Source organism: Chenopodium quinoa, unplaced genomic scaffold (assembly GCF_001683475.1).
Source record: "Chenopodium quinoa cultivar QQ74 unplaced genomic scaffold, ASM168347v1, whole genome shotgun sequence".
NCBI classification, from domain to species: domain Eukaryota; kingdom Viridiplantae; phylum Streptophyta; class Magnoliopsida; order Caryophyllales; family Amaranthaceae; genus Chenopodium; species Chenopodium quinoa.
This window is the reverse complement of record NW_018743389.1, coordinates 4,726,282-4,798,370: the sequence shown is the minus strand read 5'-3', so window position 1 is coordinate 4,798,370 and position 72,089 is coordinate 4,726,282. Positions and strand designations below refer to the sequence as shown.

At 36.9% G+C, this 72,089-nt stretch overlaps 2 protein-coding genes across 2 annotated transcripts; one reads left to right on the top strand and one right to left on the bottom strand.

The window, feature by feature from the left end:
• The first annotated feature begins 15,072 nt into the window (after positions 1 to 15,072).
• LOC110738472 (protein fluG-like) lies at positions 15,073 to 27,703 on the top strand. Its single transcript, XM_021918881.1, has 18 exons — positions 15,073 to 15,403; positions 18,517 to 18,768; positions 19,002 to 19,069; positions 19,193 to 19,308; positions 19,386 to 19,491; positions 19,901 to 20,057; positions 20,143 to 20,238; positions 20,339 to 20,387; positions 21,081 to 21,349; positions 22,195 to 22,367; positions 22,907 to 23,027; positions 23,111 to 23,163; positions 23,271 to 23,400; positions 24,321 to 24,466; positions 25,381 to 25,566; positions 25,976 to 26,208; positions 26,630 to 26,772; positions 27,417 to 27,703. Exons 1-18 carry the CDS (start codon positions 15,218 to 15,220, stop codon positions 27,477 to 27,479), a joined length of 2,547 nt encoding a protein of 848 aa, XP_021774573.1. The 5' UTR covers positions 15,073 to 15,217; the 3' UTR covers positions 27,480 to 27,703.
• Positions 27,704 to 36,353: 8,650 nt separating this feature from the next.
• On the bottom strand, positions 36,354 to 52,892 carry LOC110738471. Its single transcript, XM_021918880.1, has 6 exons — positions 52,361 to 52,892; positions 44,338 to 50,058; positions 43,278 to 43,371; positions 38,891 to 38,966; positions 38,654 to 38,787; positions 36,354 to 37,077 (listed from the first exon to the last, which is right to left on the bottom strand). The coding sequence occupies exon 2, from the start codon at positions 48,313 to 48,315 to the stop codon at positions 47,113 to 47,115; it is 1,203 nt and encodes a 400-aa protein (XP_021774572.1). The 5' UTR covers positions 48,316 to 50,058; positions 52,361 to 52,892; the 3' UTR covers positions 36,354 to 37,077; positions 38,654 to 38,787; positions 38,891 to 38,966; positions 43,278 to 43,371; positions 44,338 to 47,112.
• Between the last annotated feature and the right edge of the window lie 19,197 nt (positions 52,893 to 72,089).

Here is a 72,089-nt window from a genome sequence, read left to right as displayed (position 1 = left end):
TAAATAATTAATAATAACAATCGCAAGAGATGATATAAATTAGAAAAATGTTTCATGTATAGTACATAATTATAAGCTAAGCCTAGGATTGATGAAGAGATGATATACTACAAAAATTATGACGATATTTACAAATTAAATGTGATGTAGGTCGCCAACATCTCCCGAATTACATGGAGTTCCTCGCTCGTGTATGGAAGTCCCGTTTGCCCCTTGCAAAACTTAGAATACACAAAACGTGAGTTAGTAGAAGTGAAATAATAATAATTGGGGTTAGTTATAGGTGACTAATGCTTGAGATTACAAGAAAAGAGCAAGTAAGAGGTTTTGGGACGCAATTTCAACCAAAATGGCTCAAGTAAGGCCATTTTGGCTACTAGGATGCCTATTTTCTATATTTCTGTCTATTGAACTCATAACTAGTTAAAACATGTCATTATCACTTAGTTATAGGTGACTAATGCTTGAGATTACAAGAAAAGAGCAAGTAAGAGGTTTTGGGACGCAATTTCAACCAAAATGGCTCAAGTAAGGCCATTTTGGCTACTAGGATGCCTATTTTCTATATTTCTTGTCTATTGAACTCATAACTAGTTAAAACATGTCATTATCACTTAGTTATAGGTGACTAATGCTTGAGATTACAAGAAAAGAGCAAGTAAGAGGTTTTGGGACGCAATTTCAACCAAAATGGCTCAAGTAAGGCCATTTTGGCTACTAGGATGCCTATTTTCTATATTTCTGTCTATTGAACTCATAACTAGTTAAAACATGTCATTATCACTTAGTTATAGGTGACTAATGCTTGAGATTACAAGAAAAGAGCAAGTAAGAGGTTTTGGGACGCAATTTCAACCAAAATGGCTCAAGTAAGGCCATTTTGGCTACTAGGATGCCTATTTTCTATATTTCTTGTCTATTGAACTCATAACTAGTTAAAATGTCATTATCACTTAGTTATAGGTGACTAATGCTTGAGATTACAAGAAAAGAGCAAGTAAGAGGTTTTGGGACGCAATTTCAACCAAAATGGCTCAAGTAAGGCCATTTTGGCTACTAGGATGCCTATTTTCTACATTTCTTGTCTATTGAACTCATAACTAGTTAAAACATGTCATTATCACTTAGTTATAGGTGACTAATGCTTGAGATTACAAGAAAAGAGCAAGTAAGAGGTTTTGGGACGCAATTTCAACCAAAATGGCTCAAGTAAGGCCATTTTGGCTACTAGGATGCCTATTTTCTACATTTCTTGTCTATTGAACTCATAACTAGTTAAAACATGTCATTATCACTTAGTTATAGGTGACTAATGCTTGAGATTACAAGAAAAGAGCAAGTAAGAGGTTTTGGGACGCAATTTCAACCAAAATGGCTCAAGTAAGGCCATTTTGGCTACTAGGATGCCTATTTTCTACAATTCATGTCTATTGAACTCATAACTAGTTAAAACATGTCATTATCACTTAGTTATAGGTGACTAATGCTTGAGATTACAAAAAAAGAGCAAATAAGAGGTTTTGGGACGCAATTTCAACCAAAATGGCATACCTCTTCAAGCTGACGTGTGTCTGTACATGACTCATCACTATGTCATACATGAATCTCATCACGTATAGGCCACAGTCAACTCCGTTTTCCTGTTGTGCGCACTAGCATGAGGAACAAAGCACATGAATCAAAATGCATAGCAAATAAGCAACATCTTAAGCATTGTAAAGTAAGAAAATCACAACATCATGGGTGAATTACCTTGGGTGCTTTCCATGTAGGACCTCGAGGAGATCGAGGATTTATCTTCTTCATGGTACTACAAAAAATCAAAGTAATAAGTTCAAATTTGACGTTTATAATCAATACATATGAGTTCAGATATGAAAATGAATAACAAGAAGTGAAACAAACTAGATGCTTACTTTTGCAGTATGGACCTCACGAGGCGCTTTCTTACTTGAGGTAACGAGCAGAATCAAAGTAGAAGATTGTGTTACTGGAAACACAAATCACAAGTAGGGTCCAATATAACTACACACGAGACAAACAAATCAATAGTTAGCCTGTTACAACAATAAACTGGGAAAACAAATGAACTTGACTAGCATAATCAGACGTACCTCATAGTATGGGACGAATATAAACTTGTCTCCTGCACTCACTGATTGCCTGATACCCCGTTCAGCATAGTACAACACGTCAGCTGAGTTGCCTAAGATTCTAGCAGTGGACATCTGCTCAGGGCACAACCACCCAACTTGACAAGGAGATTCAAGCTCCCATATTTGCTCCTGGAGTGCTCTGCATGCATGATAACACAATGTTAATCGAAAACCAAACGACAAACACCACTGAACTGAATAACATAAATTGAGTACCAGTTGAATTACCTCATGGATATTTGAATGAGGGAAATGTTAAGCATTGCACCACTTAGAAATTCCTTCACATCTTCTTTGAATAGCCATGCCGTTGCATCATCATCGTAGTGGAACATTTCCTTAGGAAGTTGAATTTGGATGGGGCTGTCATTAGGCAAACACGCAACACGGTTGTGCAAATAAGCTAACTCCTGAGATAGCGATTGAAGCACCGTGTCTTCAACTAATGGAGTAGCTTGCGTAGCTGAGCCTCGTGAAGGGCTCTTCAACGACGCCTTTCCACTCACCGAGCCATGTTCACTTCTGTTTTTGGCCCCTCCACCCTCTTCTTTGGCGTTTGGCTTTTCCTCGATGGCTAATAAGTATGATCACACAAATGGTTAGAAAAGATTTCCATCCAACTCTTAGGAAGAAAGGATTAAAGCGTGAAATCTAAATCTTAATTACCTGGTTCATCAACCGTATCCAAGCAGATGGCCATTGCACAAAACTACCTTTTGCTGCCCAGAGTGTAGTGAACTCATCCTCCTCCACGGGCACAGGTATTAAGAGGTCCTCGGACCCGGGAACCACAGAATGGATCCCGACAGAATAATGCTCAGGCAGAAGAGGTCGAAGATGGACCGTACCTTGTTCGGCCGGTTGTGCACTACCATAGGCAACAACATGCAAAGGTCCATCATATGATTCGCCCGGGTGAAGAAGTTCACAACGGGTCTCTTCCTGCACCAATTACGAAGATACTTCATTTACATATTCATAACTAAGTATCTTAGGTTAATATAGGAGTAAAATCACGGAAAATGGGCAAGTTAGAACTCATTTAGGCCATTTCGAGCCGTAAATACTGTAAATGAACCTCAAACTTGTGAAATTGCTTTTTTAAGGTCGTTTCAAGCATAAATATTCATAACTAAGTATCTTAGGTGTAATATAGGACTTAAATCAAGCATTGAGCTAAAATCACGGAAAAATGGGCAAGTTAGAACTCATTTAGGCCATTTCGAGCCGTATACTGTAAATGAACCTCAAACTTGTGAAATTGCTTTTTTAAGGTCGTTTCAAGCCATAAATATTCATAACTAAGTATCTTAGGTGTAATATAGGATTAAATCAAGCATTGAGCTAAAATCACGGAAAATGGGCAAGTAGAACTCATTTAGGCCATTTCGAGCCGTAAATACTGTAAATGAACCTCACACTTGTGAAATTGCTTTTTTAAGGTCGTTTCAAGCCATAAATATTCATAACTAAGTATCTTAGGTGTAATATAGGACTTAAATCAAGCATTGAGCTAAAATCACGGAAAATGGGCAAGTTAGAACTCATTTAGGCCATTTCGAGCCGTAAATACTGTAAATGAACCTCACACTTGTGAAATTGCTTTTTTAAGGTTGTTTCAAGCATTACATATTCATCACTAAGTATCTTAGGTGCTAGTTAAAAAAAAAAAAAAAACCAAAACGAGTGCAAAAAAAAAAAAAAAAAAAAACCCGAGCGCGAAGGGCAGCAGCTGCAGGCTGCACAACTGCTGCTGCACAGCCAGCTCTCCGGCAGCCTCTCCTACCTTCTCCGATTCCCAATGAGAAAGAGAAGGATAAGGAGAAAGGAGAAGGAGAAGAAGGAAAAGAGAAGGAGAAGAAAGAGAAGGAGGAGGAGGAGAAGGAGAAGGAGAAAGAGAAGGAGAAGGAGAAGATTGAGAAGGAGGAGGAGGAGGAGAAGGAAGAAGGAGAAGGAGAAGGAGAAAGAGAAGGAGGAGAATGAGGAGAAGGAGAAGGAAGAGGAGAATGAGGAGAATGAGAAGGAAGAGCAAACAACAACAACACATGACATCAACAAAGCATACTGACAACACAACACAACGAACTTGACCATTTCACAGCCAACTTAACCATTTCACAACACAATCCAAAAAAAATATCATTATCCAAACAAGTAAGCACAAAATCACCTGTAGAATAGGAAAGTGATGAGGTGTCGGAGTATCAAGCCCCCTTGAGTTCGCATGTGAAGGAGTATCAATCTGCAATAGTGTATTGATAGTGAAACATTAATTAGAACCGTACCCACGTAACTCAACACATCAAAACTTATAGAGTTGAATTCTAATCATTTACCTCCTGTTCTCCTTCTCTTCGTGGGTGGCTACTTGCGTCGGCCGGTGTTGTCGAGGAAAAGGGCAAGGTCGACAAATTCATTTGCTTCGCCCATGCATTGAACTCTTCGCGCATCTCATTGCGCACTTGTTCTTTAATTGATGCTACTGTGGCATCGAAGTTCTGTGGCGAGTTCACACTTGCTCGGGATCTTCCAGATTTGGTATATTCGGGACCCATTACCTTCTCCCATCCTAGCAAGCTCCCCCCAACACCTAATACCCGTCCCGGAAGGTAGGGCTTTCCCATAGCCAAGGTGAAGGGGTCTTTCTCTACCGTCGGGACGAGCTTGCCTTCAACAAGCTCTCCAGTGTACTCAAGCTGTAGCAAAAACAAAATGGCAACATGAAGTCAGTGTTTATATAAAGTGATATACATGCAAATGAATAAGCTAGTTCACTAGTTCATAGTTGCTTACTAGCTTATCTGTCATTTCTTTGGTTTCCGGAGCCTTGATGGACAATTTTCCGGTCTTCTTGTCCCGCGAATGCATAGAGCAAAAGAAATCCCCAGCACGACTCACCAAAGTACTGGTCGTGGAGTCAGACGGCGTTGTGGAGGACCCTAGAAGCGCAGTGGGGTATACTCCTTCATCACCCACGTATCCCTCCATTTATCATACGTCATTGCTCCCATATGATGGTGGTATTGCTTTTGCAATGCATTCCTGGAATTCTGCTCCCTCATTTCCTACATAAAAAGATATATATGTTAGTTTCATTACTAATAAAAAAAGACGATAAATTACAACACAATTTTCATCAGAGTTCTTTAAACTTACAATTTCTTCTTTTTTACATTTTTGATGAACGAAAGCCTCCCAATCATCCTTCGATATGCTAGGCCATATTTGCCAAGGGAGTTTCTCTTCATCGATGACATCATCATCACTGCCACCTCCTTTCTTGTTCTTTGGTTTCCTCACAAGTTTCTTTGTGATAAACCGATGAACTAAGTTACACTTGAAGCTTCTGAATCTTGCCGCAAGTAAGGATTCAAACACCCTTCGCTTGGCGTACTCATTTGGAATTTTAAATAGACTCTGCAAGCACAAATAACAAACATTATTGGTTTGCCCATAACATAACAATAAATTGAAATTGTTTATAAATAATCACATCAAATCAAACTTACCCTGGTATCATTCCAAAACGTGTCAATCAAGCCTGTAGGTACGTCGCTCATACGAAGCGTAATGGGGATTTTGCGCGCACAAATCCCAACTTGACCAGCATACTGACGATGCCATTTACCTGAGGGTTGCCCTACCCTGTCATACTCCAACACCATAGGACCGACAGGTTTCTTGAAAGCTGTCGTCGGACCCCTCTGCTTTTTCTTCGCTGGTGCCTGCACCCCCGCTCCACTTTGATCCTCACAAAATGGCTCCACAATGGCATTATCGATTGGAACGCTTGCTCAGCTGCAATTTCAAAGTCATCTATCATTCTCTCCAATACATCTTGCGCATGATCTTCTGGCTCACCCAAATCAGTTTCCTTGTTCACATCATACGGCTGGTCCCCATCATTAGATGAATCATCTGAGTTAGATTCAACATCCTCAACTCGAACACTGAATCGATCGTCCGCCATTAGATGTTAAAACCTGTCATTACAAACATAACACGTTATTAGCTGCTAAATTGTAAGGTAAACTTATAATCATATATATATATTGTTGAATTATAATACAAATAAACTCTGAAAATGGTGATGCATGTTACTTTATTCATTTAAAAGAATATAAGAAAAATGGGCAAGTAATTCAACAATTTCATTCATTTTCACCTAAAATGTGATTTTTTTTATTCTTTCTACGCCTGCAATTCAAACTAACAGAAAATATACAGTACCTCAATCTAATATTCCTTTATCGTGGTCAAATCTCATGTAATTAGCTTGGTCGTCTATCTCATTTGGCACAGCAGGTCTAGGAACGGTGAAAGGTGCCGAGTCATCAAAGGCATCATATTCTTCCTCATCCTCGACATCTCCAACGCCAAGGATTCTTCTTTTGCCGGCTAGCACAATAGACCATTTTGAGTCGGCAGGGTCAGATACGTAAAACACCTGCTTAGCTTGAGATGCAAGGATGAATGGTTCCGCACTATCATTCAGGTTGCCAAGATCTACAAGAGTAAAGTCATCAAATTTGACGTTACGCCTGATATTATCAACCCACTTACACCGGAAAAGAGCAATCGTGAAGTCACAATAATCAAGCTCCCATATTTCTTGAATTCGACCGTAGTATGACAACTCTGCATGAACGGGTGATTTATCCTTAGCACTTGCAAACTCCCTTGACGATGCCACAACCGTTACACCACTATTTTGGGTCGAGGACGATTTCAAATCTTGACGCTCAGTCCAAAATGTGTACCCATTTATGTCATATCCCTCAAATGAGCGAACATCATCCCTAGGACCATAAGCAAGCCACCTTACTGTAGCTGTGACACTCTCATCCATTCCACCCATCACTCGATCACGAAACCAACTCACAAACTTTTTATTGTGCAACTGCATCAGTGCCCTTTCACCTTTCGACGGAAACTCATCACGCAAACTAGCCATGTGCTCGTCTAAATATGGGTGAACATCTGCAACATGGTGCAACACATATAGGTGTGCTTGTAAGAACTTCTCTCGATCAGGTGACATTCGTTTCAACCCGATTGTGCCATGACCATCAAGTCTCCCTTCATGTCGAGAAGTAGGAATACCAATAGGTTCAGCAACGGCTACATAGTCGGCCACAAAATTACCAATCTCCTCGGCCACGGTCCCTTGAATCATACTTCCTTTCGGGTGAGCCCGATTCCTAACTTTATCTTGCAATGTACCCATGTGTCTTTCAAAAGGATAGCACCACCTCAAGAACACTGGACCGCACAACTTAATCTCACGCACCAAATGAAGAATCAAATGCACCATTATGTCGAAAAACGAGGGCGGGAAGTACATCTCAAATTTGCACAAAGTAACAACCACATCCGCCTGTAAAGCATCAAGGGTACAAGGATCAAGCACTTTGCTACATATTGTATTGAAAAACGAACAGAGGCTTGTAATAGCTTCCCTCACGTGCTTTGGCAAAATACCACGTATTGCAATTGGTAGAAAAACTTGCATCAGAACATGACCATCATGGGATTTCATACTTGTCAGCTTCAATTCTCCATTTAAGGATACAAATCTTTTCATGTTAGATGCGTACCCTGATGGAACCTTAATGCCATACAGACATTCACAAAACCTCCGTTTTTCTACCCTTGACAATGTGTAGCAAGCCGGAGGTAAATAGGCCTTCCCCTCTTTGGCTTTTCCCTCATTTTTCTTCTTCAACGCATCCGCGGCCTTTCCCTTTCCCTTGCTCTTCCCCTTTCCCTTTTTCGAACCCATTTCTTTTTCCTTTTCCTGTTCCTTTCCCTTACTAACCCTTTGCTGAACCCAATTCTGGACGCACCCCCATCTTTTCCAAATCTAAACGTGCACCCTTTCCGTCCTTTGTCTTGTTTTGAATATTCATCAGCGTTCCACAAGAGCGTCACACACATTCTTCTCTATATGCATTACATCAAGACAGTGCCTAACGTCATGTTCTTTCCAGTACGAGAGCAACCAAAAGATTGATTCTTTTTTAAAGAGAGCAACTGATTCCGCCGCCTTTTCAGATTTCCCAAATATTGTTTGTACACCCTTGACCCGAGCGTAAACCTCCTCACCATTCAGTGGCCTAGGAGCAGTCCCCTCCTCCACCGTCCCATCGAAAGCCTTTTTCTGCTAACGGTACGGGTGATCGCGCCTGAGCAACCTTCTTGTCCTCAAATACACCTGTTTGAAAGAATGATCAAGGCGTCTACTTGGCGTATCATCAATACAAATGGGACATGCCTTTTTCCCTTTATTCTTATACCCAGACAAGTTGCCATATGCAGGAAAATCATTAACGGTCCACATAAGAGCTGCACGCAATGTGAACATCTCATTCTTATGAGCATTAAACACGGAAACCCCTTCGTCCCACATCTTTCTCAAGTCATCAACCAATGGCGCAAGATACACATCAATGTCGTTTCCAGGTTGCCTTGGTCCCGATATCAAGAGTGAAAGCATTACATATTTCCGTTTCATGCACAACCAAGGAGGCAAATTGTAGATCACTAAAAGTACCGGCCATGTGCTGTGCTGGGTACTAAGAGTGCCAAATGGATTCATCCCGTCCGTGCACAAACCAAGCCTTAAATTTCTGACTTCATCACCAAATTCCCCAAACTTCATATCAAGGTTCTTCCATTGTGGGGAGTCGGCTGGGTGCTTCAGCATTCGGTTTTTCTTTCTTCCCTCTGCATGCCACCTCAAGTTTTTAGCGTCTTTTGGTAAAGAGAACAAACGCTTAAACCTAGGAATTATATTAAGATACCACAACACCTTAGCAGGAGGTCCCTTCGTACCAGCATTGCAACTCTTGCGCTTGTAGCGCGACTTCTTGCATCTTGGACACTCCTCCAATTTTTCATATTCATTTCGGTAAAGAATACAATCATTAGGACATGCATGTATCTTCTTATACTCCAAACCAAATGGACACATGAGCTTCTTAGCGTAATAGTAAGACTTAGTAATTTCATTCCCATCTGGCAACATCTCACTTAACACGCTCAACAAGGAAGTAAAACTACTGTCCGTCCACCCATGCTTCGACTTAATGTTAAAAAGAGTTAGCACGGCTGATAGTTTGGAGTATTTTTTGCACCCAGGATACAAAGGCTTTTTAGAAGCCTCCGATAATGACTCAAACACGTCACCTTCAAAACCACGCATCATCTCATCCACACCTTCATCCTCAACCTCATCCACATGATCATCCTCAAATCCCTCCTCAGCACCATCATCATCAATATGTTCATCATTCTTGTATTCCTCGTCCACACGGATATCATTGCTTCTATCATCATGCACATCATACCCAATAACATCCCCACTGTACTCTCCTTCTTCACCATGCCAAATCCACACATGATATTTAACCCTAAACCCACGACAAACTACATGATCTCTAATGATATCAACACTATTGACCACCTTCACATTATTACAATCAACACAAGGATAATAGAGGCACTCGAAACCCATTCTGCGCTGATAAGATGAAGTCGTCTCGCAGAACTCTTGAACCCCATTAAAGAATTCCAATGTATCACGTCTACCATACATCCATCCACGATCCCTCTCCATTAAGTAAATTGTCTCTAAACATGGCAACATATTACGAATAATGTATAATTGCTACATCTATTATATATACAAATCAAATTCAAACACACAACATGCATATAACATTCATATAGATACAAAAATGCATATATGCTTCCAAAGGGTCCTTATCACTCCAACCTAACCCATTCTTGAACGTTTACTCTCACTAGTGAATGTATATCAGATTTCCAATTTTAAGGAAAATCCGGCAGCATTTCCCCCAGTTCTCCAAGTACACGACGTAGGTAATTACTTACCCACATACGTACCCAGAGAACATGGTGATCCAGGAAATGCTAAGCCAAGATGTTCCTTAAAATCGAAAAAACTGACATACATTCACCACCTAAGTGAGAATAAACGTTCAAGAACAGTCCCAACCGGGGACTATTCAAGACTTTCTCCTAATGAGAAAGCCTTGAACGGGTATCTAGGCATATGATGATACATGCAATCAATTAAAAACCAATGGTTTAATCACACATCATGATAGAAGATGCACCAAAGTTATATCACACACCATCTCCACAAAATTGTGCAACCAAGAACTTATTTAATGCACATAAATTTATATATATATATATACCTGAGTACCTATAAAGGCTCAACACTCTCAAATAGAAGGTCAATGCCAAGGTCTATGCTTCGCCCAAAAATCCTGATAATCTTTTTCAGTGTAACCTATATAGAACACAAATAGAAAACCAGATTAAGGGAAAAGATAAGAATGATATTAGTGAGCAATGCAAGAACAAGGACAGTCAGAGTAAGATACCATACCAGGATGTTTTCCGCCCACTCTCCAAACTGATGATCTTACCCTAGAAGCCCTTGACACCCATTTCTTAGCCTGAAACACGCATATATATAGTGAGAAGCAACTCATAAAGAAAAGTATATTCAAACCCTAAACCCTAAACCCTAAACCCTTAACCCTTAACCCTTAACCCTAAACCCTAAACCCTAAACTCTCAACCCTAAACCCTAAACCCTAAACCCTAAACTCTATACCCTAAACTCTCAACCCTAAACCCTAAACCCTAAACCCTAAACTCTCAACTTTGTTCTCTTAAATAAAAAGGACTAAATTATCCTATAAACAAAATAAAATTCTCAACTTTATTAGTGATGATAAATAAAGTTCTCATAACAATTTAGAAATATAGGTAAATGTAGCTTGTACTAAATACAATAACAACTGTTTTCTATCCATGTCTTTGGCTGAAATTCAGCAATGAAAGCAGCAACAAAGTTGAGGGCAGTTGGTGCATTGCTAAAATTTCATTCAATTCATTCGAAGCCAGTTTGACAGACACGGTATCATCACAAACATCTGTCAAATTATAGTAATAAGATACAAGGGTATATCATCTTTTCAATACCAAGGAACTTCTAACTATAAATAACTCTATTCAAGTTCCAACATCACAGACCCAATTCATGCTAACACAAAAGACCAATTCTTGACAAACCCTAGCAATTACAAGCAACTTGCATTGTCAATATTAACTAATTTAAAGACCAATTCTTCAAAAACCATAACAATGGAGGAGCGCTATTACGACTTACCTAGCAATGAGGAGCGCTATAACAATGGAGGAGCTGCTACATACTTCAATAATGGAGGAGCTGCTATATATGGAGGGAGGCAGAAGAGAAGAGCTGAGTGCGTGCGTGCTTGAGGGGTGAAAGTAGAAGAACAGGGGAGTGCGTGCTTGAGGGAGGCATAAGAACAGGGGAGTGCGTGCTTGAGGGAGGCAGAAGAACAAAACCCTTCAATGGAAGCTTCAATTCAATGGAGGAATGGTTTGGGGAAAGGAAGGCGCGCGTTTTTGGAGGTGAAAGAAGAACGTTTGCACAGCTTGCTGTTTGTATTCAAAAACCCGAATTTTTTTTTTAAATTGGCAACGGTTAACCGTTGCCAAATAAAACCAATTTTTTTTTTTTTAAAATGGCGCTCACAGCAAGTTGGCAACGGTTTTCATGAACCGTTGCCATAGGGGGGTTGCCTAATTCTTTTTTTCTACTAGTGAATGGACATCGTTAGAAAGCTGCCCGTTGCACCGGGACAGAGAGTTTATATGCTGGCACTGACAAACTACTTTTCAAAATGGATCGAGGCAATCACTTTAAAACAGGTAACGGACAAATAAGTTACTTTGTTTTTATGGACGAACATTATTTGCAGGTTTGGCATCCCGTTAGTGATAGTCTATGACAACGGGTTAGAGTTTATCATCGACAAAACTCGTTCGTTTTGCAAGAAGTTCCGAATAGAGTTAAGAACGTCAACACCAAGATATGCACAAGCAAACGGCCAAGCAGAATCCAGCAACAAAGTCGTCATCAATGCCATCAAGAAAAAGACTAAAGCAAGCCAAAGGCAAATGGGCCGACGAACTCTCACCAGTCTTGTGGGCTAACAGGATAACACCAAGGTCCATAACGGGGCAAACACCTTTCTCCCTCGTCTATGGATGCGAAGTCGTCCTCCCAGTAGAGGTAGACTTCCCAACGTCTTGATTTGGCCTTATGAAAGAAGAATGCAACCAAGAAGAGATGGAAAATAACTTGGATGCAACTGAAGAAATGAAGGAAACAACTCTGATTAAGATGGTAGCACAACAGCAAATCGTCGCCAAAAGTTTCAACTAGGTGACTGGGTACTCCAAAAAGTGTTCTAATATACAAAGGATCCCGCTGAAGGAAAGTTGGCCACTTCATGGGAAGGACCATACCAGATCGTCGAAGTTGTCAACAACGGCGCCTACCAATTATGCGACAAAGAAAGTAAACCTATTCCAATAAGTTGGAACGCGACCAACCTGAGAAATTATCACTTTTAGAATGCCAAAAATCTCTATCGACGATAAGGTAATTCTTCAGACTTTACTCCCGAATTTTACTTCTTCTTTAATTCTTATTCTGCCAACGAGTATTAACTCAAGCATCAAAGGGCCGTTGGCCGTTAACAGTACTCTAACTTCGTTGATTTTGTAGGATAATCGTCAACGCAACGAACAAGAAATGAAGGTCATGACCAAAAATTCTCGTCACGACGACAATACAGAAATATGTCGGTTACACTAACATCCCATAAAATGTGTCGTGCCGTGCTTTTTTCATGCTGGACCGACTTTACTTGTAATTAAGTTTGTAACATACCCAATTTCCCAAATATTACCCCATTAAAAGCCCACCAAATTAACGCTTGTCCTTACTTCTCGTAACTCCATATGCTTGACTCAACCCCATCTCCCTCCTCTGCCGCCCAAAACCACCCACCTGACCACCTCCAATCATATGACATTTTCATTTACCTAATTGCTGCCCTTTTGTTTTAGTTGCTACAGAGTATAATAAGAAAAAGTAAACAAACAAAGATATTTAGGAGAAAATTTAAGAATAAGTCAACCTTTGCATGCTTAGCTCAAAATAAATCAACCTTTTAATTAACTAAAAATAAGTTAAATTTGGAATATTTTCTTTTAATAGGTCAAATTACCTACAACCTACATATCAAGTCACTTTTTTTTATTGAAAAATTATTTATTTTAATTAATTATTAAATTTTTTTAAGAAAAAACCCACCACTACAGGCCATTCCTCCACTCCTACTTCCACTCTAGCCACCGCAGCACAGACTACCTCCCCCGCGGATGCTTTTCTTTCTCTCATCACCCACCGCCAGCCCTCCCTCACCCCTAATCCCTCTCAATCTCTTCCACCCTCCTGACACTTGCCGACCCTTTTCCCTGCCTCCTCTCTTAGCATCGGCCTACGCTTGCCGAGATCAATCACACAAAAACCCACCTAAAAACCACCATACGTAACTCAAATCCCCACATTAATCTCCAGAATACCACCATAGTTACCCCAAACCCACCCCCTAATCACCGAAACCAACCCCTAACCACCAAAAACCCACCCCACATTTCGATTCAACCAACCTAAACGTAAAAAAATAGAGAGATGGGCAAGGAGTAGAGGCGGCGGCGATGGGAGGGAATTGAAGAAAGAGAAAGAGATCGACGACAGTGGTCGACGAGGGAGCTAGATGTGGCCGGCGGGAGTTAGGTTGGAGTTTGTTCTACGGTAGAGGTAGGAGAATTTTTGTAAAAAAATTTAATCAAACCATTCATTTTGATTAAATTAAAATGAACCAATCCTTTTATGACATGTGGCATACTTAACCTAAACAACCGGTTACCCCCAAAAACAACAAGTCATGACTGGGAAGATATATTATAAAGGTTCACTTATTAATAAAAAAAACTTGACCTATTTTAAGCTAATTGCGCAAAGGTTGACTTATTTTTGACAAATTTTCCTAATTTTTTTTGTAAGTATTAAAAACTTTTGTAATATTCTTCAAAAAAAAATAAAAAAATAAAAAATAAAAAATAAAAACTTTTTTTATAAAGTGGCACATAAATAAATGTTTAATTAAGATGGGATAAATAGAGAAATTACATGCCGATAAATTTTTTAGGATAGATCACAATAACAAAAAATTAGAGAGTGAAGGATAACTCAAGTGGTTAGAGCTCCCCTCCCAGTTCCAGCACATCTTGGAATCGATTTTCATCACCTGCCCTTCTGGCTTTTTAAACACAAAAAAACAATAACAAGAAATTACAAATGAAATGTCTACAAGTACTTTTACATCTCTTGTTGGTATACGTATTACGGAGCATACTAATATGGATCTTAAATTACCAATTGTCTCTTGTTAGTATTGTTGTACCCACAAGTACAATCACAAGGTGTAAAGATACCAACATATATTTGCTATTGTCAAAAATGACGAGAGTAATTATTGTTTTAGACAATTTTGGATAAAATTGGATGTTATTCTCATATATTAACATGGTTAGACTCATATTTTAGACCATATAAGGGTATTTTTGTCTTTAACCTTTCTTTCCCATTTCTCCATATATACTCGTACTTTTTTAAAATTGATAAAGAGGACCCCGACCAGACCTCAACGCCCACAGTTTTTTTGATCTAGTATTTGAGGGCAAGACATTTGAGAGTAGACGAGAGGGTAAGAGAATTTCTACCCCCCAAATACCCTCACTTGGTAGGATTTGAAACCTAAACCTCTAAAATCTAGATAAAAACTTAATAAGTGAGCCAACACTTTATTGGTTTCTTATATACTCAGTATTGCTGTCCACATTCATATACTAATATATTGTAGTCTAATACTACAACAAAGTATTGTCCACATTCATTTACGCAAATACTTCCTTAATTGATAAGTTATGCTAACATTATATAGAGTACTTTATAATTAATAACGTAAATAATCTCCCAAAGTCAAAACATAAGAGCAGAGCTTATCCAAACACCAAAGCGGCAAACGCAAACCCACAACAAAGTTCAAACAAACTTCATCCACTTATAAATTACAAGTATGAGTTTGAGATGTAGAAAAGTGGATAGATTTGCAGAACTGAAAAAAACAATTGACAATTTAGAATTAATCGACGCTCATGCTCACAATATCGTCGCTATAAATTCGTCATTTCCATTCATCAAATGCTTTACCGAAGCCGATGGTGACGCTTTATCCTTTGCTCCTCACTCTCTCTCTTTCAAGGTAACCTTTTTTTTTTATTTTTTTTTATTTTTATTGTATGCTTTTATTTCTTCCTTTTCTACTTTATTAATTTTTCAACCAAGTTGATTTATTGTGATTTACTTGTATAATTCTGATTATCGTTAGTTCATGCCAAAATTGGAGGTGATAATTTCGAAAACATTTTGCTTTTTTTGATGAGAGATGAGTACATTTATGTCATTATGTGATTAATTATACAATCTCCATTTCATATTATATTTTAAAGTTGCGAATAATATGAAAATTGGGATAATATGATCATTATCCTTGGTAATTTTGTTTGCAAAATTCTGACTATCGTTAGATCATGCCAAAAATGCTTATGAGAGACATATTTTTTTTTCAGTAAAATATTCATCCATCAAAGAGAAAGGGGGGTGATTAATTTTTTTTCTCATTTTGATATTTATTGATTTTTTGTTTGATAGATTTTGTACCAAATAGAAAAAAAAAATATATAGATTTCTGCATTAATTTTTCAATTATTTTCTTAATTTTTTTTTTTTTTTTAAATTTCCAATACTTGTTTTGTTGTTTTTCGTTTAAGGTTGGATATTTTTGAAGAAAATGTGACATTTAATAAGCTGAATAAGGGAAATATTCATTATAAATAAACATTAAATAAATCAATTCACTTGTGTTTTTGCCATGAATTTTCAAACTTATACCCCCCACCAATTTAGAAATCAATATTACATGCATCAATGCATCATCACCTAATTATTTATTCTCTTTGGTCAAAAATTCGATCTACTCGTAGTTGTTGGATAATCATGCTCACTTGGTGGTCTTGGTCCCCCTACTTACTTGAAAATGACCCAACAATTACAAAAAGGTCCCCCTACTTATTTGAAAATGACCCATCAATTAAAAAAAATGGATGTAAATGAAAAGTGATTATCTAATACAAGTAATAGTTTTTGCTATTTTTTTTGATGTACTACTCATACCTTGTTCATCATTATAAATTGATCATATCTCTCAATATAATATTTCTCACATTTTTAATCAAAGTAATGTATCTAATTCAAAACGGAAAAAGTATTACTCATACTCATGTACCGGCATGTTTCAATCGACAAGTATTTTTCTTAAAAAGGACATTGGTTGGTAAAGTGGTAAAGTGGTGGCTGAGTAGGTGGAGTATCGTTGTTGGATCTGTCATTAAGTTAGTGACACCTTCTTTAAGTATTACTTCAGTGTTAATCTGTTTTTAGCGTGTTAAAATATGTTCCCTAATTTCCTAGAAAGGTTGGTTGTTGTATTACTTGTACATTTATGTAGTACATGGATTATGACTGATAAAGTGATAATCTGTCATATACTTGAAATACTCCTTTCGTTTCAAAATTATATTTCTACTCCGTATTAAATATTTGTACATTTCCTAATACCTTATTTAACCACATATAAATAGTAATAAAGTGATAATGTATTAATGTCCCTTAAGATAGTATCTATTCCTCATTTTTCACAAAGGGTATTTTATATTGGAATGTTTAAAAAAATTAAACAATGACTCGAAAAAATAGGTTATGTAAGGATATTTCATATAAGGAAAAATAAAATGAGTAGGTGTACTATGATAAAATTACTATGTAATACAAAACAAAAATACTAAAAATAGACATAATATTTTGGGACACTAAAAAAATGAATAAAACATGGAAGAGTAAAAGGTTAATATTTCGATTTTTAAAACTACACATGGGGACAAATATGTTTTTACTTATATAGATTTGTCAGAGAGGTCATACTATGATTTGTTTTCTAAACTAAGAGGAGTTCTTTAAATTCAAATGTAGTTCATTGCTTTTAATGCTCCCTTAAGTCCCTTTACCCTCATAATTGGTTTGCTACCTATAAATGCAACGAATTTTAACAAGAGGCCTAAAAGCAACAAGGATAATGATGTTATATAAGAAAGGTTGACAAATGCTTCTTAACATTTAGAATTTGACATTTAGTCAAATTTGATCTGTGTTCTAAGTATTCTTTCTATCCATTTTAAGGCTATCAACATCTACTTTTTGAATGCTGAAAAAGAGTGTGAAAAAGGTAAAAAAAATTGGATTGTGGGGTGGGGGTGTAGCGTGTAGGTCCTAACTTTAATTTTAGAGAAAAACAAGTATCTTTAATTAAGGGCACCTCAAATTGGCAAATGTTAAATTTATTTTTCAACTTAAGTTATTTACTCCCACCAATCCTAAAGAACTTTCTATTTTTATTTTAGTTGGATCTTAAAGACTTAAATGTACTTCTTATATTATTCATATATTTAATTTAATAATATTTAATAAAAAATTATAAAAAGTTGATATTATAAAAATACACATTGAAATGAATCCAACAAAATCCAATGAGATTTCTTTTCTTTATATATTAAACAAGGCCTAACTGTAAAAAGTGAGTAAAAAGGTCTGAAAATGTACAATGTGTAAAATGTGCAAAATAAGATTTTATATTTATCATTTGTGAACTATATCTATGAAATGTGGTGTTTAGCACCTCCGTTACTTTTTAGTTTCAACAAAGGGGTATTTTTTGTGAGATATAAAAATTTCTTTGTTGCAACTTAAAAGTAGCGGAGGTACTGAGGTAGTATTATATTTGATGACCTTTTTGATAGCTTTTTTCTTTGATAACCATATCTATCAAGGACAGTGGTGCTAGCATCAATTTTTGTCCTGTCCTTAATCCTGCAATAGCAATAAACAACCATCACTGTGTTTCATATACAACTCCCATTGATGCCAAGTTTGGCTACTCCGTTGATGCAATGACTTAGTAAATATGTTAGACAATACACCAATATCAAGCAACTTTCTCAATTAGTGAGTGTAGTGCACTAGTGCTTGATGAATGTAAAATGATACTGCAATCCTATGATAACTTTATTATAAACTACAAGTAATTCTTTCTGTTTCATTTTTATTTACTAAATAGTTAGCTTGTTATGCAGATTTTTTCTTTTCTCCTGAATAGTTATGTACTTATGTCGTGCTGCATCTTTTATTGGAATTAAATTGAGTAATAATCATTTCATAATTTGGCTACAACACTTGTTGATGGTTTTTTTTTTTTTTTCTCAGAGGGGGGTGAGGGAAATTGCTGAACTATATAAATGCAAATTATCTTTGTACGACATTGAAGAGTATCGGAAACACTCTGGAATAGATTCTGTTAGCTCAACATGTTTTGAAGCTGCAAGGATCGCAGGATTACTTATTGACGATGGTCTTGATTTTGACAACAAGTATGAGATTGAGTGGCATAAGAGCTATGTGCCTTTTGTTGGGAGAATATTACGAATTGAGCACTTGGCAGGAAAAATTTTGGATGAAGTAAGAACATTTTGGCTCTTTATTAGTTTAAAAATTTTGAACTTTCCTGTCTAGTATGTTATTTTCAAGCTTTTTTAGTACAAATATGGGAAAAAAGACATTATTCACACATTCTTAAACATGAAAGTTTTAAATCTTTGGTTTCACAATCTTGTTTATATTCTCGATCCTTGCATATGTAACATTTCTCTGATTTATGAGTATGTTTTTGTATTGTCTGCATGATATTATAGGACTTGCCTGATGGAGCTGCATGGACGCTGAACAAGTTTACTGAAGTTTTTGTTGAAAAATTGAAGTCATATCCTTTGCAATTATAATTTATAATCCTTGTGTTTATTATATGGTAATGTGAATGATTATTATGACAAGATGAATATGCCTTTTCAATTTCTGTTATGGGTTTCCATGACCTTTGTTCCACATTAGCTACCACAGTGGCTGGATTAAAAAGTATAGCTGCATATCGTGGTGGTCTAGAAATTGATCCATATATCAGCGAAAAGGATGCTGAAAATGGCCTGTCTGAAGTTTTAAGTGGTGAGTGAAACCTGAGAGATGTCATATTATTCATAACCAACATACATACTTACTTCTGTGTCTATTCTATTTTACAGCTGGGAAGCCTGTTCGGATTGCAAATAAGAAGTTAATTGACTATATCTTTATTCGTAGTTTGGAGGTTGCTTTGCACTTTGACTTGCCAATCCAAATACACACAGGGTATTTACCTACTTTATAAGTCAATTGCTTTGAGTATATTATAAATTTATATTTATATTCCTCTGTTCCTTAATATTATTGACACTTGCTATCTGCATACAATTTAATAGAAGGAAATAATGTGTGGACAACTTGCCAATTTGTTATCTACAATAAGAAAAAAAAGTACACCTATGTGAGTAAAGTTGGGATTTCATAAGCACCTTCCCAACACAGAGATGTTGCAATAGTTGTAAACCTTTCTTAAATAATAATTGTTGCTGTATTAGGGGAAGTAATTACTAATTTTAGGTGCTTTGGTGTGCTCTTTATTGTCTTCTAACTATTCTTCTTGTAAGATAAACTTGTATTTTTTTTCCCTATACTGTAATTTTCTTTGCACTAAGATTTTAAATTGTATTGGCCATAGGTTTGGAGACAAAGATCAAGATTTAAGGACATCAAACCCACTTCATCTTCGAAAGGTACTTGAAGATGCAAGATTTGACAAATGTCGATTTGTTCTGTTACATGCTTCCTATCCATTTTCAAAGGAAGCATCATACTTGGCTAGCGTTTATCCCCAGGTATCATTTATGCCACTAAACTTGTTTCACTTCATGCCATAGCTAAATTTTACAAGTAGCAGTTAAGCTTTTCTTAATGTGCTAGGTCTATCTTGACTTTGGATTGGGACTTCTCTTACTAAGCAACAATGGGATGAAATCTGCAGTTAAAGAGTTACTAGAGCTGGCTCCTATAAAAAAGGTGACGTGTTTACAAGAAATGTGTGCTACAGAATTACGTTTTTCTAAAGATGAAACTTGATATATTACATTATATCTTACATTGGGGTGATTTTCTACAGGTGATGTTCAGCACTGATGGCTATGCATTTCCTGAAGCTTTTTACTTAGGTGTGTTCATCTTTGGTTTAATTCAGATCCAATTCCATTTTCAAGTAAATTCTTACAGTAGTTATGCAGTACAATGGACTACATATATCAATAAGTTCATATTTGTTATCATATAATTTTCTTTTTTGACATATGGGGCACTGTAAAATTAGGAACTAGAGTTTCAAGTCTAAAAAAACTGTAATAAATCTCTGATAACTGATGCTGAAATCTTAATTATTAACTATGTGGTTGGTTTTCGGATCATTACCCACATCCACATGACTTTAAAACCTGAACTTTCTAATATTATATGTAACATTTTGTCCTCCTTAACCAGGCCTCTGTCTAATTATCTGGTCAAGTTTAAGGTGACATATGCATCCTGAGCTAGGCTAGGTTGGGCCCAGTATGTTAACGCTTTGTGTATTACCTAGGCTACGAAACACCGTAGTCTGCATATAAGATTAGCAATAGTGTGTGACAAGACATTTGATTTAATTGGAGACCGTAAGTTAGAAGAATTTACTTACGATATTGTTTTTATTTTGGGTCATTCATTTGTCATGCACATCATATAGCTGCGTAGGAGCAGTACACTTTTGTCTTTTGGAATAACAAGGTTAATTATATTAGAGATGTAGTTTGGCCATTTTGAGTGAAGGTTTCAAAAGGTAGTCAATAGTCCTCACAGTTCCCATTCCAATTTTATAGGTGCCAGGCGAGCACGTGAGGTTATCTTCTCGATTTTACGTGATTCTTGCATTGATGAAGATCTATCGATTCCTGAAGCATTGGAAGCAGCCAAGGACCTTTTTGCTGAGAATGCAATTCAATTTTACAAGATCAAACAGAGTGTTAAATTGGACCCAACTAAAGCCATACCTTATAATAATGGAGAGACTACAATTGTTTTGCCAAAAAGTCATATTACTTTAGTCCGTGTAATCTGGATCGATACTTCAGGGCAATGCAGATGTCGTGTAAGTTTTTAAAGTTTTCTTAGAAATAATTTGAAATTTGTGGCTTCTTGCATCATTATTATATTACAGTTCTGCTTGTTACAAAGGATATTCATGCCTTATAATGGTTCAGTTTTCGATTGAATTACCATTTAAGTATCCCATTTTTCTTTGAACTATGGAGTAATATGGAGTAATAAGTAACAAGCAGTTCCAGACTATTGAACTTTGAACCTTACTTGTATGTTCTATGACTGGTAGTTGTAGCCTCAAGTATTTAATTCTTTTGCCAATGAGTTGCCTCTCTAAATTTTTACGTGCTTGCTTAGACATACTAACAATTTTCACCTTACCTTTATGAATGAAAATACATATTTGCAAATGAAACAAATAATTTTACAACTATACATGCCTAATTTTATTCTCAACAAAACAAAGTGCTTAGTTCTACTAACTCTATAGTCACCTCACACGCTATTTAAAATTATATGTATTACTATATGCATATATACCTATGTTCATGAATTTACCTTTTAGATCTTTCACTTGTTTTTCTCTTAAATTCTAGCATATTCAATTATCAATTTAGCTTTGGTAATAGTCTGCGCTGGTTCATATTCTTTATTTGCTCGGAATTTCTGAAATTTTTGTGCAAAGAATATTTGTTGGCCTATCTTGTGAATTTGATTTGCTCCTAAATTTACCCTCTTCCTTCTTACTCTTATCATTTCTGCAATCTTGAAAATAAAAATTATGAGTATTAAATTTTTTATTTTCATACACCGATTGTAGTTTAGTAAGTCAAATACATTGTGGTAATCTTATTGCTATTTGGAGTTGTCGTTAATGTATCTGATATTATACAGGTTGTTCCTATAAAGCGCTTTCATGATGTTGTCAAGAAAAATGGTGTTGGTTTAACTTTTGCGTGCATGGGAATGCCCTCTTTTATGGATGGTCCTGTTGCTGAGTCTAACTTGACAGGAACAGGCGAGATCAGACTTATTCCTGATATGTCAACCCTTAGAAACATCCCATGGTAATTATATTCAATAGAATATGTTTAATATCTTAATCTTCACAATTTTTTCTCCTTACTCGTACAGACATAAATCTTACTTTTTTTGTGGAATATTAGAATATTGTTGTGGAATTTGCTTCTGTATTTTGTATAAATCCCGTTAGGAGATTTGGTAGAACTTATGTTACATATATGTTATGCATCATATGTTATTTACATGAATCCAGTACTTGGGAAAGGTGCTTCATGTTTGTTGGTTGCTACATTACAATTTAAAGGAAGTAATTGCAGTGTAAGATAAAGTCCAAATAGTTGTTATGTAACTTTTCATTCCACTAATTCACATGCTTGAACTGTACTGCTTAAGAATTGTTTAGGAAGATTCCACTATAAGGTAATTACATTGTATTGTTTTCAAGATTATCAATGCCGGATCATTTTCTTTCTTTCTAGGCGCTTTGTTCACAGATGTTTATTGTGCTTGTGTTCTTTAAGAAACTATCCATTAATATTTTCTTCTTATTTGCCTTATTGGGTTCTTCTATTTTCTTTGTCAGGGTTTATGGAGAAGGGATGGTTTTATCTGACATGCATCTGAAGCCTGGTGAACCATGGGAATATTGCCCAAGGGAGGCATTGAGGAGGGTTGCAAAAGTTATGAAAGAAGAGTTTAATTTGGTATCGTTTTTTTTGCTTAGTATTTCAACAATATACGAATCTAAGTTGTTCTACCTCTAAATGTTTTGGTGTATCATGTCTAGGAAATGAATGCAGGGTTTGAGAATGAATTTTATATCTTGAAACTGATTACAAGGTTATTACATTAATTCTTCCACTCTTTTAATTCACTTTTGTTTCATTAGTATCCACAAGTTTTAAGATATTATAGTATCAGGTATTTAAAATTGAAAAATTTTGTAGGGATGGAAGTGAAGAATGGGTTCCATTTGATTCAACTCCATATTGCTCAACTTCATCATATGATGCAGCTTCTCACATCCTCAATGAAATGTTTACAGCACTTCAGGCTTTGGATATTTCAGTGGAGCAGGTACGGAGTAGATTACTTTTAATAGTTGGTCTCCGGATAGTTTCTTGGAAAATAGAAAATGGATACTAGGATGGCTGGTAAACAAGTAGTCAATTGGGAGTGCATGATTGGAAGTGGGACTTAGTAGTTGTCTCTCGTTCTGGTGTTTTGTTTTCCTCTTTTCTTATTACCAATGCATCTATCAAGGTACCTTATATTCAAATGTGTAAATTTTGTTGAAAAACAAAATCTAGTTTCATACCATAAGCATCACAAAGCCATATAGGAATAGGTTAAGAGCAATTGAGCATCATAGTTATAAGGTACGGAGGTACCCCATTGCACTATCATTTGCAACCCAAATGTGTAATTATAACATACAAGCCAAGATATCAATATAAATTTATCTTAGAAAAATCAACAACTCCTCTCTTCTCCAACATATTAAATGGTGCTCCCTTCTCCGTGTTATCAAGAATCCAAAAATGGAGGGGAAAATGCTTCTTCTCTTATGCAAAATATGCCCAACGATCATGTAGTAACCGAATGAGAGGGTAGAAAGGGTGTTTAACCAAATACTTTGTCATTCTGAAGAAATTAATAATATAATTTTAGCTCATGTGTTGCCTTTGTAATTTAGTTTCATCATGATTCTTTAGACTAATATTACTGAATGCTAGGGAAATTTCCCCCTTTGGCAAAAGTCGACATTGATCAATTCTAAGAAACTAATGTTAGGAGTGTCTACATAGAAAATTGATGGGATGGGGAAATTTCTAGTTCATCAAATTCCAAGGGTTACAAATTGTCACAATAGAATGTTCTGGGTGATGATTGTTTGCCATTAAACTGTAATGCGAGTTACTTCATATTTCTTTTTATTGGTGTAATGTCTTAACTCAGATATTCTTTTGGTAATTTTTTTTCATTATATGCTCTAGATACATGCCGAAGCAGGGAAAGGCCAATTTGAGATGGCACTGGGACACAGTGTTTGTACCAGTGCTGCTGATAATTTGGTTTTTGCCCATGAAGCTATCAGGGGCGTGGCTAGAAAACACGGATTGCTCGCAACTTTTGCACCAAAGTAAGTATCATGTCTGAACCTAAAGTGGCAAGATGATGAATATAATTGTTTGTCTAAAGCAAAATTGTTGTCATCCTATTATGAAAATTCCAAGTACTTATTTGCAGCTCTTTTTGTTGAATCTTTCCCCTGGTAAATTGCAGTAGAAAACTGCTCATATTTGTTGATATTGTTAGTGATTATTACAAATAATTCTGTACATCTTTTACTATTGAGGTGTTAGACAACAGCGAGAAATAACTGTACAGTGTATAGAGTATTTAACATCATAGTTAATTATGGTTTTAATTCTGTTGGGTTAGCTGATATTACAATTATAGGAATTTAGATGCTATCAGCAGAATTTCTAGAAAACTATACTTATAACTTCTTTCAACGAATCCCGATGATGTGAATTGTAAAGTATTTAGATATATCTTTGATGTATGTGTGTAGTCCCATACTTGAATTCGAACTTCGAGTGTGATTCCCTTTCTTGGTTCACACAAGCACGTATCTAAATCACCTTGCATTCTGTTTACTAAAATAGAAGAATTTCACAGCTATCTCTTGTGAGGGGCAAGTATATTTTGATGATTCTCATATTGTTGTATCTCATACTTAAAAGTATGTGATCTTATAGTTCTCAATTAATTATCCCATAGTTCAAAGTTGGTTTCTAGTATTATATCCACATAAAATTGAGCATTATATCTCTATATGTTATTAATCATATACTATTATCACTTACCTGTTGATTGTATGATACTCAGTTTCATAGACTGCACTAATAATTTGTAATTGCATATGAATTTCCAACCCTGTTCTTTTTGTGTGTATAGGTTGATTATGATGATTGTCTTATAATTATTCTCGACATTATGTTTGTTATCTTGGTGTCGACTTCTTAATCATTTTCTTTCTTTTCACCCTAGGTATAAATTGGATGACATTGGTTCTGGATCTCATGTGCATCTAAGTTTGTGGGAAAATGGGGTAAATGTTTTTACTGGGTCTTCTGGATCTGGCTATGGAATGTCGAAAGTTGGTCAGGAATTCATGGCTGGAGTTTTATTTCATCTTCCCGCCATTTTGGCATTTACTGCTCCAAATCCTAATAGGTAACAATTTTAATTTAATTATTATGTAGAGCATTTTGAGCAGAGGATTTCTCTCCAAATGTTTAAGTCTAAGCATTATTCTTCATTTCTCATATAAGTTAGCTTGTGAGCATGAGCCCATATTCAGTATCGCTACCCCTTTACGAGCAGTTTCCGTCAAATGATATTGCCGTGGATTGTTAACATGTGATTCAAGAACATATTATGCTCTTTAGAACATTATTCAGCTTTTAATGAGCTTACTTATAGATAATCTGCCTAAATTTTTTTCTCCATGTATTGCTGTTTATCAAGGTTTATGTAGCAAAATTTTTGTAGGTAACCTTTTCATATTATTTAATGTGCATCAACATATGTTGTTGAAATATACTATCTAATTTGCATCATTTTAAAATTATATAATCTGCAGTTATGATCGTATACAACCGGATACATGGAGTGGAGCATATCATTGCTGGGGAAAAGAGAACAGGGAAGTTCCTTTGAGAACTGCCTGCCCTCCTGGAGTTGAAGATGGTCTCGTAAGCAACTTTGAAATCAAATCTTTTGATGGATGTGCAAATCCCTACTTGGGTTTGGCTTCTATAATTGCTGCAGGGATCGATGGCTTGCGGAGGCACCTCACTTTGCCTCCTCCTATTGGTAAGATTATCTAGAGTTGAAGTATGAAATTATTGTATACAAGATATTTGAATTGAAGTGTAGGTGAAGGAAGTGTTCGCAATTAAATTTAACTTAATCAAATATAAAAACTTGAATATTGTTATGCATAATAATTTTGAAACTAAAATTTTCCTGCACTTTCAAAATTATTCCCGTCTCCCCTTTTAGGAAGGGTTGGGTAAGGACTATGGTAACTACTCTTCCCTTGCATGAAAGTACCCTGTTTTAAGCGAGGGGGTGCTAGACCACTATAGATGTGAGTATACACTCGTTTTCTTTTGAAAGTCTTCAGAAAGTAATTTGGTTGTAAGGAGACAAGAAGTGAATCATTGACACCCCTGATAACATAGAGTTTGTACTTGCTTGTTAACGGACATGTTTTTTGATATATGTGTTGCAGAAGCGAATCCTTCTAGCCTTGATAGTGAACTTCAGAGACTTCCAACATCACTTTCTGAATCCTTAGAAGCTCTTCACAAGGACACCTTCTTTAAAGACTTTTTCGGTGAGAAGCTATTGACAGCAGTAAAGGGAGTTAGGAAGGTAAGTGTATTTCGATTGCAATGTTTCACTTTCATGACCTTGTGTGTTTTGAAGGCTACAATAGGTAATGGTTTTACATGTATGAAGTTTAGTCTCATGTCAATATCTACCCCGGTTCTAAAGTTTCCCCCCCCCCCCCCCTTAAATTTTCATATATCAAACATAACTTTATACCAAATTAAATAACGTTATATTATTACCAAATTTATTAGCAGGTGTGAGTTTGAAAGTTAACCTTGATTATACAAATTTGATAATTATTACTTTGCAACTAATCACAATAGGTTGTTTTATATGGAACTCATAGCATTGTAATCTTCTCATTTATAGTAATATCTTTTTTCCCTCTTCAATGTATGATCTTATTGCCTTCTGCAATACTTCTGAAGTTGGCCATTTATATGATATAAGCTTGTAAGTATTCGAAGCATGATCAACCTTATGAGTTACGAGTATTTTGAACAAGGTGTTAACAGTAGGACACTTATACTTTCCTGCATATTAGATCTTTAGGCGACCTTTTATGTGTCACAACCGAAAGCTGTTTTTGTTGAACATTTCCAATTTATGCTGAAGCGCTCGAGTTTCATTGCCTTTGTATCATTTGTCTTGTATTATTAAGAATTTGGTTTTATGTTTTGCAGGCTGAAGTGGCGTACTACTCGCAGAATAAAGATGCATACAAGCAACTCATATACCGATATTAACCTTCAACTTTGGTAACCAAAGGAAAAGGAAAAAGAGAGGGATATTCGAACTTTGAAATATAAACTTTTTATACTTTTCTATTATTTAAATTTCAGCAATGAATGTAATCTCCTAATACAAACAAATAAAAAAAAAATATTATGTGAACTCTATAAAACTAGAAAAACTTTTAAGGCTTTAAAAAACTCTCTAACATTACAAAGTTTCAATCTTTGACCTTAAATGATTTAATACAGTAGTTAGTATAAACTCTTAACAATTAAAGTCTTGAAAAACATTTTTTTTTCTTTTTTTTTTTTTACATGAGCTTAAACAACAAAACTAAGCTATACTAATAAAAAGATAAATTAGTCGTTGCCGGAGCTGCTAGGAGATGTGGTCTGTGCACGTGATCCTTGGGAACCTTTTGAGTGCTACACCAAGCAAAGATCGTACTAACAAGCCTAATAATTGTTGGGTTTGAAAAGTGTGGAGAAGGTTCAAGAAGTCTAAGGGGGTGCATAGCTTTGGAGTTAAGCCATGTATTGTTTGCTCGGTGCAAAGCAACAATGAAAGGTAAGGCTAATTTCAAATGAGCATATCTCAAGATCTAGAAATGATATTGAGATTATTCAAGTTAGAGGTGATAGCTCGTCTCAAGATCTTTCCAACTACTAGTCACAAGCTCAATTTGGTCAAGAATCGAGGGAGTTATGACCATTATAAGAAGAGTTGTCCGTGCAGCGCGGAAGTTCAACCGAACTTTTGAAGGAAATCGAGTTTTGCTACTGACTCGAGAGTTTGACCGAACCTCTTTGAGGTTCGACCGAACCACCCCTAGTTCAACCGAACTCAGGGTAGGTTCGGTTGAACTAGCTTTCCAGTGCTGCGATTTCTTTTAATTCGCTCGGGATGTAATCTTAGCCGTTTATTAACCTTGTACTCTTGCACTATATATGCTCTTGTTTTGTCATTGTTAGGAGAGTAATAGGATGAAGGGAAAGATGTAGAGAGAGAGCCTAAATGTAAACCCAAACACTTAGGGTTTGAGTGTTTGAGAGGGTGAGTTTGGGGTGGGAGCTTTCATGGTGAATTGAAAGCTTGTAATCTACATTGTTCTTCATTAAATTGTTACTCCATAGTGGATTGGTGGGTTTTTCTCCCGGTTCTCGGGTTTTCCATAGTAAATTCTCCTTGTCTTGTTTGTTGCTTGTTTTTTCGGTCTTCGTTGTTATTAATTGTCGTTAATCGTAAACTAGCTAGCACATTCGTTAATCTTTTCAATTGGTATCAAAGCCAAGGTTGTTTTGGTGGGTTTTTAGGGTTAGTTTGTGTGGTATGCTTGTTGTTTGTTATTGGAAAGTCCAAAAATTGAAATTTTGGTGTTAAATTTCAATTTTGGTGTTGTGGGTGTTCAAAATTTGAGTCTTTGGTATGGATTTCAATTGGTTGTTATTGAAATTGAAAAGTCTTGAATTTTGTATTTGATTAACAATGCGTGGAAGACGGAGTAGGAGGATTGAAATCTATGGAGTGTTGATGTTGGAGTGAAGGATATCAAGGATTTCCCCATCTTGATATCCGGTAGTAAACTCAACGTCATTGATGGCTACATGTTTGTGTGTGAGGGAGGGCCATGGAGAAATTATTGAAGGAACTCGGGTTGAAGTTCATGGGAAAATGGAGTGGTGCCTTGTAACCTTGGAAAACACATGAGTAGTCATGAGGGGTGTGGTTCTTTGCGGAGGCATGACTTGGTCGGATTGCCATTGAGGAAGAGCCGTGGTTTCGGTTTCAATGGTGGAAGATGGCCAAGAAAAGCATATCAAGTGAATTCGAAGGGGTCTCACATGGGTTTTGTGAGACGATGTGAATCTTTGTGGTAGGCATTGTTTGTTGGATTGTCATTGGAGAGAAGCCGTGGCGTTCGGTGTTTTAATGATAGATGAAGATCGGAAAAGACATATCAAGTAAAGGTGTATGATGGAAGGCTCACGTGGTGGTTGTGAGTGATGAATGCACACATGTTTTTATGTGTGTGAAAGGAAAGTATGGGTGCTTGTTGAGGTGGGAGCATGGTAGGAGTGTTCCATCAACGAAAGGAAAATGCCCAAAGACTTGTGTTTGTCACGGAGGGTGAGTTCGTGTAGAGTGCAGTTGGAGTGCTCGGAGAACTATGAAATTCCCTTGAATAATGTGATGTTTATCATAGTTGGTGTAGACTTTGATGTTTGCTTCCTTGGTTGAGAGAAGGTGTCATTTCCTTGGTGTAGAGGAAATGGGTGTGTTGTTGAGGTTGGTTGAGATCTCGATGTTTGCATTGCCTTCTTAGTGTGTAGAAGGTGGTGTGTTGGAGTTGGTGTAGACTCCGGTTTGCTTCCTTAGTGTAGAGGAAATGGTGCTTTCTTGGTTGAGAGAAAGTGGCTTATCAAGATTGGTGTTGATCTTGATGTTTAGTCTCCTTGGTGAAGAGGAGATGGTGTTTCCTTGGTGAAAAGGAAATGACTGTGCCAAAGTTGGTGTAGACTTCGATAGTGTTCCTTGGTGAAGAGGACTCGTATTGCACACATGGAAATTGTGTGTGGGAAAGCAAGTGGAGCAAAGGATGTTTTGTTCGAGTGGGAGCATGGTGAGTTGTTCCGAGAGCAAAGATGAATTCCTTTGGCTTGTGTGTTGCTTTGGAGGGTGTATTCGATTTAGAGCATGGTGATAATGCTTAGAGAACATGGCAAAGTCCCTCGATTATGTGATGAGTTTGTTGTCAAGGTTGGTGAAGACCTCAATGTCACTTCCTTGGTTAAGAGGAAGTGAGTTTGTTATCTTAGTGTAGAGAAAACGAATCTTTTCTATGGTGATTAGCAAAGATGTTGATGACAATGGTTGGCTTATTGTGTTAGTGTAATCTTGTGATGATAAGCCGATTTCCGGGTAAGGAGATTGTGAGGCTTATGTAGAGATGTTGGAGCACAATAGAGAAGCCATGAGAGTATATGTGTAGTGTGTTTGAATCGATCTCCAGGTAGGAGATTTTTAGGTTTGAAAAGTGTGGAGAACAGTTCAAGAAGTCTAAGGGGGTGCATAGCTTTGGAGTTAAGCTATAGATTGTTTACTTGGTGCAAAGCAACAATAAAAGGCAAGGCTGACTTCAAATGAGCATATCTCAAGATTTAGAAATGATATTGAGATGATTCAAGTTAGAGGTGATACCTCTTCTCAAGAGCTTTCCAGCTACTGGTCATAAACTCAATTTGGTCAAGAATCGAGGGAGTTATGACCGTTATAAGAAGAGTTTTCCACGTAGTGCGGAAGTTCAACCGAACTTTTGAAAAAATCGGTCGAACCATTTGAAGGAAATCGAGTTTGCTACTGACTCGAGAGTTCGACCGAACCTCTTGGAGGTTTAACCGAACCACCCCTGGTTCGATCAAACCTAGGTTCAACCAAACTCAGGGTAGGTTCGGTCGAACCAGCTGCCCTTGTTCCAGTACTGCGATTTCTTTTAATTTGCTCGGGATGTAATCTTAGCCGTTGATTAACCTTGAACTCTTGCACTATACATGCTCTTGTTTTGTCATTGATGAAGGGAAAAATGTAGAGAGAGAGCCTCAATGTAATGAAGGATATATGTCTTCGTGAAGTGCAATTACTAGATATATCAAGGATCGCTATTATGGAGATAATTAGCTCATTCTTTTGGGTCGTCATTGTCTGTTGCTAGATATGATAAATGATTTTTGGGCTAGTCAAATAGTCCAAAGCCCAATAGAATGGATCCTATGAGGTCACCTACAAGGGTATTGAATTAAACAAGTATGAAGCCCATTAATAGGCCTCATCAGGTAATGACAAGCCATGTGAGTAGTAGGCTAGAGTAGATTGGATTGGATAAGGAGTTTGGGCTTCACATGGACTCTAGATATGTATGAGATATATAAATAGAGTCCTTGCCAAGGTTTTGATGACAAGTCATAATTTACCCATACAGTGAATTGTGAAGCAACAACCAAAGTCCCTAACCCTAATCTCTCTCTCTCACGCACGCCCCTCTCTCTCTCCTCCTCCTCGCCGTATGGTACGGACGCTGGCCAAGGTGGTGCTCGATGGTGGTGTGGTGGTTCGTGGCTTGTTCGTTCCTCTCCTCTCCGTAGAAGGTTGATTGAAAGGCTTCAATCACAACTAACTAGCATTAGTGGAGGTTCAATTCTTGCCCGTGGACCAAGTAGAGGAATCACGTTTGGGGTTCTAGTTATCCTTATTGTTCTTGCTCGATCACTCGTGGAATCACGCTTCAAAGGTATAATTATATGTTCTTTATGTGTTATGCAAAGATCTTGGTTATTAGATGCTTATGAATATGATTTATGCAATTCCGCTTATAGTATCTAAAGTCCTACAGTGGTATCAGTTAGCCTAATGCATGTACACATATTGATTATAATTCTTTGATGCCCACAAATTTTAATTCAATTAAGTGGGAGAATAATTTATTTATGGGTCAATTATTATTTTAAATGTGATTTAACATATGGAATAATTAAAGTTGATTTATTTGGCTAGAATTTAGCCTAGAATTGGACCGAATTTTTTCCCCTTTTATTCGAAAAATTCGACCCCCCAAACCATTATTCGAAAATTTTGAAACCCTAACCCTAAAATTTTAATTTTGTGCTGTGGTTTTTGATTATTTCGAATTTCATGTATAAACTATGAATTTTGCATGATCAATTATTTAATTTAAGTGTTAAATTGAATTGGGAATTAATTTCATGAAGAACCCTTATTTTGAGATTGAATGTGATTTACTTTTAAAATTAATTGGACCAATTTAATTTAATTATAACAAGTGTTGTATAATTAAATTAAATCTCAAAATAAAAAAAAATGTTTTTGGGGCTATTTTGGGCGGCAGCCGCGGCTAGGTGGTGCAGCCACGCTGGCTGCGCAGGTGGTGGTGCAAGAGGGAGGGTCGGGGGCGGGAAGCAGGTCCGGTCAGCAAAGGCAACAACATCAGCACCGTGCAACAGTTGCGTGGCACTGCTGCTGTAGCGCGTCGCTGCTTACAGCATACACCTGACGGTGTACGGCCACCGTGGCTGGCTTCGGTTGGCCACACTACAGGAGCTGGCGCAGATTTCAATAAAAAAAATTATTTTTTTAAAAAAATTAAGATTTTAAAATCAAATTTTAATTTTGAAAATAATTGTCAAAATTAAAGTTGTTAATTTTGATAAATATGTTAGATATTTTGAGCAAAAGATTCTATGTGGATAATAATTGATTAAATAATGAGATTATCCCATAATTATTTTAGGATATAATTGATTTAAAATTATGTGATTGGCTGAGTAATTAGAATAGAATCTCCTAAATTAGTTAGGATAATCATGGAGAATAAATATGATTTATCTTTCCTGATTAAAATAAGATTTGATTCTATCTCATACCTAAATTAAAATATAATGATATTTTATAATTGGTCATGAATGATATACGATATTATCTAATTACAATTTTAAAATATGAGATATTTAGGTACCACGTTTCCTTAATATGAACATTTAATATTGTAATTTAGGAAAGCATGTTGAGTAATTTATTATATGGCAATTTTTATAATATATGATATTATTTTTTGTTGTATATAGACTAGTATGGCCCATAGATTCTAAATACGATCTGCGCATCGTGACATATTTTTGTAATCTAAATACGGTCTGTGTACCGTAAGTATTTTTGTAATTTATTTTATTTTATTTAAGTAGTAGATAGAATAGAATAGTATTATAGGTTGCAGTTAATCCAAGAAGCCAATGGAGTAAAGGCCCAAAGAAGCAAGGTGGATGAGATCCATGAAGGTTCAAGTAGGAGCATTTTGTTTTATTAGTTTTCTTAGGTAATTTAGGTCTGCCTCCGCAGGGTGTCACTTGTTATCTTAGGTAATTTGAGGTAAATCACGTTTTACACATTTAATTGGTTGTGCTCAACAAGGTTACCTAAAGCGTTTAGAACCTTGAAGCAAAGGGTAATAATTAAACATGTGATGGGTAATTATTCAACCAAGAGTTACAAGAGTTGTAATTAGTAAAGAGTTTACTTACCTTGAAAATGTAATGCTTGATGGTAGGGCCTCAGTCCGGTCAATTATTACACAAATAAAGGATCTTGGAATCACTTAATTCAATTGGGATCATTTAATATTGAATAAAGTGTTTTAAAGTAACATATTTAATTCGCTTATGGTGCTTTAAATTTTATTAAACATAATTATTGAACTTTGCCTTATTTTTGTTTGTAGATGAATAGCTTTAACGACAACACTAACTTGCCAACCAAATTGAAACAAGGCTAAATCTCAAAAATTTCAAGGATTGGGAAAATGAGCTAAGAAATGTTCTTAACAGCCACAAGCTCGAAGCTCAATTGTACATTCCCATTCTAAGCAGATTCATAGTGGGGTTAACTCCTGAAAGGCATGCGAAAGATGTTTCAAATGGAGAGAAAGTCAGGAATCTCATGTTAGCCTCTTTTCCAATTTTTTGGAAGAGAAGGTTTAAGGATTATGAGCCAACCTTACTGCGAGAATGCCTACATGCTATCTATAGAGGTGGCATAGGGGCATTAGGAAGTGGAGGCATCATTGACAAGAATGTCAAGGAAATTGTTGATTCGATTCCCACGGTATATTACTCCTAGATTGACAGTGTAAGGTTTGAGACTTACAATATTCATTGTATGATAATGGCTAAGAAACTCATACCTGGTCAGTCAGTTAGGACCTATGTCAAGGAACTGATTGAGTTACTAAATTGGATGGATATCCTAGCTACCTTTTATGATGACTTTGCTCATGACACTATTATGTTTTCACTCCATGTTGGATTTGATCTCGTCTAGCTAATTCATGATGATGAAGGCTCTACAGTCACGCTTATCGATTTATTGATCAACCACACAGAGGAGTAATTGAAGAAAGAAGGAAGTCAGTGCTTCTATTGCGATAGGTGGTCTTACCACTTACCAGGATGTCCCCACAACATGCCGTTGAAAACGGAAGGTAAGGAGTTACCTAATGTTTATGTTGTAGAAATTAACCTTACTTCCTCTTCCACATGGGTATTCGAGACCAGTTGTGGTGCTCACATTGTTAATGACATGCAGGGTTTAAGAGTGAGTAAAAGGCTAGCAAAGGGAGAGATGATGCTTCGAGTAGGAAATGGAGCAAATTTTGCTGCACTTGCTATTGGAAGCTATGAACTCAAGCTCCCATCTGGACTCGTTATAGTTCTTAATAACTGTTATTATGTTCCTGCGATTACTAAAAACATTGTTTCAGTTCCTGTTTTAGATACTGAGGTTTTAGATACTAAAGGTTTTTCTTTTGAAATTAAAAACAAATGTTGTTTTATTTCAAGGAATAATATGTTATATGCTAGTTTAAAATTGGTTAATGGTTTATATACATTAGATTATACAACCCATGTCTATAACATTGATCCCAAAAAACAACGAACAGATGGTTCAAACCCAACTTACCTATGGCATTGTAGGTTAGGTCATATTAACCAATTGCGCATCTAGAAATTACAAAAGGATGGACTCCTTTCATCATTTGATTATGAATCATTTGAAAATTGTGAGTCATGCTTGTTAGGTAAAATGTCCAAGTCACCTTTTACAGGAATAGGTGAAAGAGCTAGTGACCTTTTAGGACTCATACATACAGATGTGTGTGGACCAATGAGTTCAAAAGCTAGAGGTGAGTTTAGCTACTTCATTACTTTTACTGATGATTTAAGTAGTTTTGGTTATATCTACTTAATGAAGCACAAGTCGTAAGCCTTTGAAAAGTTCAAAGAATTCCATAATGAAGTACAAAATTAACTTGGGAAGACAATTAAAGCACTACGATTTGATCATGGTGATGAATATTTGACTCAAGATTTTGATGATCATTTGAGGGATTGTGGAATAATTTCACAATTAACTCCTCCAGGAACACCACAGTTAAATGGTGTGTTAGAAAGGAGGAATCGAACCTTGTTAGACATGGTTCGATCCATGATGAACTTTACTGATCTTCACATATCATTCTGGGGATTCGCATTAGAAACAGCTGCAAAAGTACTAAGCAGAAGCCCGTCCAAACCAGTTGAAAAGACACCATATGAGATGTGGAATGGAAAGGTTCCAAAGTTATCTTTTCTCAAGATTTGGGGTTGTGAAGCCTATGTAAAACATTTACAAGGCGACAAACTAGGCCCTTGATATGTGTCGTTTACCGTATAAAATTAAATATTTATTTTCCTAACTTAACCTTCAAAAATATTAACAACTAGTAAAAAGGGTAAATAAGGGTCGATCTGACGAGGAGATTAATCAACTCTTAAAACTTAAAGTCTAACTCGAAAAAATAAACCATATACATAGTAGAGTATTATTCACACCATGTACATGAGATTGGGGGGTTTTAAATCGTGATCTAATAACTAAACTACCAAGACTAAATATAAATCTACTATTTACAATAAACAACAAGCAAACCACCATTGGTATATTAATTTGATCATAGGATAAAACGATATAAATTAGCTCCAAACTTCACTCCTTTTAATTTCCTTCAATACTCAGTTTTAGTATTTAGGTAGACAAATTACCGGCGCGGTCTATTTGACATATATTTCTCACTAAAATTAGAATCTTGCTAATATACTTTCTACCCCAATAAACTGGTTTTATTAGACTAATTCACAAACTCAACAATACTAAACTTGACCCGCTCAAACTAGTATCACTAAGTTATTTCCTCTAAATTATAAATTAACGTCGCGTCAAGTAATAATTTAGTATAGTCTAATTACTCCATACAAGCAATCGTGCACTACCACAAGTATAGATTAATTAAACATACATGCAAGAACAAATGATCATGTGAATTAATTAAACGCACAAACCAAAGCATTGATACTCGTTTAACTCAACCTATAAACAGTGAAACAGAAAAAAAAAATCATAAATTTGAAGACAAATTACATCGTACTCAGTTTAACCAATAAGATTAATCGCAAAATTGAAAGAGTTTAAAAGTGAGTGAAGGGAACTCATAACTAAGCCACGATCAAACGGTCGCCGCTAGATTGTTGCCGTCAAGTTGTCCCTTCACCTTCCGGTATCGCTCAGTCTATCAAATTTGGATCAACCGTACTTCACCAAGCCTCACAAATTCCCGATGAAAGCTTCGTAGTAAAACTTGTGTGTTTCGGAAGAGCTAATTGGGGCTTTTTTTATAAGCCTAAAAAAATAACCTATGTTTTCCGGGTATGAAAAGATACAATCTTGAATTGGGATAGATCTTCATCTTCTTGTTTCTACTTGAATTTCAGAGAGGTTGTTGAAGATAAACATGGATTTACTTTGGAGGCCTCGGTTATCACGGAAGCAAGATAGATTTCTATCTTTTTAACTTTCCATTTCCTGACTTGTTTGATGTTGCTTGCTTGCTTATGTACCCCTTTCACGTGATCTTTCTTTCTTTCTTTTTATTTTTTTTCTTTTGTTTACTTGCTGCTTTCTTTAATTGCCCTTTTGTTTGTTGTCTTCTTTTGCTTCTCCACACAAATCCTAATCAACAAAACAAACATATTAAATAATATTTATACCAACTTAATAATAAAATTAATAGAAGATAAATATACGACTAAAATAATAAAAGTTAGTTAAATTTCAAATATAATAACTAAAAGACAATTATAAGACTAATATTAGGGCTAAAAATATGGTATATTATGCACTTATCAAAATCCCCCACACTTAGTGTTTGGTCGCCCTCGAACAAACTAAATAAAACTAACCTATAAAAGCAATAAACCTAACTCACCGTCGTAGGAATCACGGTTACACTTAGCACGTGCAACAAGCCATTTAAACCCCTAAGTTCCCCCTAGAGGACGAGTACGGTCTTGTGAGGGTTTGCAGAAGACATACCCACAAAGTCTGTTATTTACAAATTTTCAACTAAATAGCAGTAAACAATTTTAAAACACATGTTTATAAAAGTTTCTCCAATATAACTTAACAACTTGGTTGATTGACTTTTATCATTTCTTACCTCTTTAAACCAATTTGCATGTCTCAAATCGTTAGGACTTTTCAAGGATATCATGGGGGTTTAGGTAAATGAAGGATATGACAATAATTATGGGATTGTGGTGGTAATATTCTATAAAATTAGTAGAGCATAGTATGATTCCTACCAAATAAGATCAAATATTCCTCATAACAAATATTTTTTGAGTGCACACTGAACTTTTATGTACACTGCCCCCTTCTTTTTTTTTCTCTTTTTCATTTTTCTTCTTTTTTTTTTTTAATTTTTTGATTTTTAGTTTCATGACTCTTAATGTTCAATCTCTGTTGAATAGTTCATGTAGCGAGTGTTCGACCAGTGGCTCCCGGTCCAGTTGGTCCAAGGCACTAAGCTTTAAGATTCCCCTAAGGATCTACTTACTCGAAGTACTCAAGCAAGAGATAGAAACATCACACGTACATAACTGGGTTTGAATTTTTTTTTTTTTTTTTAAATACTAATATGTGAATTAGTTGACACATATCCCAGTCATTGATACGCAGAGCCTTATATTGAAACTTTCACTTTATAGTACTATATCACCACTGAATATCAACCATTTTTACATTACACTTTAATATGCTCTACTAATTTCAGAAGGTTAATTATTTGACTTGTAATTAGAGGTACATTTGTGATTTATTCATGGAAAATAACAGGGATAGGCTTTTTGGTTGATGTGGCGTATAAAATGTTTTAATTGCCTAAATTATTTTCAAAACATGGATTAGTTGCAATTTAAGGGAGAAACGACACAAGCCCAGAGTGTAAGTTATCAAGAAGTTTGGAGGAAACAAACATTTTTTTTTTTTTACTTTACTGCTATTAGTTCAAAATTTTCAATATCTAAAAAATTGACAGCATCTCCCCTAAAAATGGGCATAATCAAACAACATTTTGTTGCTATTTTCAAACTTGTAACCCAGCCTAACATCCCAACATCCAAAATATAGAAAACAACAGTTGTCCCCCCCCCCACTTAAACTTTTCAATCGTCCTCGATAAAAGAAAAGAAGAAGAAGAAGAAGAAGAAGAATTAATAAATAAATAGGAGAGGAGGAGAAACTTAACTGGTTTCTTGAGACGTTCTGTTGTTTGAACATGTGAGATGCTTTCTGTCTCATTGTTGCATTGGTCAGGTCTACATTCATCTATTGTGCTTCTACGCCGCTTCATCATCTTGGATCTTCATTTTATAAAGCTACCTAAATCACAAAAAATTTGTTTTAATCATAAATTTAATTGATAAAAATTAAAAGGTTCATTAAAAGGTTTAATAAATGTAAACGATTTATAAAGATATAATACCTCCTCATCCTATAGGATCATTAGGCGAGAAACTCGTACTTTGATGTTCTACAGATTTTTGCTCGAATATAATTCTCTGATTAAATTAGATTTGCATGTAAAAACAAAATTCAGTAAACAAAATATAAACATATAATCATTAAGTATACCAATAAACACAATTTAAGTAACAATAATCACAAATATACATTTAAAATGGGTTTTCAAAATTAGGCTAACAATAACCCAGCCATTGATTACCTAATATAACTGACACAAAATTAATGACACAAAATTTGCTTGGTTTGATTTTGTATTAATACGAAATTTTGTTGACCTAATATAACATATGACTTATATAATGACTTGATTTTACCATTTGAATTTATAAAATACCACTAATAAAATTTAATTAAATAAAAAAAATTAAAAAAAAATTAATAAAAAAATAACTTGTAACAAATTTAAATAAGCTACAGTTCTATGTTGGGAAATTGTATTTTTGTTTGTAGTTGAGATATTTTTGTAGTTGCCTTGTTGGTATTATTAATATCCCTTAACCAGTTAACGTACAATATAAAGAATTCCAAAATGATATTCGCCATCATGTGCTTTAAACAATGTCGTTATGCAATTTTTAATCAACCAAACTCTAGCTTAGTACTCTACTAGTTCATTCTTTTACCCTGCAACATTTTTAATAAATCAATCAAATCTTGGTATTTTGTTTTTTATATCAACCTTCAATCAATATAATGAAACTACACTAGCTAATTTTAATTATTGTCATCTTCAATATGCGTGTAAAAGACAAATGAATATTTTATTGAGTGACAAAAGAAATACTAGAATTAATAACTTAACAGAAAAATTATATTAAATAAGTGGCAGGCTTGATGGACCACTAGGAAAATATTCTTAGAGTTCAAAATACAAGTATTACCAAGTATCCTATATATAAGGCAATACTACGTATATGTTATGTTGGAGGCCCTCGGTAACGCGACATAAAGACTCCTTTCTTTATTTCTATTTATATATATATATATTCGATTTTACAAAAAAAAAAACTGAAATTAAAACTGAACTAAATGATAAATGAAATGAAATCCACTGAAGTGTTGGATTTCAATGAATTAATGAAATGGGTTGTATATACATCATATACAAAATATATAATATTTTATATTTTGTATCAAAATATGTAAGTAAAAAGAAAAAGGAAAAGAAAGAGTTTTCCCGATTTGGTCTGTCAAGCTTGAACCCATTTCTAGGATCTTTTTGGAGTGCCTAACCTTATTTTGGTTATACTGTACTCTAAATCTCTATTAGGAAGTGTATCATTGGATGATGCTTTTATTCAAAACGGAGTATTATTTATCTATATTAAATAATAATAAATAAATAATAAAATAAAAAAAACCAAATAAATTTGTATAGAACGGACTCATCGTGAGTCCGCCTACACAAATACACTTATCCCAATTTTGCACAACACTCCCTAATCATGTCGTCATTCCTCTTTGAAGATGAATTCGAGTGATTCAAAGCCTCTGGCAACACTTTTGAGGTGACAAAGAAGGCAGATTCTTACATTCGCGACCTCTAAGCGAACCTCGAGACCATCAAAGCCAAAGCCGATGCCGCCTCCATCACTGCCGAGCAGAATTGAATTTGCTAGAAGTTCTAGTAGAAGACCACCGATTCCGCCGCAGAATGTGCGGAATTTGTCGATTTTCGGAGGCGGAGTTAGTAGGAAGCCTGAGGCGGCGTTTATTGCTACTGTTGTGGCATTGAGGAATATTTTGATTCCTCGTGCTGCATTGATTAAGTCGAGGAGAGCTTTGAGTGTGAGTTTGGAGGAGAAAGCCGGTACGGTGTCGGACAGGGATGAATTGTTAGTGCTAGTTAGAGATGATGTGAAATCTGAGGGTTGAGAAGAGAGAAAGTATTGTACCATGAAAGAAGAGGGTCACTGGTGAAGGAGAGATGAATGGAGAAGAAGTAATCAAAGGAGAGAGGAAGAGAGATATGAAAATGAATAATTAAGCCCCTAAAAATATAAATGAAGATTACAAATGTTAGATATTAGAATATTATTGTCGTATATTATAATATTATTGTCACATATTAGAATATTATTGTCTGATATTAGAATATTATTGTCATATATTAGAATATTAGATTATTAATGTTAGATATTAGAATATTATTATCAGACATATTGGACTCGCGATGAGTCCGGTCTTACGTAAAACCTTCTAAAAAAACACACACAATTACATATATATAGGTCTTGTTTAATTTGGTCATCATCCTAACAATTGCTTTTATAAAAATCAAAGTTATAATATGTTAATAATTAATAAAACACAAACTTTTAAATAAGTCAGATGTATATTAAATATTTGATAATTTTGACTATTACTACTACTAAAAAGCACTATATTTTGATTTTTGCTACCCATCTAATTTTTTTTTTTTATTTTACTACCACCAAGAACAAAAAAATAGATTTTTCTACCACTTACATTTTTTGTTAGGGTTCGTTAGTGGCCACATTAAAGTATTTTTTCTTGATTTGCGTGCCGAAAAATATTCCGTTAAGGTTTTAGGGAGTCATTTTAGCTCTTAAGGGTCCAAATTGAGCTCGAAATTAGCAAAAATAAAATAATATAAGTGTCTCATTTTACATGTCCAAAAATATTTCACTTTGCATGCAACTATTTTCTTGCCACGAAAATTACTCAGTAAAGATTTTGGGGGTCATTTTAGTTTTTAAGGAAAGATAAAAAATATATATATATATTCAAAAGTCAAAAGATGTACATTAACCAAATGTACATAATCAAATGAGAATCTTTATGTTTGAGACAAATTAAAGGGTCTTTTAAAAAGATAGAAAAGTGGAAGTCAATACAAGTTAAAAGTCCAACTTTTACCCTAATAAGACTCTCCTTGCAGCTAGGAGAGTCTTATATAGAGTATTAAGTTCTTTTGATCAAAACTTTCACTTTTCACTTTTAATAAAATAAAAGAACTGTTCAAGGTCGAAACCTTCAAAGAAAAAAAAAAGGAATGAAAATAAGCAAGAGTGATGGTAATCATCATTATCTTCCTAATGATTTCGGCTTCTCTAATCAAACATACAACCAAAACATCAATGGCGATGTTTCGATTCATCCGTTTAATCATGTTTATTCCCCTGCTGCTAATAACACTGCGTTCAATTCTCAGGTACCTTTTTTTTTTTGGAGTAATTTTAATGGCGAGGGAAAGGTGGATTGAAAATCAATCATAATTGTGAAAAAAAAACCCCTTGAAATCGAACGTAATTATGATTAAAAAGAAAAGAAAAGTCTAATAGAAAATCTTGTTAATATTCATCGAAGAACATTAAGTTTAGGTGGTGCAATTTTATATTTATACAATTTATATAGAAACTTAGATTTACTACTTTATTCCGTCAAAAAAAGGTAAGATGAAATTGGAGTGAGTCAGATAACTCGTGCAAGCGTCATTCATCGTCAAAAGAAAGTGGATGTTTAATTTTATTACCCATAAATTAGGTATCAGTTAATTAGGTTTTTACAGTTGGATTTAGTTATCCTATCCGTTCCTAAATAATTAACACGTTTGATATTTTTCACAATTTATATAGCACTACTATTTTTTTTTTAATTAATATTAATCATTTATATCTATGATCAAATTAGTGTATTGACATGTATGCCAAGTTTAATTGTGTCAATTATTTTTTTACTAGATGAAAGCCCGTGCGATGCACGATTTTTCATACATAAATCTCAAGATCAGATATTTTCCTATATACTCTAAGGTTTTTTTTTTAATTATTTAATTTATTTTACTATTTAATAATTTCAAAAAAAAAACACAATAATTTAATTTATATGTTACTGCCTATTAAAAAAGTATAATTCTTTTAATGTAATTTTTTATAGTAATATATTTATTGTTGTTTTGTATTTTATTCGTTGTTTTTAGTTATATAAAAATAATATGATATCTTTCCAAAAAAAAATTATAAATATGATATTTCATTGATTACATAGTAGTATAGAATCTTTAATGTGAAAAAATAATTTGTTTTTTTATAAAAAATAATTTAAATTCTAAATTATTATTCGTTGTTTTTTACACTTGAAATTAAACTCTCAAATCTATATATCATTTTGTATATTTCTTGTGATAAAGGGCACTTAAACATAAATAAATAGGGCACTTAAAATTGGATAAATAGAACATGTTAGAAAAAAAAAATTATACAAAATTAATCTTTATAGTCTTATAAAATAAATCAATATATTTAATATAAAATTAATTAGTAAAAACTAAAATGTTTATTGAAAAATTTAATAAATATAAACGATTTATAAAGATATAATACCTCCTCATCTAATAGGATCATCAGGCGAGAAACTCGTACTTTGATTTTATTTCCAATTATTTTGCTCGAATTTAATTCTATGATTAAATTAGATCTGCATGTAAAAACAAAATTCAATAAACAAAACATAAACATATAATCATTAAGTATCCCAAATAAACACAATGTAAGCAATAATCACAAATATACACTTAAACATGGATTTGAAAAATTAAGCTAAGAATTATCCAGCCATTGATGACCTAATAAAATGACACAAAATTCGCTTGATTTGGTTTTAAATTAATACGAAATTTTATTGGTGTCGTATGATGCATCAATTTATAATGGTAATTTAATTATAATAATAAATGATTTTTTATTTCTTATTATAAATATTATCAAAATTTATCTTATAATGATAGATATATAAATCCTATATCTAAAGATGATTTTCTCAAAAAGATAATTTTTAGTTTTTTAAATAAATTAAATCGTAATAAATCACTATTCGTTGTTTTTTTAATAATTATTTGATTTATTTTACAATTTAATAATTTCAGACAAAAAAATAAATAAATAATAATTTAATTAAAATGATATTGCCAATTACAAAAGTAAATTGTTTTTTTAATGTAATTTATAATGCGACTTAATTTATTGTTGTTTTGTATTTTATTCGTTGTTGTTAGTTATATGACAATAATATGATATCTTTCAAAAAAAAAAAATGTAAATATGATACAAAATTTGCTTGGTTTGGTTTTGTATTGATACGAAATTTTGTTGGTGTCGTATGATGTGTCAATTTATAATGGTAGATATCACAAATTTTAATTTAATTATAATTAAGGAATTAATTTTTATTTCTTATCATAAACACTATCAAAATTTATGTTATAATAAAAGATAATTTTTGATTTTTTAAATAAATTAAATCCTAATAAATCAATATTCGTTGTTTTTACTTACGTGGCAAAAATTTTTAAGTCTCATTCGTCACTTTTATTTAGGTGTCAAACGAATTTTTATAATTCCAAAATAAAATAGAAATCTAATTTTTAATTGGTCGAAAATATACCTTTGCTTATGTGGCGCGCCGAATGCTCTCTAAAAATGCCTACTTTATTTATATATATTAGATTATTGGTGAAGCTGTGGGAATTTTTTTTACAATCACAGTCAGTAGCAAACGTGTTCCTTCTCTGGGTCTTGAGTCTTGAAAACAGAAGAATTTTGTGTGCTGCCAGAATGGGTAGAGGTAATATGCCTAGTAAATGAAAATAACAGCCTGTGATCAACATAAAAAAAAACTAAGCCTCAAATAAAGAAAATTATCATTATACTATGAAAAATAGAATAAATGAATAAATAAAAAAATAAAAAAAAAACCAGTAAAGTAAAAAACAAAATTCATCCATGGGTTGCCTCCCGAGTAGCGCTTCTGTTTAGAGTCGTTAGCTCGACCTACTTCAGTCATCATTCCATTTGAAGCTCGATTTCTTCAATCATCCCTGCAGATCTATACTCATAGTATGGTTTTAACCTGTGACCATTTACTTTGAACTCTTTATCAGTTTCCAAACTTTTTATTTCAACTGCACCATGTGGAAAAATGTTAGTAATAACAACAGGTCCCAGCCATCTAGACCGAAGCTTTCCAGGAAATAGCTTAAGGCGAGCATTATACAAAAGAACTTTCTGTCTCACAGAGAAATTAGTCTTAACAATTCTTTTGTCATAAAAAGCCTTAGTTTTGTTCTTATAAATCTGAGCATTTTCATAAGCCTTTATTCTGATTTCCTCTAACTCTTGTAGACTAAGTTTTCTTTGCTTCCTTGCAAGTTCATAATCCATATTACACTGTTTCACAGCCCAATAAGACTTATGTTCTAGCTCTACTGGTAAGTGACATCCTTTACCAAAGACAAGGCGATATGGAAACATTCCTATAGGTGTTTTGTAAGCTGTCCTATAAGCCCATAGTGCATCATCTAACCTAAGGCTCCAATCTTTCCTATTAGGATTCACCATTTTTTCTAGGATGGATTTGATTTCCCTATTTGAAACTTCAGCTAGCCCATTAGTTTAGGGATGGTAGGCAGTGGCTACTCTATGTGTTACATGATACTTTGCAAGAAGAGGGCCAAATGTTTGGTTGCAAAAATGGGTTCCCCTATCACTTTTTATGGCTTTTGGAAAACCATTGTAAATATGACTTTTGACAAATTTTACAACAGCTTTTGCATCATCAGTTACGGTGGCTTTAGCTTCCACCCATTTAGAAACGTATTCTACAGCTAGCACAATGTAAAGATTACCAAAAGAGGAAGGAAAAGGCCCCATAAAATCGATTCTCTATACATCAAATATTCCACAAACTATGATTCCATGTTGAGGCATTTCATTTCTTTTAGAAATATTACCTGATTTCTGACATTGCTCGCACGATGCACAAAACAGGTAAGCATCTTTGAATACTATAGGCCAATATAAACCGCATTGCAATACTTTAAGGGCAGTTCGTTGAGGTCCAAAGTGGCCACCAACTTCCAGAGAATGAAAAAAATTCAACACCGAAGAAAATTCAGAGTCCTCTACACATCTCCTTATCATTTGATAAAAACAAAACTTCCACAAATATGGATCATCCCAAAGATAATATTTAGAGTCAGATTTGATTTTATCCTTTTTATCCTTAGTTAGAAAAAGGGGAAACGTCCTAGTTACTAAGTAATTAACCATATCGGCATACCAAGGAGTTTCAACATGATATAAAGAAAGCAATTGTTCATCGGGGAAAAAATCACTTATCATAGGCCAATCTTCTCTAGGGACAATCCTACTCAAATGGTCAGTAACTTGATTTTCAACACCTTTTTTATCCCTAATTTCTAAATCAAAATCTTGTAACTGAAGCATCCACCTAAGCAACTTAGGTTTTGAGTGACTCTTATTTATCAAGTATTTAAGAGTCGCATGATCAAAATAAACAATCACATGAGTACCAAGCAAATAAGATCTAAACTTTTCCAAAGCAAATATCACAACATACATTTCTTTTTCAGTCACAGTGTAATTGCATTGGGCTGGATCAAGTGATTTAAAAGAATAATGTATCACATAACTCTTTACCCTTCTTTTGACCTAACACAACTCCTATGGTTTTATCACTAGCATCGCACATTATTTCAAAAGGTAACGACCAATCAGGAGGTCTAATTACAGGAGCACTTGTCATCTTGGCTTTTAAATCATCAAAAGCTTTCTTACATTCATCATTAAAGTCAAAAACAGCATCTTTAGCAAGCAAAGCACATAAAGGTGAAGCAATTTTTGAAAAATTCATTATAAAGCGCCTATAAAAACCAGCATGTCCTAAAAATGATCTAACTTCATGAACAAATTTAGGATAAGGCAAAGAACTTATTACCTGAATTTTAGGTTTATCTACCTCTAAACCTTTAGCGCTTACAATATGACCAAGAACCACACCTTGTTGTACCATGAAATGACACTTTTCAAAATTCAAAACAAGGTTAGTTTCAACACATCTCTTCAGAATACGAGTTAAAGCATGAAGACATCTATCAAATGAATCACCAAAAACAGTAAAGTCATCCATAAACACTTCCATATCTTGTTCAATCAAATCAGAAAATATGATCATCATACATCTCTGAAAAGTTCCTAGAGCATTACATAAACCAAAAGGCATTCTTCTAAAAGCAAATGTGCCAAAAGGACATGTAAAAGTGGTTTTATCTTGATCTTCAGGGGCAATGGGTACTTGTGTGTAACCTGAATAACCATCTAGAAAACAGAAGAAAGATTGTCCAGGAAGTTTTTCTAACATCTATAGAGGGAAATGGTCTTTTCTGGTAGCTTGATTAAGCTTCCAATACTCAATACAAACTTTCCATCCATTAGAAACTCTAGTGGGGACAAATTCTCCCTTATTATTTTCGACAACTGTTATTCCACTCTTTTTAGGAACCACATGTATAGGACTTACCCATTGAGAATCGAAAATAGTATATATCACTCCTGCATCTAACCATTTTAGAATCTCCTTTTTAACTACTTCCATCATTGAAGGATTTAATCTACGTTGAGCCTCTCTAGTTGGTTTAGCATTCTTTTCAAGATAAATTCTATGCATGCATAAGGTAGAACTAATGCCTTTTATGTCTGCTAAAGTCCATCCTAGGGCTGCTTTGTACTCTTTAAGTATAGTCAGCAATTTTGTTTCTTGAGATTCATTTAAAGAGTTTGAGATAATGACAGGCAAAGTCTTATTATCATCTAAATAAGCATATTTCAAATTATAAGGAAGGGGCTTCAACTCTAATTCAGGTGCTTTGATAATGGAAGGAATCGATTTAGGTACAGAAGAAGGCAAACACGACTTACATTCAACAGATATATCAGATTTTGACTTATTAGAAGAAGCCACAAAAGAATCAATCCTCTCTATTTCCTTAAAATCATCAAAAACACCATTTTCAAACAAATTTTCACACCACTCATCAAAAACATCCTGAGCCATCCAATCACATGCATCAAATGAATCTATAGAACTAACATTACTGATATCATTAGGGTATTTCATAGCATCAAATATGTTGACTTTAATCATTTTGCCATCAAATTCCATAGTCAAATTACCTTCATGAACATCAATTTTAGTTTTGGAAGTCTTTAGAAAAGGTCTACCCAACAATAAAGGAACACTATCAGATTTATCACCCATATCAAGCACATAAAAATCAGCAGGAAAAACTAGTTCATTCACTTGAACAAGTACATCTTCCAAAACTCCCATAGGAAATGCATTAGATCTATCAGCTAATTGGATAACAACATTAGTTTCAGACAAAGGACTCATATTCAAAGTTTCATAAACAGATTTAGGCATGACATTAATTGAGGCACCTGAGTCTAACATGCATCTTTCAAATTTTGAGTTACCAATGTTACATGGGATAGAAAACATGCCAGGGTTTTTACATTTTGGGGGACGTTTCTTTTGAATCACAACAGATATGTTCTCATCCATTCTTACCTTTTCACAAGGCTTAAAGTTCCTTTTGTTAGTAAAGAGCCCTTTTAGAAACTTAGCATACCTAGGTATCTGTTTAATAGCATCAAGAAGAGGGATATTCACTTCAACTTTCCTAAATGTTTCAAGTATTTCATTGTCAAGGGCTTCTTTCTTAGCTTTAGCAAATCGAGAGGGGAAAGGGGGTACATCAAAGTTCACATCAGAATTACCCTTCCCTATAGGTTCTTTCTCACTCCCTTTATCATGATTTTCCTTACTTTCACAAACTACATCCTTAGGTCTGACTTCTACCTTTTTCTCTAATTATCTATTCTTTATTTTAGGTTCCTTTAACTCCTTACCGCTCCTAAGTGTTACAGCTTTAGCATGTTCATTTGGATTGGAAAGTTTTTGAGAGGGGAGCCTATTCAAAAGTTGAGATTCCAAATTACTAAGAAAAGTGCTAATTTGACCTATTTGAGTATCTATGTGATGTAGGCGAGTGTCAGTTTTCTTTTGATATTGGACACCTTGACTATGAACTTGTCCAATTTGGGTAGTCAGTTGTTTCACTAAATCCTCTAATGATGAACCAGATTGTTGTTGTGAATTATGTTGAACAAATGGCCTAGTTTGATTAGATTGAGAAAATGGTGGTCTAGTTCCATACCTAAGGTTAGGATGTCACGCCAACCTTCATTATAAATATTAGAAAAGGGTTGTATTTCCTCTGAGATTGACCAGGAAAATTATTTAAAGCATTGACATCTTCACTTTGTAAAGAAGGACATTCATCAGTAGCATGAGAAAAATCAGAACAAAACACCACATACTTTAGCTGTAGACTCATTGCCAGGAACAATTTTAGACACTAAGGTGGTTAGAATAGCAATTTGTTGAGCATTTTCTTGTAATTGACTTTTAATTCCACTTAAGTCCACATCATTAACTCTTTTACCATCATTTCTAGTGCCAAATTGTTGAGTATTTTGAGCCATATTAGAAATTAACTTCCTAGCTTTAGTTGGTGTTTTATCTACTAATGCCCCCCCCCCATTAGATGCATCTATCATACCCCTCTCATTAGGTAAAAACCCCTCATAAAAATATTGAATTAGCAGTTGCTCACTTATTTGGTGTTGTGGACAAGATGAACAAAGTCTGTTAAAACGTTGCCAATACTCATATGAAGAATCGTTATTATTTTGCCTAATTCCACAAATTTCCTTTCTAATAGAACCAATACGACTCGCAGGAAAGAATCTTTCAAGAAAAACTTTTTTCATTTCTGCCAAAGAATTAATAGAACTAGGTGAAAGTTGCTCATATAGCCGCTCTTTAGCAGGATCTTGCAAAGAAAAAGGAAAAGCATGCAATCTAATATGTTCTTGTTCTATGCCTTCAAGATTCATGGAAGAGCATACAACCTTAAATTCTTTTAAGTGTCTATAAGGATTCTCACCTGCATTCCCATATAATTTAGGGAGAAGATTAAGGAAACCTGAATTCAGCTTTAGAGGATTCTCTAGCTCTAGAAAGACAATGCAAAGAGGATCTTCTCCTGTTCTTGGGGCTCCCTGTTCCTTCAATGTTCGCTCTGCCATGCTCTTGTATTCAATCGGTAATGGATCTTCTATTTCAAGTGTTGGTTCAGCACTGAAAATGTGAAGCAGCTTCTCTGGTTCAGCCTCGTTTAGGAAGCCTATGTATGCTCTTATGCGCTGAAGTCTTGCTTCTGGATCATACGCGTTCATACACCTATAAAGAAAAACAAAACTTATGAGAAAGACTTGAAATATTATAGCAGAAGTTTTAAAAATCCATTACTGGACAGAAATTTTAGTAGCCAAGATAAGATGATTTGGATGCAACTATCTTCTACCAATAAATAAACTGCACTTTCATTAGCATTTAAACCTCATATAAAGAAACTAGCAATCTGGCAGAAAGTTAGTTATATATCTAAACTTTGTTAACTTGGATCTTTATAGCAAAAATTGATTTCATATTCAAATTGAGCTAGTGCCAGGGCTAGAATTAAGTTATAATGCAAACATATACCATATATCTCATTACCCTATAAGTTTTGTCTAGTTATAAGCTGCTGGATTCAAAGAATAATTATTCATAGACGGCAGTTAAGTTCAGTAGTCATGGACTTATGGCATTGATTATACTCACTTCAATAGCAATTAAGCATAAGGTAATGAATTGCTAGTCCTAAGTATGTAGCTAAAAACTTTTCTACTGAAATCACACAACATGTAAAGATAGAATCTGTTCAAATTGGCATGTAACATATTCAGCAAATAGGCTTTCCTGATTTTAGGACTAGGTTTACCAACATTAATGTACCCTGTCAACCTTTATCATCTCATAGGACTTTTCTGTAGATTAATAACTCAAAGTTCAAGTGCAAGAAACCAAAATTAACTAATATCTTTTATTCCAGTTTATACACTGTCAGATGTTTCTGGAAACTCCCAGGACATATGATACATGCATGATACATCAGCTAGACCGATCCACACATGCTAAAACAGAGGGTTAAGAACAATTCTTGCAATATTATAATCTGATCAAACACAGAACATCAAGAATAAGGGCAAGATCATAAAATGCTCATTCAAAAATTACTAGACATGAACTATATGGTGATATTTTTCATTGGTGGAGCCCGATTACCTCAAAGATACAAGTATATATCATGCAAAAAACTGATAAGCAAACATGACATATTCTTGTCTTTGTACCCACTATTATATGAGTTAATAAAAATTGGCCAGTAAACATGTAATAATCACTATGATTCATTAGCATATCATTTATATTTCCATTGGTTAATAAGCTAAATTCACGAGACATCATCAATCATCATACTAGCAAACAACAATAGATGACAACCGCAATAATCAACCATAATCATTATACTAGAAAAAAAAAAAAAAAAAAAAAAAAAAAAAATTGCATACTACTGGGTAAGCCACTAACACACATACCTCATGTTCATATATAGTAATTAGAAAAGCTATGACATATGGCATGAGTGAATTGAAACATGAATGAACTATGACATAGTCAAAATAGACATCTTACAGTAATAATATTATAAGTCATTGTCAGCTATATGTGTATATTCATTAATAACAATAGCAAATTAGTTAAACTTTTTATTAACTAAAATTAATCTCCTCGGCAACGGCGCCAAAATTTGATACGTGTTGTTTACCGTATAAAATTAAATATTTATTTTCCTAACTTAACCTTCAAAAATATTAACAACTAGTAAAAAGGGTAAGTAAGGGTCGATCCCACGAGGAGATTAATCAAATCTTAAAACTTAAAGTCTAACTCGAAAAATAAACCATATACATAATAGAGTATTATTTACACTATGTACATGAGATTGGGGGGGGGGGTTTAAATCGTGATCTAATAACTAAACTACCAAGACTAAATATAAATCTACTATTTACAATAGACAACAAGCAAACCACCATTGGTATATTAATTTGATCATAGGATAAAACGATATAAATTAGCTCCAAACTTCACTCCTTTTAATTTCCTTCGATACTCAATTTTAGTATTTAGGTAGACAAATCACCGCTGCAGTCTAATTGACATATGTTGCTCACTAAAATTAGAATCTTGCTAATATACTTTCTACGTACCCCAATAAAGTGGTTTTATTAAACTAATTCACAAACTCAACAATACTAAACTTGACCCGCTCAAACTAGTATCACTAAGTTATTTCCTCTAATTTATCAATTAACGCCGCGTCAAGTAATAATTTAGTATAGTCTAATTACTCCATACAAGCAATCATTCACTACCACAAGTATATATTAATTAAACATACATGTAAGAACAAATAATCATGTGAATTAATTAAACACACAAACCAAAGCATTGATACTCGTTTAACTCAGCGTATAAACGGTGAAACAGGAAAAATATCATAAATTTGAAGACAAATTACATCGTACTCAGTTTAAGCAACAAGATTAATCACAAAATTGAAAGAGTTTAAGAGTGAGTGAAGGGAACTCATAACTAAGCCACAATCAAACGGCCGCCGCTAGATTGTTGTCGTTAAGTTGTCCCTTCACCTTCCGGTATCGCTTAGTCTATCAAATTTAGATCAATCGTACTTCACCAAGCCTCACAAGTTCCCGATGAAAGCTCCGTAGTAAAACTTGTGCGTTTCTGAAGAGCTAATTGGGGCTTTTTTTATAAGCCCAAAAAAATAACCTACGTTTTCCGGGTATGAAAAGATAGAATCTTTAATTGGGATAAATCATCATCTTCTTGTTTCTGCTTGAATTTTGAAGAGGTTGTTGAAGATAAACATGGAGTTACTTTGGAGGCCTCGGTTATCATGAAAGCAAGATAGATTTCTATCTTTTCAGCTTTCCTTTTCCTGACTTGTTTGATGTTGCTTACTTACTTTTGTACCCCTTTCACGTGATCTTTCTTTCTTTCTTTTTATTTTATTTATTTATTTTTCTTTTGTTTACTTGCTGCTTTCTTTAATTGCCCTTTTGTTTGTTGTCTTCTTTTGCTTCTCCACACAATTCCTAATTAACAAAATAAACATATTAAGTAATATTTATACCAACTTAATAATAAAATTAATAGAAGATAAATATACGACTAAAATAATAAAAGTTAGTTAAACTTCTAAAATAATAACTAAAGACAATTATAAGACTAATATTAGGGCTAAAAATATGGTATATTATGCACTTATCAGCCCTAAATCAGACAAATGTTTCTTCGTAGATTATCCCAAGGAAACAAGAGGGTATTACTTCTACAATCGCAAAGATAACAAAGTGTTTGTTACTCGCGATGGTGTCTTTCTAGAAAAGGAATTTCTTTCTAAAAAGCCAAGTGGGAGTAAAGTGGTTCTCGAAGAAATTCGAGACGAGCAACAAATGGATGTGGATAACACCACGTTAGAGGCATAGGGCACATATGTCAACTAATTTGACAAATCATGCGTTGGAGCAAGCTAATTCAACTAGCGAGACTCCTATCGTCCCACTTGAATCTAATTCTTGCGAAAATCTTCAAAGAGTTGAAGAGAATATTTCTATTGTTTCTCCTACTTAAGTCTAGCAAAATCAGAAACAAACAATTTGTTGATATTCTGTTGACTTAGGATTCCGAAATCTTCTTGTTGGAGAATGAGGAACCCACAACCTACAAGCAGGCTTTGGTAAGCCCCACCTCAGAAAAATGGCTTGAGGCCATGAAATCTGAAATGGACTCCATGTCTGAAAATGATGTGTGGGCCCTAGTAGACTTGCCTAATGGGGTTAAACCAATTGGTTGCAAATGGGTCTACAAGATCAAAACAGACAAAGATGGAAATGCCTACATCTATAAAGCAAGACTGGCTGCAAAAGGGTTCAGACAAATTCATGGCATAGACTATGATGAAACCTATTCCCCAATACCAATGCTTAAGTCTATTCGGATTCTTCTAGCGATTACTGCATTTTTCAATTACGAAATCTAGCAGATGGATGTTAAAACCGCCTTCTTGAATGGGTTCTTGATGGAGGATGTGTATATGACACAACCTGAAGGTTTTGAAGATCCAGAAAATCCTGGAAAGGTATGTGTTTGGGGTAAAAAATACCCCAGACACGTGGCCCAATGGCCTAGTGACACGTGGCACCCATCCATTGGTCAGCAGGGCTCCAATCCCCTGCTGACATGTGTCCAATGAACCCTAAATGGGGAACCAAGTCTCCCCACTATAAATAGTGGAAGGACCCTCATTAATGGGGCATTCAAAAAATATATACACCAATCTCGAGCAATATTAATTGCAAAATTCTCCCATTACATGAGAAGTAATTTCACTATTAACGCACACTTTTCCTCCTTTACGTTACTGACTTGATCGTCGGAGGCGGAGCTCCAACCAACTGGAGACTTCGTGGTTTTGCAGGTACAAGCGGTGAAGGGCATTCTTGGAATTGTAACTCTCCCGTAGGACACATCAGAAAACCCCGAAACATTTGGCGCCGTCTGTGGGGAGAGTACTTCTGAGATGACTTCTAGCCCTGTACCACCGGATCAGGACAAGCGGCCGTTGGTCGAGCCTGAGGTCCAGACGGACCATGAAAGTGGTGACGACTATGAAGTCAACAACTATGTGGCCCCAGACGGGTCCTTCAGAACAAAACACACCCGTTCCAGAGATAAGAAGGAACGGGATAACCAAGCTGCTCTAGGCAACCTAGCCAGCAACCCGGTTGAAGCTGCCCAGGCGGCAGAAGGCTCTGCTCCCGTCACCAGGAACGAACTCATGACCTTCATGAATAGTTTCAAGGGCGAGATTAAGAACCTTATTCGGTCAGCTACTCCCAAAAAGAGTCAGCCGGCCAAGAAGCCTTCCTCTGGGAAGAAGATGATCAAAGACCGGGTCCCTACCCCTCACCCAAAGCCAAAGGAGGGGGAGGGCCTCAAGTTCGATCCAAACAGACTTCGCTTCCCTTAGGCGGAACTCAGAAAACCCATCCGACACTTACAGCCAAATGGTTCCAAGAAGACTTTCACTGATGCCCGGACGTTCCTCCAGGAAAAGAGAAGTCAAGCGTCTGCGTCGGTCTCTACGTCGATCTTCCCAGACAGTTTTCGTGACACCTCTAACAGGCATACGGGAACAAGCCTAGGGAGTCAGACGGGTGAGCCCTCCGCCCGGTCTGGACCCAAAGTGATCCAGCCTGGTCTATTTGGTTCGCCAAACGGACTGGGTGGATCCCCTTTCACCCAACCGGGTCTCTTTGGTGGGCATGTGCAGCAGTCGTACCAGCCCATGGACTAGCAGCTGCGCCTGCTAAATTTGGGAGAACAACCAACAACGTTCTCCCCCGAGATAACCCAGGCGGCACAGCCGGCTAAGGTTAAGAACGTGTTGGTAGGGACCTATGATGGTACCTCCAACCCAGAAGACCACCTAATGGCCTACTCTAACCTCATGTACCTACAGGGGTTGGACGATGTTTTCTGGTGCCGATGCTTCCCGGCTACCCTGAAGGGCATTGCCCAACGGTGGTTTGGTAATCTACCAGCCGGCTGCATCAACAACTTCAGAACTTTGGCGTACTTATTTACGTCAAATTTTTCAATGAATATCCCTGCCAAAAAGACTAGTCTTGACCTAGGGGCAATACAGCAGGGTGACAGAGAAGGGCTCCGGTCTTATGTCAGACGGTTCAATCTGATGAAAATTCAGATTCAAGGAATGTCTGACGAAGTTGCTTACACAGACTTCTTTAAGGGTCTGAAGGATGGGTTGACCTTTAAGTTCGACCTCGTCCGGAAAAGGGTAGCCACCCTTCAAGAGGCGTTAATGGAAGCTGAAGCCTATATACAGGCGACGGAGCTTTGCGCTGTAAAGCAGCCGTCGGATTCCAAAAAATTCGACAGAAAAGATAGCCGGCAATAGCAACAGCCGGCGAAAAAGGAAGAAAAGAAGAGAAAAGAGGTCTGGGCGGCAGACCGACCCAGCCGGCTCAGAAGTTCAGACGGAAATCTAAACCATACGTTCCCAAGTACGAGTTCACGAAGGACTGCTCCTCCATCCTCATGGAGATCAAAGACCGGATGTCTCTCGAGAAACCGGCTGCGATGAAAAGTCCTGTAACCAACCGGGACAAGAGCAAATACTGCCAGTACCATGAGGATGTCAGCCACGACACTAATGGTTGCTATAGCCTCAGGCAGCTATTAGACCGTCTGGCTGATGAGGGGGCTCTGAAGTCCTATATGCCTAAAGCCAAGACAAAGAAGGGGCAGACGGCAAAACCTGTGCTTACCAACTCTGAGACGGATGAAGAAACTATCTTCACCATAGCAGGCGGTTTTGCCGGAGGGGGCCCCACTATTAGGGGCACCAAAGATAACATCAGGAAGCTGGTCAACTCAGTGGATGAGGGCCAGGCGTCGAAAGACACCTTTCTTGAGGTCCTTATTTCTGAAAAGGACCGAGGCAAGGTCAGGCGGCCTCACGATGATCCCATAGTCATCGAATGTAAAGTTGCCAATTAGAGGGTTGGTCGGATCCTAATAGATACCGGGAGCTCGTCTGACCTGATCAGCTATCAGTGCTTGACCAAGCTCAAGTACAAATCCAGTAACATGCACCAGGCGCCTCACCCACTAGTTGGTTTTGGGGGAGGAGTAGTGCATCCGGTAGGAAGCATAGATCTTCCCATCCGACCAGGTGAAAAGGGGGAACGACGCCACATGGTGGTGAAATTTTTAGTTGTAGAGGAACTGGCCGCCTACAACATGATCTTTGGCCGTCCGACCCTCAACGAATCCAAGGCTGTCATCGTCCCCTCGCTCATGCTCGTCAAATTTGAAAAGGATGATGGTACAGTCGGTTCCCTGAAAGGGAACCAGAGGACAGCTAGGGAGTGCTATCTCTCTGACATCAAACCGACTATGGGGGCAACCGGTGACGGTAAGCCCATAGACGTTGATGACTGCGATACAGCAGTCTCGGCTCCAAGGGCAGCCGGTAAGAAAAGAAAGGCGGACCTAATGGAACCCGTCAAACAAGAAAAATAGCAATCACTAGCCGGGGAAAGGTCAGATGACCAACGACCTCAGCCGGCTGGTGACTGCCTTGATGTCGTCCTAGACGACAGCCGCCCTGACAGAACCATCAAGATTAGGACGGTTGCTTTTGAACGGTTGGGAGCAGACCTGCTTGAACTTCTAAAGGATTTAAAGACATCTTTGCCTTTGAAGTGGAAGAGATGCCAGGCGTCAGCCCGGATCTAGCCGTCCATAAGCTCGTCGTGGACCCTAAAAAGAAGCCGGTCAGGCAGAAAAAGAGGGATCACAGTGAAGAAAGATCTCAGGCGGCAGCGGCTGAGGTCAAAAAGCTGTTAGATGCTGGGTTCATCCGGCAATGCTACTACCCGGATTGGGTAGCAAACGTTGTCCTTGTGAAAAAGCCGAATGGTACTTAGCGGATGTGTGTAGACTACACAGATCTGAACAGAGCATGTCCCAAGGACAGTTACCCGCTTCCAAAGATCGACAGTCTGGTCGACTTGACAACCGGTCATGCTTTGATGAGTTTCATGGATGCCTATTTAGATTTCCATCAGATACCCCTGTGGAAAAAGGATCAAGAAAAGACGGCCTTCGTCACTGATCAGGGGTTATTTTGTTACAAGGTGATGCCGTTTGGGTTAAATAATGCACCGGCTACATTCCAGCGCATGATAAACACAGTTTTCATTAACCAGATTGGCAGGAATGTAGAGGTATACATTGATGACATGATAGTCAAATCCAAGCTACAGACGGATCACCTACTGGACCTCCGAGAAACATTCACCACACTCAGGCGGCACCGGGTCATGCTTAACCCAAAGAAGTGTGTGTTTGGTGTTGAGTCTAGGAAGTTCCTCGGATTTTTTATCGACCAAATGGGCATAGAGGCTAATCCGGAAAAAGTACAGGCGGTCATCGACATGCGGTCTCCCCGCACTGTAAAAGAAGTCCAGAAATTGACCGGTTGCCTGGCGGCGCTGGGGAGGTTCCTCAGCCGGTCAGGCGACAAGTGCCTCTATTTCTTCCAGGCCATCCGGAAGAGGTCCAGATTTGAGAGGGGAGAAGAGGCGGAAGTGGCATTCTAGAGGCTAAAGCAACACTTGCACTCTTTGCCAAGGCTAGTGAGCCCCCTACCCCAGGAGGTTCTCTACATGTACCTAGCCGTCTCTGCTCATTCCCTCAGTGCCTTCCTCCTTGTTGAGAAAGACGGAAACCAGCTCCCGGTGTATTTCATCAGCCATGTTCTTAAAAATGCTGAGCTCCGGTACCCTATGATCGAAAAATTTGGGTTGGCCCTGTTCGTAGCAGTCAAGCGGTTGAAGCCTTACTTTTTGGCTCACCCGGTGGTTGTATATACAGACCAACCGCTCAAACGCCCAATGACCACCATTGAGTCATCCGGCAGAATGATCAAGTGGGCTGTTGAAATACAAAGCCTTGAGATAACTTTTGAACCTAGGCGGGCAGTGAAAGGTCAGGCGTTTGCCGACTTCATTGTCGAGATGACTAAACCGGTGCAACCGGAAAATCCTGATCAGGTTTGGAAGTTATTTGTAGATGGTAGTTCTACAGTGAACGGCTGTGGTGCAGGCGTTATATGCCATTCTCCGGAAGGGGATAAGTTTGAATATGCACTACGGTTCAAATTCCAAGCCTCAAATAATGAGGCAGAGTATGAAGCCCTGCTAGCCGGTATACGCATGTGTAAGGCGGCAGGGGCAAGAAAAGTTAGCGCCTGCTCAGACTCTCAGTTGATCGTTAGCCAGTACCATGGTGACTACGAGGCCACCCATCCGGCTATGATCAAATATTTGCAGGCAGTCAGAGAAGAGGCCGCGTCACTTGACGAATTTCATCTAAGTCAGGTGCCCCGGTCCGAGAATAATCAGGCGGATGCCCTTTCCAAATTGGCATCATCCGCCTCCTGTGATGCACCTAGGACAGTCTTTTGGGAAGTCATTGAGAAAAGAAGCATTGATCATGACCCCATTGGGATTCTAGACCGAAGTGCCACCTGGATGGACCCCATCCGGGCTTACTTGACAGACAATACTCTGCCGGATGTCCCTTCTAAAGCAGTAGCACTCAAGAAGCGTGCTCTGAGTTTTGTTATGCACCAAGGGGAGCTCCTCCGGAAGGGGTACCTACAGCCGTTCCTGAAGTGTGTAAACCCGGAAAGGGAAGAGAAGTCCTAGAGGACCTGCACGCGGGTTTTTGTGCCTCACACATAGGCGGCAGGTCCCTAGCTAGAAGAACCAGACGGCAAGGGTACTTTTGGCCCACTCTTGAGGCAGATGCCATGGATTTGGTGAAACGGTGTGACAAATGCCAAAAGTTTGCCCGGTTGATACATCGACCAGCAACTGACCTGACAACCATCCACAGCCCGGTTCCGTTCGCAAAATGGGGCATGGAAATTCTGGGTCCTTATGCACCTGCATCAGGCGGTCGCCGCTACATTTTGGTGGCAGTGGACTACTTCACCAAATGGGTTGAAGCAGAGGCGGTTAAAGGCATAAAAACAAAGGATGTGATCTCCTTCATCTGGAGAAACGTCATCACCCAGTTTGGGGTTCCAATGTCCTCAAGAGCTTGTTGGGGGACCAAGGAATCTCCCATTGTTTTGCATCCGTTGGCCGGCCTCAGGCAAACGGGCAAGTTGAGGCTTTTAACAAGCTGATCTCAGACGGAATAAAGAAGAAGGTAGCAAGAGCCGGTGGACTATGGGCAGAGGAATTACCTCATGTCCTTTGGGCCATCAGGACAACCGAAAAAGGGGCGACCGGTGAAACCCCATTATGACATACGGCACCGAGGCAGTACTCCCCATTGAGCATTATGAGCCAACCCTCCGCATCATGCTGTATGATGAGGAGGCCAACTGGGAAGCCATGCGGCTTGCACGGGATGCTCTCCCAGAGCGAAGGGGCAACACAGCCTTGCGTCATGAGATTTACCATCTGAGAATGACAAGCCTACAACAAGCGGGTTCACAAACGGCCCTTGAAAGTAGGAGATTTTGTGCTTCGCAAAATGGAAGCAACCGGTAGGGACAATGAACAAGGCAAATTAACCCTAAATTGGGAAGGACCCTACCGGATCTTTGAAGAAGTACGATACGGCACATACCGCCTGGAAACCCCAGACGGTAGAAAGCTGTCTAGAACGTGGAATGTAGACAATCTCAAAATACTACTTCTAGAAATTGTATAGCTTTTGTAAACTTCTGCATGATTAATGAGAAAATTTTACTACATACTATGCTTACATACGCCATGTCTTATGCTTATCACAAGCGGCTCTTCTTATAAAATTTCCATGTGCCATGTCTTGTGCTCAACACAAGCAGCCCTGAGAACTAACGAATCATCCGGTGCACCCATACGGGTGAATTCATCGAAGAGAACATCTCCCATTTGGGTGGAAAATTGTTCTAGTGATCAAACTTCAGGCGGCCCTACCCGCCTGAATGATCCATTGCACCAAGGAAACGCATGCTAGCATTCCCAAACATGCAGCCGGCTCACTTTTTGGGAAAAGTACCACCAAAGGCTGGTCTCAAAACAGTCAGCCGGTACCCAATGTCGCCGCCTGATTCACTAAGAGAAGGCAGGCCTCAAAAATTTGGTTTAGGCCATAACCTATGAAAGGGTGTTCTTGCAAAAGCCCAACCGGCAAATGGACACCCTAAACCTACGAAAAGGCCTTTACAAAAATACCAGCCGACAAATCAGTAGAAACCGGCTGGCATTCATTCTAATGTTAGCACTTAGCTAAATTATTAATATTTGTACTATGGCATATGGATAACCGCCTGGCACCATGTCGCTTCTGCCAGCCCCCTATCCAGGGGCAATTACCCTAACCCCACCCAGTCTGGTTGGGGTTCATGCGGAAATATACTTGCAAAGAGTAAACAAAATTTTTAATTTTTTGCAAAAAAATTAATACAGAAGAAATTCATTCAAAAGCCAGCTCAGCCGGTGGAAATGTTTACAAATAAAACGGCACAGCCGGAGAAAATGTATATCAATATTCAAAATAAAAAACAACAGCAGAATAAGCCAACCCTTCCAGCGCTATTACAAAATAATGCACGGCACGCAGGCCGGGAGGTCGTTGCTATTCTAGCTGCACAGTCACCCGGTCAGCCTGAGCCTGATTCCCATCCGGATGAGATGGGTCGGTGGTGGGAACAGAGCAGGGAACAACTTCATCCTCGACTGCCTCCTCGTGGTCAGCCGCTTCCTCCTGCATCCGCTTGAACTCCGCCTCAACCCACTGTTCATAGGGTTCAGGCCCCGGCTTGCCCTCCTCCTCAGCCAGAATGGCAAGATCTGCGTATTTGTAGGCGAGCTCCTAGACGTTGTAGTTTGTACCCGGATGGATAATGAAGAACGCCCTCTTCATCCGGTTTTTGCAGTCCTGCTCATTCTCCTCAATGAGCCGGCTCTGTTCAGCTTCAAGGTTGCCTGGAAGTTGCCCTGTGCAGCAGCCACCTCTTTGACCAGGCAGTCATTTTCTTTTTGCAGGCGGGCGCTGGTTTTCTCCGCCTGGTCCAGCTGTTTGAGGGGCTCTTCATGCTTCTTGAGCTCATCTTCGGCATTGTCCAGGGCTACCTTGAGGTTGTCCGCCTTGGTCTTGGACTCATTGAGGGCTTTTTAGAGGGTCTTGACCTGATCCGCCTGTCGCATGATTATAGATTTAGTTTCTAAGTCATGCACAATCATTGAATATTCAGCAACGTTATGTGCGTCATCCGCAGAACGTTTGTCTCTCTTTACCTCCTCTTGTTTGCGGATGTAGGCCTTCTTGAGCCCCTCCACTCGCAGCAGTGCCTGCAGCAACGCAACCGGTGTTAGTAGAAAAATCGGGTGCGCATAATACAAATAAAATGCCAGGTGGGCACTTGTCAACTTACATCAGCCAGCTCGACCATTACACGGTCGTCATTGAAGGTGTTGATTCCAGGAATCGCCTCCTTCTCGTCCCGAGGGACGACTTTCAGCATGGCCCGGGCATGCTGAGTAGCATCCGGCCAGCGAGGGGAATTATCTGCACCAGAAACAGACGGTGAGAAAGCTGCATATGCTCCGCCTATGGACAGCCCGCTGATCGGAGAATCTCCCGGCTGAGACTGAGAATATGACTTAACCCGCATAGGTAGGTCAAGCAGCGTGAGCTTGAAAGGGTTTGTACCTTGTTGAAAGCCTCTCTGGCCTCCGGCAGAAGATGGACCGGTTGTGGTCCTTATTGGTGTGACCTCTTTCGAGGTCGTTTCAGCATTAGACCCGCCTGGGGTCTTTATTGTTTTACCGCCGGTAGTAGCCCGGGCGGTTAAAGTAGTTTCTGCACTTTATGTGCAGGCTCCTCAACAGTCGGCCTTGGCCGGATCTGTTTTTGCAGGGAGCGAGGAGTTTGCTCCCATCCTGAATGAAGTCACAAACGGTCAGGTGAAGAAATAACCAAAACAGAAGCACAACAAGAAGGAGTCAGGCGGTCTAACCTTTTTAGCCGCCTGAGCGGCAAGTTTCTTCTCTAGATTCTCCTTCCGGATGTCTGAGCTTTTTTAGCAGGTGTTTTGGCGGTGGGCAACATGTTCTTTGCTTCTTCTGCAAAACACAAATCAAATACATCCGGTCAAGATCAGAACAATATCATAAGCATTGCAATCAAAAGAAAATTGTTAGCCGGCATAAAATAAACCGGCTAAGGCTCTTAACCTACGTCTTTCGAACATGCTGCTAAGCCCGCAGGCGGACAAGAAGCACTCGTCCTTAAAGAATTCATGTTTGGGCACCCAGTTTTTGGGCACCCTTATTATCTCTCCGATTGATAGAGTGGAGGAGACTAGCTCAAAGAATCCAGAGTCCAGTATAGCCTCTCTATCGTTCTCCGGTACTGGGGCAACCGGCATTTCTGCCCTAAAAGTTCTGGTTTCCGGTTGTAGATCTAGAACTCCCTATTCTCCTCTTCAGTCGGAGCTTTAACCAGATAAAACTAGTTCTTCCAGTCCGACCATTTAGACGGCTTATCCAGCGTCATCAAGTATTGGGGATAAGTCGTCAAAGTGTACCAGGTTCTCCAGCCGCCTAGGCTTCTACTCAAATAGTGCATATGGGCAAACGCCTCCCAGCCGGGGTTGAGATCCTGCATCTCGCAGGCGGCGATATACCCGAGTATGTTCACCCAGGAATTAGAGGTGAGTTGCCAGACGCCTAGGCCATATCCCCTAAGTATGGCCTTTATTGTGTTGTGCAGAGGGAAGCGGAGCCCGGCCAGGAAGGCCGCCTCATAGCACCCAAACCAGCTATCTGCATTGGGTTGGTCGTCCTCCCATACAATTGTTCCAAACTCCGCCGGTATTGACAGCTTATAACCCCCTCCTACCGGCCGCTTGGTGACAAAGTTCGTCAGGGAGGACGGCATAAGGGCCCTGTCCTTAGTAGACACGGCAATCATGAGAGGGTCGTTTCTACTTTGCCAAGTAGGCCTCTCCGCCTCCTCGCTATCTTCAGACGAGGTCAGGTAGCTAGTGCTTCTACTTTCAATACGACCGGCATTAGAGCCGGATGGGGATTTGGGATCCTCGTTGACGGATCCTGGTAACTCAGCCTCCTGAGCAGGGGAAGTCCCCTCGTTGTAGGAGCCTAAAATGCTATCGCTTGGGGTGTCGGGGATGCCCCAGGGTGAGTCTCTAGCCACCTCGTCCGGGGCTCGTCTCTCAGGCGACAACTCGTCTGAGATCCCGCCTCTATAATTGGGGTCCATAGCTGTTCCCCTAATCCTGGCCATCGTGTCCTGCACAGACACAGAGTCGGTCGATATAGGCGTTGAAAAGGGGAAATTCCAAAGATCAGAGGCGGCAGATCCAGTTCTAGATTCAGCCGTACTAATTGACCGGCTGAGTTCACAACTATGTTCCGGGTATGGGTATAAAGGTTCCATCTACTTATGGGAATAATAAATAAAAGCACAAGTAAAAGACGCAAATGGAAATTCATGGAAAAGCTAGAAGGAATAGAGACGGTACCTAAAGAAAGGGAGAATTTGTTGAAACCTCAAGAAATTTCTTGGGGATGCTTGCGAAAACACAGACGGTCTGAAAACCGGCTGAGTTCCCTTGAGTACCCTCACGAAAATCCTTTGCTAGCTCGCAACAATGCAGGCGGTCTGAAAACCGGCTGCTCTCTACTATCAAATTTTGCGTCTGCTCTCAACTCTTAAATGCCGGTTGCTCTCAAATTCAAGAAATTTCGCGAAGTTTGTAAATGAGAGCTCGAGGGCGCCTTCTCCTATTTATAGGATTTGTCCCAGAAGGCGAAGAGTCACGACCCTTCCCCTTCTGCTTTTCCCTCCTCTTCCTTCAGTTAGAATCTAAAGAGATTTCAAAAAAAAAAAAAAAAAAAAAAAACCGTCAACACCTGTGAGGGGAAAATGTTTGGGGTATAAAATACCCCAGACACGTGGCCCAATGGCACAGTGACACGTGGCACCAAGCCATTGGTCAGCAAGACTCCAATACCCTGCTGACACGTGTCCAATGAACCCTAAATGGGGAACCAAGTCTCCCCACTATAAATAGTGGAAGGACCCTCATTAATGGGGCATTCAGAAAATATGTACACCAATCTCAAGCAATATTAATTGCAGAATTCTCCCATTACGTGAGAATTAATTTCACTATTAACGCACACTTTTCCTCCTGTACGTTACTGACTTGATCGTCGGAGGCGGAGCTCCAACGAACCGGAGACTTCGTGGTTTTGCAGGTACAAGCGGTGAAGGGCATTCTTGGAATTGTAACTCTCCCGTAGGACACATCAGAAAACCCCAAAACAGTATGCAAGCTTCAGAAATCCATTTATGGATTGAAGCAAGCATCAAGGAGTTGGAACATTGGTTACGATGAGGCGATCAAACAGTTTGGTTTCCTTAAGAGCGAAGAAGAACCTTGTGTATACAAGAAGTCTAGTGGGAGCAGCCTAGTTTTCTTAGTCTTTTATGTAGATGACATACTGCTCATGAGGAACGATATATCAATGCTTGAGTCAGTCAAGGAATGGTTAAAGAGTTGTTTCTCCATGAAAGACTTGGGTGATGCTAATTACATTTTGTGAATCAAGATCCATTGAGATAGGTCTCGAAGGATGATTTGACTCAGTCAAGAGACTTATATTGATAAGATCCTTGACAGGTTTGACATAAAAGACTCCAAGAGAGGATTTCTTCCCATGTCTCATGGTATTACGCTTAGTAAAACTCAGTGCCCTCAAAAGCCATAAGAGTTGAAGCGTATGGCTAGTGTACCTTATGCTTCTGCAATAGGGTCCATTATGTATGCCATGATATGTACAAGGACGGATGTTGCATATGCTTTAAGCATGTGTAGAAGATTTCAGGAAAATCCAGGTGAAGCACACTGGACAACTGCCAAGAACATCCTTAAGTACTTGAGAAGGACTAAAGGAATGTTTCTAGTATATAGTGGCGAAAATGAGTTGGTTGTCAAGGGCTATACGGATACGAGTTTCCAAACAGATAGAGATGATTTTAAATCCCAGTCTAGGTACATTTTCTGTCTAAATGGAGGAGCAATGAGCTGGAAGAGTTCGAAGCAAAGCACTATCGCAGACTCTACGACAAAATCTGAGTATTTGGCTGCGGTAGAAGCAGCTAAGGAAGCAGTTTGGATTAAGTTTCTTACAGAGCTAGACATTGTACCTAGTGCTCAAGAAGGAATCGAGTTGTTATGTGACAACAATGGCGCCATTGCTCAATCAAAGGAGCCAAAGTCACATTTCAAATCCAAACATGTTAAGAGGAAGTATCAGCTCATTTGAGAGATCGTTGGCAGGCGAGATGTTAAGATGAGCAAAGTTCATACGGATGAAAATATCGCTTATCCGCTTACTAAACTCCTTCCACGGCTTAAGCATGAGGCTCATACTAGGGCAACTGGATTGTAGCAAGTGATGCAATTTAAGTTGTATTTGTTTTGAGAAAACTTATTACATATGTAATACATTTACTTGCAGAATTATGTTTAATCATAAATTTATTATTTCTCTTATTTAATTATGTTTTCTGATGTTATGAATTGAGGGTTCATGAAATCGAAGATATGGTGAATGAAACCCCTCAGGTGAACTAAAATTCAATAAATTATTTAAGTTCCTAGTTCGAAATCATCAAATTGGACATAAATTATTTCAATTAATGAACTAGCATGTAAGATTGATTGGATAGCGCAGTTTCATGGGCTATAGGGGCATAGAGATGCTCGGTCAATCACATGGATATGCATGAATGATGCATGATCGAAGTATTGACCTACTTTGAAGTTCAAGCATAGAGATTTCGGATATATTAGTGGATTCCTTTGACATGAGTGGAACATTGATTTCATTCAATGATTGATTTAACTGTGGTACATCCAAACGTCATTTCGTAAAAGGGGACTTTAAAAGGTATTTCCTGGTTACTTCAAAAGTTGAGTGGGAGCTTTGGTTGCCACAAGATTGGATTGAGTCTACCTATTTAATTAGTAATGTGATATGACCCCTTGAAGAGGGAGAATTCAGAAAATGCATAGCCGTGCTCAAATGGATTACATAGTAATCATTTGTATTGTAATTCTAACTCAGTTTTCAAGAAAAGATTTGTAGATTAATATGATCACGACATGAGATGAAAATCATATTATCAAATCGACACATATTGACTTAAGGAATTTGAATATTGCACACTTGTCTCAGACAAGTGGGAGATTGAAGGATTTATGACTTCGTCAAGTGCAATTACTAGATATATCAAGGATCACTATTATGGAGATAATTAGTTCATTCTTTTGGGTCGTCATTGTCTGTCACTAGATATGATAAATGATCTTTGGGCTAGTTAAATAGTCCAAAACCCAATAGAATGGATCCTATGAGGTCACACACAAGGGTATTGAATTGAACAATTATGAAGCCCATTAATGGGCCTCATGAGGTAATGACAAGCCATGTGAGTAGTAAGGCTAGAGTAGATTGGATTGGATTAGGACTTTGGGCTTCACATGGACTCTAGTTATGTATGAGATATATAAATAGAGTCCTTAACTAGGTTTTGATGACAAGTCATAATTTACCCATACAGTGAATTGTGAAGCAAGAAACTAAACTCCCTAACCCTAATCTCTCTCTCTCTTACGCACGCCCTTCTCTATCTCCTCTTCCCTGTCCGTACGGTACGGACGCCGGCTAAGGTGGTGCTCGGTGGTGGTGTGGTAGTTCGTGGCTTGTTCGTTCCTCTCCTCTCCGTAGAAGGTTGATTGAAAGGCTTCAATCATAACTAACTAGCATTAGTGGAGGTTCAATTCTTGCCCGTGGACCAAGTAGAGTAATCACATTTGGGGTTCTAGTTCTCCTTATTGTTCTTGCTCGATCACTCGTGGAATCACGCTTCAAAAGTATAATTATGTGTTATGCAAAGATCTTGGTTATTAGATGCTTATGAATATGATTTATGCAATTCCGCTTATTGTATCTAAATTCCTACTTGTAAACACAAACACTTAGGGTTCAAGTGTTTGAGAGGGTGAGTTTGGGGTGGGAGCTTTCATGGTGAATTGAAAGCTTTATAGGGTCTTAGGTACTACTTTGCGGAATTTCACGAATCATATTCGTTCACACCTAAACAGGATCTATAAACATTACACATAAAGAATCACATATTTCATACCTTTGACGTGTGATTTCTACGATGGGATTGATTATCAATTAGGGACAGAATAGAGCCCCAAACTTTGCTCCTCTACTTCGTCCACAGGATTCGAATGAGTCGTCCACCAATGCTATATTGATCGGATGAAGGAGGAAAACCACGATCACCACCTTTGCGGACAACCGACCACCATGAACCACCACCACCACCGTGCACACCACCGGCACAAGGAGGATGGAAAGACACGTGTGTGAGGGAGTATGAGAGAGGCTGGTTTGTGTTTTGCTAATTAAGGTTTGATCAAAAGATCACTAAATGTTTTTCAACCCTAGGCACCTAGTCTATTTATAATCATATTATAATTAGACTAGGAGCAAAGCCCAAACCCCTTATGACTCCTCATATGGTCGGCCACCTAGAAGGAGAAGGCCCATCATGGGCCTCTTCCTCTTATGCTCAATCTAGCCCATTTGGGTGACCTTATAGGATCTGTTTGAGCGCGGCCATGCATTTTCTCAATTCTCCCTCTTCAAGAGGCCATGACACATGTCCTAATTAAATAAGTAGACTCAATCCAATCTTGTGGCAACCAAAGCTTCCACTCAACTTTTGAAGTAACCAGGAAACAACCTTTACAGTCCCCTTTTAACGGAAGGATGTTAGATGTACCATAGTTAAATCAATCATTGAATGAGTTCAATGTTCCACTCATGTCAAAGGAATCCACTAATATATCCGGAAGTTCTATACTTGAACTTCAAAGTAGGTCAATAGTTCGATCATGCATCATTCATGCATATCCATGTGATTGATCGAGCATCTCTAAGCCCCTATAGGTCATGAAACTGCGCTATCCAATCAATCTTACATGTCAGTCCACTTATTGAAATCATCTATGCCCAATTTAATGATTTCGAACTAGGAACTTAAATAATTTATTGAATTTTAGTTCACTTGTGGGGTTCCATTCACCAAATCACGTATTTGATTATCCCATCAATTCATAATTATTTTGGACATTTTATTTAATACTAAACCATGATTATATAAGATTAAAACTTTGTTACAATTGATAAACATAGGGAAACATGACTGATGATTTTGCAATTGTGACTCCCTAGCACACAATCAAAACCATTCACCATCATGGTTATTTCAAATAAGCCTTTTGTGTCTTTAGGTTATTGAAATAGTTTAGTTAGTATAATTCATGAGACATTCCAATAAACATGAATTTTGCAACTTCTAAATTTTATAATAATCTTCATCTCCATACACTAAAAAACTTCCTTCATTCTTCCACAAGGACTTTAGGAATTTCTAAATTGTATTCCAATGTTGCATTGGTTTTCGATTGAAATCTATCACCACATATTCTCAAAAACATGTAAATCAAATAGACGAGTATAGTCCATAACATGCATGATGCATCCTTAGCAAAATGCACAAGGAGTATCACTCAAAAACCTTAATTTCATCAACCTTTCTCAAAGCATTGAATCTTGTTAAGCAATGTGCCATGTTACATGGGATTTAAACTCCTTTCAATATAATGTTGAACCTCATAAGAATCTCATCAATATAAGTTTCTTAACTAAGTTCAAACATTCTTCGAGACCTACCTTTATAGATCTTGATTCCCAAATGTACTCATCTTTCTCTTCAAGGTTTTTCATACAAAATGCATTAGCCATTACTTGACCCTTCAAGCATGGAATAATCACTCTTTGTAAGAAATATGTCATCTACATACTAGACCAAGAAAACTGTATAGCTCCCACTAAACATCTTGTATACATAACACCTTCGTTTATGAGAATATCAACTGATTTGATTAACTCATTAAATTTAAGATTCTAACTCCATGATGCCTACTTTAGTCCATAAATGAACCTTTTATGCATCCTTAGGATTATTTGATTTTCAAAATCATTCTGATTGTATCATATAAAAATCTTCTTTCATGAACAATTTCAAGAAAGAGTTTTGAATCCATCTACCAAATCTCATAAGGTAGAAATCACTAAAATATCTTTAATAGATCTTGGCAACATGACTAATGTAAAGGTTTCATCGTAATCATAGTCATACTATGAATTAGTTGAATCCTTTAATAACTAGTCTTTGCTTGATCAGAAAATACTTTTCTTCTTGTCCATTTTTGCTTACAATGGGTCTTACCCAATATAGCAAATTAATCAAGTGTCACTCACTTGCTTTTAGACTTGGAATCTAATTCAGATTTCCATGGTTTTCTTAAACCACGTGGAGTTATTACACTTTGTCAAATCATCTATCTTACTTGCATTATGTTCCAAAATCAATATTTTAGAACTCTTAGTCAATATGAAATCATATTTCTTTGGCTAAGTTTTTTATATGATAGTCGTCATTGTGGGTCTTTATGCAACAATTGAAAAGACAAGAGAGGGTGTGCAGTTTGTGAGCTTGGAATGTGCTACCTTCGACACATGGTTACTATTCTCATTACACTTAATGAGACCACGCGTTGTCATTTATAACATGAGGTGAATCATGTTCATAGTGTTACTTTTATTCGAATACTTCTCGAACTTCTTTGAGATTCTCAAACTAACTTCTCTTGAACTCCTTCAAGGCTCTCGAACTCTTTCAAGATTCATTTACTCCCACTTGCCTTCTTGAAGAGGCACATTAGCATGGGAGGAAATTAATCATGGTTTGAACCATGTTTGTTTGTTGCTTTTCTCAAATTTTTCGAGAATTTACACTACTCCCACTTGACCTTTTGGAAATGACATATTTTCCATAAGGACTCCTACTTGAGCAACAAACATTTTGTGCTAAGTATGACTTGTGTAGTAGTACTCCGTGCTCTATATAGGAATCGAATGTACATTAAACGATTTAATACAACTTTTATTCCTTGCTTTGTAGAAAGACTTTATAAGAATTTTTCTTATCCATATCACATATGAAGGCTTTGCTACATTTTGATTTGACATATGTAGTTTTGTTTAGTATTGCAACTCATCTTACAAGTATATCCTTTGAATAATGGTTGGAAGATAGGATATTTTCATCCATTTTCAAAATGTATCTCATATAGATTGATAGTTCTTTTCATAAAAACTTCACAAGGTTTTGTTTTGGGAGTTTGTTGCAAAACAAATTTCACAACTCTTGGATGTTTATCAAAGTCGTCTTGGCTTAAATTCTCATTGTTACGATCATATCGCAAACTTTGAATATATTGCCAAGTAAATGTTTTGACTCAAACTTTCACATTACAATCATATTGTAATGTATTTCTTATTTTGTCAAATTGATTCTGAACTTCATACTAGACCTTTTGAACTTTTTAAAACTACTTATGCTTTAACTAAGCACAAGTGATCGTATCACAAATGAAGTTTCATTTTCCATCTCTAGCCTTTGAACCTTAGGTTTTCTTACATTGATATGTATTCAGCCTCGAGTTCACGTCATCATTTCTCTAAAGGATGACTTTGTCAAATGTCAAATTAGAATGATATTGAAAGTCCATCCCTTTGGATCTTTCGTATTCAATGTTCATTTTCATTTGAACCAATTGACTTCTAGAGACAATTTATATACACACACACACACACACAGATATATATATATATATATATATATAATATATATATATATATATATATGTATATATATATATATAATATATATATTTATATATATATATATACATATATATGTATACATATATATGTATATATATATATAAAAAATAAATATATATATATACATATATATGTATACATATATATGTATATATATATATAATATATATATTTATATATATATATATACATATATATGTATACATATATATGTATATATATATATAAATATATATATGTTTTATATATATATATATATATATAATATATATATATATATATATATATATATATATATATATATATGTATATATATATATATTTATATATATAGAGAGAGAGAGAGAGAGAAATGGTTTATCTATATCTACCATATAGAACTTTTAACCTACTTAGCAATTTAAAACACACTTTGATTCAATAAATCATAGAATAACATTTACTCCATGTTTTTTAATCTTCTATGCTTAGTCATCACTAACATTGACTGGTATTTCGATAATGACAAAAATAAATAACATTTATTTAACTCTAACCAATTACTAGATAAGGTGAAATGTAAGTTCTACTTGTAAAGTTGCAACTTTTGCTTCTAAACTTGTAGATTCTACTTGTGAACTAGCAACATTTGCTTCTAAAGTTGTAGATTTACTTTTCCCTTAGCCAAACTTCTTCTTTTAGTTCAACCACATTTTCAATGAGAGAATTAAACATGACATCATATGCCCAAGAAGTAGTAATATGCTAAATCAATTTCTATAATATACTTCTTAAAATGGGATATTTCCATTCTTTTACCTTCCAACTATATGAGGTAGTTTCTAATCAATTGGAATTGGTCCA

What these genes read in the sequence shown, in the direction of transcription:
- LOC110738472 (XM_021918881.1), top strand. Translation starts at nt 15,218, where the DNA reads ATGAGTTTGAGATGTAGAAAAGTGGATAGATTTGCAGAACTGAAAAAA. An exon ending in TTTGTTGAAAAATTGAAGTC is followed by an intron (nt 19,070 to 19,192) that starts ATATCCTTTGCA and finishes CCTTTGTTCCAC; the next exon opens with ATTAGCTACCACAGTGGCTG. An exon ending in TGAAAGAAGAGTTTAATTTG is followed by an intron (nt 23,028 to 23,110) that starts GTATCGTTTTTT and finishes TATCATGTCTAG; the next exon opens with GAAATGAATGCAGGGTTTGA.
- LOC110738471 (XM_021918880.1), bottom strand. Translation starts at nt 48,315, where the DNA reads ATGGATGAGAACATATCTGTTGTGATTCAAAAGAAACGTCCCCCAAAA.